Below are 59,094 nucleotides of genomic sequence, written 5' to 3'. Positions count from 1 at the left end.
GCACACTAACTTATTTTGCAGCTATAGGCTATACTTTGGTTTAAATTGCGTGAATAAACTAGCTAGAGAGCTAAAGTTAATTACATTCATCCAATGTCAGAAGGATGACCTTTTAACAAACGTCTTAAATTCGTAATGCTTTTCTTTCATTTCATCCATCCATCTTCTCCCGCTTATCCGTGGTCGGGTCGCGGGGGTAGCAGTTCCAGCAGAGAGCCCCAAACTTTCTTCTTCTTTCATTTCAATTTGAGTAAAACATTGAAGATATAACATTGTATTGTTTTCTTTGTACACTGACTCAGATATAATGAAAAGACTACGTCAGTCGAAGCTCAGCTTTGGCAAGGAAGAGACAGGACAGGCAGAGAGAAAGAGAGAGAGAGAAAGTGATGGAAGTCAGGGAGGAACTGCAGGTACAGTCACACAAAAATAATGTAGGCTTAATAACCCCATCTATCCATCTATCTATCTATCTATAACTTAGTCTTCATTTACAATATAGACAATAGGCATACTTTTTAAACAACATAAAAATAATTGATGCTGCAGCCCACTGACATGGTTTGAAATCGATATATTATCCCATTTTTGACCCCCCACAGGACTTAAAAAGCACCTAACTAGATCATGAAAATCCCAGAAATCCTCGGGGGGGGGGGGGGGGGGGGGGGGGGGGTATATCCCCGAACCCTGCATGTTTGGACCTCGGTATTTAGGAAATCCTGGATAAGGCCCTGATTGTTAGTACACCTATACCTGTATATTCTTCAAAATATAACATATTAGTATGCAAACAGGCTACAGTAGGCTAGGCCTCGTGCAATTTATTATAATGAAACATTTATTGCGCTTTTCACATGTCATAGGTATTCATGCTGGAAAGTAACATAGGCTGTAGTAACGTACTTGATTAAGATTTTGAGGTACTTCATTTAATCTGGCAGCTAGAAGTTAGTCCTATGTTATATGATGATGTTATAACGTTTTATTATCTCACAGAACGCAACTGCTTCTCATTTAGTTACGATCAGTATCACCAGCAGCAACCACAGGATTAAATTGCTGCTGAAATACTAATCAGTAAAAGTAATCATAAATAACTTCATATACAAAGTGGTCTGACAGGGGTTGTTCTTCTGTATTATGAGAAATCCTTCTAAATAATTAAGTACTCAAGCTTTTGAATGCATTAGGTGTTATGGGTCAAAGCATCCACCATTGAAATGGAGAGTTGAAGAACAGTATACATATTTTCGGAAACACAAATACAAAGAGAACGGAAACGCTCAACTGCACCTTTAAGTGCCAGGTTACATCTCATAAAGTCCCTTAGAAGCATCCAGGACACTGAAATTAAGTCTAATACCTCTACATCTGCAGTGCAACACTAATGGCGCGTTTCCACTGCAGCGGGTAGCCCCGTTTAAGCTTCCTTAACCGTCCTCAAGCGGCCAGGCCGGTTTTTGGTGGCGTTTCCATATAGCCTAGTACCGGCCAGCGGGTACTTTTTCCCTCTTTTTCCGGCCTCATAAAATCGTGGTTCCCTCAGACCAGGGCCAGGGCTGAACTAGTGACGTCAACACTCTCGACTGCTGATTGGTCAGAGAGAATCGTCACAAGATTGCGCGCGAGTTCATCCCTAGCGTCGCATATATATCTAGAAGCAAGCTTGCAGCATTTTTATAAACAGCATTTTGTAAACGGATGAGCTACAAAAATGGCTACGTCTAATAAGAAAAGCACACCGTGGTCGACCGAGGAGGTGACGACGTTCCTACATCTCATTGGGGATGATCAAATCCAGCGGGAGCTCGACGGAACAACTCGAAATGTGAACAAAAACAAAGCCGATCGCCCCGCCTACACTGCGTTGCTACCCCAGGTCCTAAACTGTAATGGAAATGCGCCACGGCCTGGGCCGGCCAGCGAGGCAGCCCGAGGCCAGAGCGAGGACGCTTAGGGACGCTTAAACGGGGCTACCCCGCTGCAGTGGAAACGCGCCATAAGTATTCATGTGAGATTAGATACTGAGATGAGGATGGATCCCCTATAAATACCTGCAAATGGGTCACAGATTATTAAACCCAGGAATTGGTTTTCCATTAATAGTGCAGTACATAAAGAGTTGTCAGGGTGTGACTTTAAATAAAAAGGGCTCCTCCTATGTTAAAGTCATAACAAGTTTATGATACTGCTCAGGTTTTGCGTGTGTGTAATGGTGTGACTCAGTGTACAGCATGTACACAAAAGATGCTGTTGAAAGTTAACCTATTGTAAGGTTAAACAAACAATACAATACTTTCTGGGTAATTTTGACCCTGTTTGCAATATTAAAAAAAAGGAAAGGAAGGAAAAGATATGTTATGATAAGATAGGTTTACATATATATTATACAAATTATACATGGTGGTACAAATGAAACAAAAAGCTTGCCACAGGATTATTTGAAGCTTTCTAAATTTCCAAAGTCAGGGCGCTCAGACAAACAGTATTTGATATCAATGTTTTGTCCTGTTACTAAAGACTAATGTTTATGGTATGAACTCTAAAACAGTTATAGACAGTTTAATAGACTGCACGCACCAAGATCCCCTTTTTTACTTGGGTTATCCAGGAAAAGCAGTAAGTGAAGACACAATCAGGGTTCGGTGAAAAAAACCTTACACGTACAATTATGTGATTCATTTTTTATGAAGACATATTGATTATAGGCCTTTAAGACTTTACAAACAGCCATTTGAGTTTCAGAGATCCATGCAACAGCTGTCTTTTTCTTAATTGTCCTCTGACATATTTTTCTATGTGGCCCTTTTCTACGGTGGCCCTGAAGTGCAAGACACCACAGCATTTCACAAAACACTCCAGCATTTCAGAAAACACAACAGCATTTCAGAAAACACTACAGCATTTCACATTGGACGGAAAGGGTATTCCTTTAGGGAGAACACTTCTTGTTTGTGATTGGACAGAGCCAGCCAGAGAAGCACTGCTGTGATTGGTTGTTTTTGCTGCCAGTCCAGAAATGACGCTTCGTGATTGGTCAGCACCCGACAGCGCAACATGTCCCAACCATAGGTGCCAACACATCAACCGTTAGCTGTTAGCACACACTCAGAGCTCACAGCTCCTCATATCATATCTGTTCAGAAACTGGACAAAAGTTAAACATGTACAAACCACAGACTGTCTATGTCATGGCGAATACAGTCGCTGCTTTATTTATGTCTGTATGCCGTTGTTGTGAGTGTGGACGGAGCAGCTACAGGTTAGTTTAGCCTGATCGATCCTATCTCCATTCAGAAAACACGCATTTTAAAAGGTTTTTCGCCTGCCGTCTTGTCTGCACACTTGTCAAAGCATTAGTTATTATTATAAATATTATCTCCATGTAAATACTATGGTAGACTACCCAATATTCGCATTGCTCTAATCGCTCGAGTTTCACCGCGGCTGTCAGCTGTGTTTACGGCCCGTCCAAGCGGTGGCGTGTGTTGAAGCTTCAACGCTTCTGCCCATTAACTTTGAATGGGGTGACGTCACGCTTTGCCGGACTGCATTGTGGTTCCGTCGCTTCGCTTTGCTCGCGTTGGTCGAGCTTCGACGGAAGCATCAGCCAATCCGGTCCGGCAGTGGCTCAGTCAGTAGGGGCTTGGTCTGTGAGCTGTAGGGTTGCCGGTTCAAGTCCCCGAACAGACCTAAATATGGAGTGTGGACTGCTACTTGGAGAGGTCCCAGTTCACCTCCTGGGCCCTGCCGTGGTGCCCTTGAGCAAGGCACTGGACATCCCCCTCCCCCCACTCCCATTGCTCCCCGGGCGCTGTACAATAGCTGCCCACTGCTCCTAGTACTAGACTCCTGGTACTAGGATGGGTTAAAAGCAGAGAACACATTTCACTGTGTGTGCTGTGTGCTCTGCATGTGTGAGCATTAAAGAGGGTTTCATCCCTCCGATTCTTTATCTATATCTATCAAATCATATGCCAGTACAAGCTCTAGCTAATCAAACCGCGTGCTTGTGTGTCCGGGGCGGGAGATTAATGTGATTGGTTGTTGGTCGAGTTTCAGACACGCCCAACGGCAAGCTTCAACGCACGCCGCCGTGTGGACGCTGCGTTACGGCTCATCCACACAGCGGCGTGCGTTGAAGCTTCAACGCTTCTGCCCATTCACTTTGAATGGGGTGACGTCACGCTTCGCCGAACTGCATTGTGGGAGCAAAGCGTAGCTTTTCTCGAGGTGCTCGCTGCAAAAGTTGAGCAATGTTCATCTTTTCAAGCTTCGACGGTAGCTCTACGCGATAGCGTCATAGACTTCATCTTCGGCAGTTTAGCGGTCGCGGTAAAGCAGGATATTGAATAGTTGTTTTTTGTCTTTCCAAAGGATTTGTTGACTGAAAGTAAATGATACTATAATCAAAGCCATATCCTGAGATTGTATTACTGGTGTTTTATCATCTATAAATAGCCTGTGTGTATCCTCAAATGTCGTTTAAAACGTTTTATATATCTTATCAGCTGGTGTAAGTGCAGAATATTGAATATATATTCAGATGTTTGCTAATGTATCCCTCTTATATCCATCAGGAATTAATATTAAATGATGAATTAACATTCCTCAGCACTGCATAAGTGTGGTCGTCAGTCATATTGACAAAGAAGCACTATTATATTGTATATTGTATATTATGCGGCGTTTAAAAGGACGGTATTTCGCTTGTCAGATTCCGCGGGTGTGCCGCGTGAGGCAGTGATGTAACCATAGGGATGTAACGCGGTTGATGCTGTGACGTAACGCCGGGTCGATGCTTGCGTAATGCGGAAGTGGGATCTAAACTGGGTTGGAAAAACGATAGACGCAGGGCCCTTCTCACTTCTCTTATTTTTCATTTCCTCGCTCCTCGGTCTCTGTCTCACCGGAAGTTGATTTGTCTGCGCCATCTTGAGTAGCGTCCTAATCATGGATGTATAATAAGAACTGGATACAGCATGGGAGGCGGGGCCTCATTCATTATGAGAGTTGCTCAATGGCGCATGATGACAAAATGGCCCAACTTTTGAGAGAGCGAAACGTCACAGATTACCCGGCATGCCTGAGAAGTACCCGTATGTGCACTCATAGAGCATGCGCAACTTTAACCACGCCGCCCAAAAGGCTCGTTCACATTAAGCACGTGAATTTGCGTACACGTAACAGCACCGCGCGTTCATGACAGCATGGTACTGGATTTATATTAACGAGGCGGCAGTTAGCAGCTAGCGGCTAGCTAGTAAATGATGCTAAGTTACACATCAATCGTTATGTACTTTTATATTACGCTGACATCAGGATCTAGTGATATCCAAGCAACAGAGCTTAATTTAGCATGATACTTGTGTGGGTTGTACATGAAACCACTTGGTAATATATAAAAATGTATATGTTGAAGCCTGTTATGATCAATTGTGAGTTAAAACTTTATCTAAAAAGTAAAGCTGTTGATGGATTACTGTGGTGGAGTTAAAATAACAATAGCCTATTTATTTTTGAAATGTGATGGAGTAAAAGGATAGTAACTGTGATTATTCATGTTAAGTAGCCCACAAGTAACTAAAACAATTGCAAGTGCAATAAGAAGCTACAGGAACGTTAATCTACGTCGGTAATATTAACTTTATTTAATACAACATTTACAGTACAAGATTTACATCATACAGCCCATGTAGTATAATATTTTACAAATGATGAATTACAGCAAACATGTGCAATATATCCATTATTACAGCTCTGTGGGCTGGCAGTAAGGCGATATGGTCCGTCGTTATTGTGCATCCATGGATAAAGAGAAACTCATGTAGTGCTGAACACGTAACATGAACGTGCAGGGCGGCGCGGTCCCGTGGGTTAGATGCGCGTTCATAATGCCGAGGGAAATACCTCTCAGAATAACGTTATTAGCACATTTTTACAACTTGAGGAACGAATGTTTTTAATAATGGCTATACAAATGTTCATACTGGGTAGTTTATTTAGTTTAAAAAAAATTATCCAACGAGTTACAGACCACTCTTTCCCAATGTAAGTCAATGGGAAAAAGTTTTTCCGGGCCCAGCAACCAAAAGGAAGTGTAGTACCGCCGTTTGACCAGCACGAATATTCTCATCAGACTCCGGCGCACTTCCTGGGGGCTTGGTCCCAATGGCCTTATTTTTGCCGGAGGAGCGATAATGGAGGAGCTAAAACCGAGGAACCACCAGACCATCCTTCGATTAAATCCTCAGACACTCGCCCCGCCCCCTTACTGTGTATCGCTCACTGATTGGACGATGCAGTGCATGCACTGATCTGATGTTTCTTGACATGAGAGCAGTTTCCCAGCGGAGTGAAGAAAATACATGAACCTCACGGGACTCACTCCTCAGTTTATACCGTGTTTTGTTTCAATTAATGTATCATTTAGTTACAAATATGTGATATATCTGAACAACAAAGTGGTCAAAAATCATTTTATTCATTTTTTGGAAACATTTTCATGATCGCTTTTTTCGTTTTACATTTTCATTTATTATCATTTCCATTCAGTCATTAAGTGCTATTTAAAATGTTAATTTGCTACATATCCAAACAAACAAACAAAGTATGCAGTCCAATTAATGTTAATCTAACTGGGTTTTGATAGATAACATATCTCTTTTTCTTCTCTGAATTATTTTATTTATTTTGTGCACTCTAATCAATATTAATCAAACTATTGTTCGTTTATACATTTTAAGAATGGCGTTTATCTTTTTTAAGAATGAGTTCTTATTTAATTTTATTTATTTGGGTCAAAAACAGATGATACAAATGTTTGTGTCAGTAAATGTGTACTAACCGGTACTAACAGAGGCGGGGGGGTGTGTGGAAATAACGGGGACAGAGCTGGCTGCTGTCAGACGATCAGCTGTGCAGGGTCATCACAAACGGACGTCGCTTCACGTGACGCTCCGGAGGAAAGGACGTCCCATTGCCAGTGTTGTGCTAGTTACTGAAAACCAGTAACTAGTTACCATTACTAGTTACTTCATTTCAAAGTAACTCAGTTACTTTACTGATTACTTACAAAAAAAGTAATGCGTTACTGTAAAAAGTAACTTTTTAGTTACTTTAAAAAAGTGCTCCCATTAATGCCCTTATAGCCTTCATTTCAGTACTGTTATTGCATTGGAGAATAATACAATCTGTTGATCAACTTGACATGCCTTATATGCAATCTGGATTGCATCGATATTAGCTGGCTTTCCATTTTTGTATATTCTTTCTCCAGGTAGTTGGAAAACGTTTTCCGTCCCATATGCCGTGTGCCGCCCGGACATGCTATCATGCTAACTAGCTCCCTGAAAGCGGGTGACTCCACTGTAGCAATAGCCTGCATGTGTTCTACAACATACCGTGCAATGGCTTTATCGACTTTTCCCTGGATAGCAGTCCCTTGGTTAAAATCCAGCCGCTGTTGCTTAGGTGGAGGTGGAGTGGCGTTGGATGAGTCTGGGTCTGTGCCGGTCTTATATACTAGCTTCGTCCCAGCATGTTGTTTTTGCAGATGTTTTAAGAGATTTGAATGACTGGTTTGGGCACACAGGCTTGTACCAGGTTAATTTCTTTATTTCCCAAGTGTGACCACAATTGCTGCTTATGGGCCCAAGTTTGAAATAAATGTGCCCTCAGTCACACTGATGGCATGTCTTGGGGACAAAAACGTATTTGGACAACAAAGGGGAGATTAAAACTGGCATTTGACATTGGATACGTGTAAAGTAATATAACAAGCACCCTTTTCAGGATGTATCGTCATGGTGTATTGTGGTGCTGTTCTTTGGGGACCCGAGTTACTCAGGAGTCTCTTTGGTGTTGTGATGCACAAAAGACTTTGGATTTCTCTCAGATAGGTGTGTCTTTTATTGGCTGACTGTACAAAACAGCACTGAAGTGTTCAATATACAGTTTACAGCCTGAGGCCATAACAAAAACTGATCCATTACAAAAAGTATACTGTAGAACAATAATGAGACTAGTATCACATCATAAGATCTCTGAATAGGTGCACCTTGTTATGATCACTGACCCTGCTCTTTCATAAACCTACGAAAAATAAAACACTGCTGTTATGTATATGTTATGGTTTCTTAAGGTTTATGCAAAGCTCTCCATGCCCATACCCAACACAGCAACAAAAGGTTTTTCTATCGTACAGCATCTTTATCTACATCAACCTAGAATTAACATCAAGTTGCATCTTATGCCAGACCAGATGAGATGATTGCCATTGCAATACTGGGTATATAAAGCTCATTCTGTTAATGTGGCATTAAGGGGGAAACAATTCAGAATCAATCTGGCGCCCTGCTGTTAAACACATTATTAAAAGCAAACTATTGATAAAACAATGTTGTCTTGTAACTTTCACCTCTCAAAGAAAATCACACAATCCTCAAATGTCTCTATTGGTCTATCTGAGCTCTCTGAGGATGGGACAAGCTTAATTACATTTTCGCTGTGAGAGTCATATCGTCACATTAATAATTCCAACCAAACTGCTGATTAATAAATCCTCATAACAAAACAGTATTCTAAAACACCAGTGAACTGTGACAGAGAGCTGGATGTGGGATTAAAAGTGGCTTAAAAGCTGCATGTTACAATCAATAGAAGGTGAATCTTCAACCCTCTTAATTTTAGATTTATTGTTAATCAAATTCAAAATGTATGTACAATATTAAAAAAAATGAAATTAAAGATGTTAAAAGCTCCACTCACATTACACTATTGTGTGAGATGTTCCCGCACACGCCCCTGTAGAGGCGACAGTATAAATGCAGAGCTCTGGTTGCTGATATCAAGACAGAAAATGAAGACTTACTGGTGAGTCCCTGAGATAACATTATAACGTATATTTCTGCTGGTGTCATACTGTAGGTTTTATGGCTTTATAATGCTTTGCATCAAATAGACCTCTTTCATTAATATATTATGTAATTTTTAATAATTTGTCTATCAACAACACAGAAAAATCTGCAATTATTTTTTCATGCATTCATTTAGGTTGTTAAATCAAACCTGACATATGCAATTTAATCTGAGAGGTCACCATGTGATCAATAATGGAAGTTTATTTCTAATTTGAATAAAATGCATGATAGTATGTTGTGTCGAGATATAGTGGTTTTAAATGTAACCGAATTGAAGGATATACTAGTTATTTTATGTCAAGCTACTTTTTTCTAAAACACTACATAAATCATGATAGCGCTGGTTGAATTATTCATGTTTCTTCTTTGGAGTGATTGTATGTTGCATAATGGCCTGAAGTAATTATATTACCTTTGTAGGGATTTCCCTAGTGTACACTAAGGTTGAAAGAAGATGGTGAATGCCTCAGTTCCCATTGTTTTGCTGTTTTCTTTCAGGTCCACATTCAGAACAATGAGGCTGATCATCCTTGTGTGCCAGCTTAGCCTCTTTATGAGGACTGAGGCCCAGCTACCAGAAGATTGCGCTCTAAGCGAAACAAACAGAGCTCCAAGTTTGTGGCGTTTATTACACATAGTCTTAAATGACTGATATTCAAATTTCTCCATCGCAGTTTGAATTACCTGAATAACCTTCTTTTTTTTAAAAATCCGTCAGAAAACTCGGACATCACTGTGGACTGCGGCACTCAGTTTATGGACCTGAGCATCTACATTTGTCCAGTGTACCAAGCACTTTACAATGAGTCTCTGATGGTCCTCAATAATCAGATAAACACACCTGAGTGTTATGGGACTGCCGACTGGACCATGACCCCACCAGTCTTAAAATTCAGATTCCCAATGAATGAAAGTTCTGTTTCATCCTGCAACAATGACTTTAAGGTATTCTTTACTATACCTTTAAAAAAATAATTGGTGCCATATGGTAAAAGTTTTCATTTTGTATATAAAACTCAAGGATTATTTAGTCACTCATACATCAAAGAATGAATCAGACACTGATTTCTGTGAAATAAATGCTGTTTTATTTCAACAGATATCCGATCAGGTTGGAACTGGAGACTTTGCTGACTTCTCCAAAGTCCAGTATGTCAACATCTCTGGCACTATAAACTCAGTAGACCCCTCTTCAGGTATGATCACTTATCTCCCGCAGATCTTATACAAGTTCTCCTGCTTCTACCCGATGCAGTATCTCGTGAACAACACCCAACTGAGCGTGTGAGTATGTCATGAATAGCACTGAACACGGCATGGGAAATAGGCACTGAGGGAAATTTGTATTAATTTAAGTTTATTTTCATTCGATACAGATCAGGTTCGAGTCTTGCCATAAGAGACAACAATGGTAGTTTCATCAGCACACTGAGTATTCTGCTCTTCAAAGTAAGTTCTACTCTCTCTTTAGGAATTTGACAGAGAATATGTTTCAAAATGTTATGATGTTATGCATTTTGTATTAATTTTTCTGTGGAACAGGATGAACTGTACCAAGAAAGGTTGATTATACCAGAAACAGGACTAAATCTGAAGACCAAGATTTATGTTGCAGTTAAAGCAAACAATCTAACAGACAGGTATTTATGATGCTGCAGCTAACAGCAAACGTTGTGTTACATCAAGAAAAGATACTTAAAAAACACCTGTCTGTCCTCACAGGTTCAACGTGATGCTAGACAGATGCTACGTAACAACAAATCCAGATCCCATTCAGTTAACCTATTATGACCTTTTTGTTGGGTGAGTCTCAATACAAGTTTACAAGTTACCACAGTATGAAACCTCCTCCTTTTACACTCCAATCCAATCCAGCTATGGTACTTCCCCACTTGCAGTCACATTGCCATATTTTTTCATTCAAGGTGTAACCGTGACCCACAAACTAAGGTGGATCTTAATGGAGAGAAGCAGGAGGCACACTTCTCCTTTGAGGCCTTCAGATTTGTGCAGCACAAAAACAAGACAGTTTCCACCTTCTTCCTGCACTGTGTCACCAGGCTCTGTGAGCCGTTGGCGTGTAGCAAATTGTTCCCTGTGAGTAGACACCAGATTTCCTTTAAAAGGACCTTCTTTAAAGATATCACAAATAGTTACTTACAATAGTTCATTTATACACCGTAGTTTTGATTATCTTTATTAATGTTGAACAGGACTGTACAACAAATCGGAGAAAGAGAGCGGTCCAGGATGCGTTGCCCAATGCTACCGTCACCTCGCCTGCCATTCTGGTGGGAAAACAAACCAGTGGTGAGTCTTTTTGGCACAATTGAACTGATATATCCCCTCATCTGATAACAATAACAATTTCCTTTGTGAAAAAAAGATATAAATGGTATAGTACCATCAAATGTGCAAATTGTACTGGGTACACTTTTTTAAACAAAAAGAATCCTCTGAATGTATCAAAATAAAAACATAGTTTGTTGGTGCCTAAAACCACAGAAGCACTTTCTGAACATCCACTATTAGCAGGTAAACACATTATCTTTATGCTTTCAAATAACGTGAAAAAAACAAAAACAGGTTTCATTAATTTCATTATGATCAAGATTTTGTAAAGTTAGGGCACAAAAACAACTTGTGCACGAAATATTATGATTTTATTTGCAAATAACTTGTTATGGTAACAGGCAACTGGCACTAGCTTCATATTTAGGATGCATACATCGTAGTGGTTTCAGTTCCACCAGGTCACAAGAAAACATATAATCACATTTCCATAAAAATCATATTATTAATTTCATCAACTTATTTTTTCAAGTGAACTCTGTCAATTATTAATTGAGTTTGGTTTCATCTTCAGGAGAAGCTCAAACTTTCTCAGCTTCTTACGGTAAGAATCGTGTTTATTGATGTTACTTTCTCAGTCAGTAATTAGCAACATGAACTAATATTACCATGAGGTGTAGTACTGTGTGATGCCATTATGCCTTATTCCTTCCCCGCTCACATAGGTACACCAGTTGAGAGCAACTACAGCAGCCCCGTGGTGGCTGTTATTGTCTGCATTGTCGTCCTGACTATTGTCATCCTTGCCATGGCTGTTTACTTTACATTGTACAGCAGACAGAGAAAACCAATCATCCAGTAACAAACCCTGACTGAGAGCTGAGTCCTTCCCCAATCTGAGTGCCAGCTTAGTACGTCATGATTTACAAAGCAATGATGTTATACACAGATATTAATTGAGAGACGTTAGTCAGAAATGTCATACTGTCATATTACCATTTCACACACATTATAACATTAGTAGTAATCTAGGCTTGCTTGATAATCATAATTAGTCACATTGTTTATTAATATGGGGATGGAGAATCTTTACTATAATGATATGTTAGTTTAATCATGTTGTCAGAGTCATATTGAAGTATTTAAAGAATGGTGGTTGATTAAGATTGTTGTTATCATTTAGAAATGTTGTACTTTTGAATTGTTCTCAATGAGATTGATGAAAACAATTCTGCTTAGTCAAACATTAAAATGTTCACTGTCTCTCACTGTATGGCTGAAAAGACTGAATAAAAAAAACGTGAAAAAATTGCAGATACAAGTCTGGTTGCTACAAATATAAATAATAGTTTTTACTGTCCTCACATGCAGGCTTTGAATAACATGAAATAATCACTCTGATATACTGCACTGTATGGACAGCAGTGTGTGCCAAAATGTGTCTCAATGGCTCACTTGATGAATAACATATTTGTTTGATAATATTCAACACTAAAATGCAAATTAAACTAAAATGATAAAAGCCCTGGTTTATACATTTTTACCTAGACTGTATATAACGATTTTAACCAAATCTTACACCTCATTTCATAGTGAAGCATGGCTTTATAATCTATATTAAAATGTGTAAGCCTTTATTATTTCAGTTACTATTAGTAAATATTAGTAACTTTACATGGTGCATGTCTTTTAATATGCAATAACTGATCTTTTTGGAGCATATGGTTGACGCCTTAGCAAACAGATACTTATTTACACGTACGACAGTGTGGAAGTGACAACATTATTCATAGCGAATTGGGTTTCTGGCCAGCATATGTGTTATCTGTGGCATTGCACAGTGTCACAAGTCTTCTAACAATGAGTCTCTGATTGGTTTTGAAATTTCAGATTTCCACTGCCATCTCAATAATACAATCAATCAATGTTTATTTATATAGCCCAATATCACAAATGTTACATTTGTCTCAGTGGACTTCACACTTTGTACAAAATATCAGTATGACAATACGACACCCTCTATCCTTAGACCCTCACATCGTACAAGGAAAAACTTCCGGAGAAAACCCACAGTTTAAAGGGGAACATGGGAGAAACCTCAGGGAGAGCAACAGAGGAGGGATCCCTCTCCCAGGACGGACAGACGTGCAATAGATGCCGTGTGTAAATTGAAAAGATAATACATTTACAACATAGGTAGTCCAAATGTTTGGAAATGCATGTGTCTATAATAGGAAGATGAATCCACAAGGATATCCATCCAGGACTCATGATCCAGGACCACAGCAACAGGCACAGCCACGACTCAAGATCCAGGGCTTGCGATCCAGGACTCAGGACCACAGCAACAGGATCAGCCACGACTCAGGATCCCGCTGTAGATAGACACCAAAAAGAAAATTTGGTGCAGACAGAGAGAAGGAAGAAGTAAGGTGTCCCCCGACAAACTAAGCCTATGGCAGCAAAACTAGGGCCTGAATCTAATCAGCCCTAACTATAAGCTTTATCAAAAAGGAAGGTCTTAAGCACACTCTTAAAAACGGATAGGCTGTCTGCTGCCCGAACACAAACTGGAAGCTGATTCCACAAATGTGGAGCTTGATAAGAAAAGGCTCTGGCTCCCATTGTACTTTTAGAGACTCTAGGAACAACCAACAACCCTGCATTCTTGGAACGCAATGCCCTAGTAGGACAGTAGGGTATAATGAGTTATTTACGGTAAGATGGCGCCTGCCCATTAAGGGCTTTGTAGGCGAGAAGAAGAATTTTAAATTCTATCCTGTATAGGGAGCCAGTGTAGGAGTAATGTGGTCCCTTTTCCTAACTCTGGTTAGTACACAAGCTGCAGCATTTTGAATCAGCTGAAGCGACTTGACTGACTTCTTGGTACACCCTGATAATAAGGAGTTACAATAATCCAGCCTTGAAGTAACAAATGCATGGACTAGTTTCTCTGCATCGTTTTGAGGCAAGATATGCCGGATTTTTGCAATGTTACGTAGATGGAAGTAGGCGGTCCTTGAAGTTGATTTTATATGGGCATTAAAAGATAAATCCTGATCAAATATAACACCAAGATTCCTTACAGTCTCACTGGAGGCCAAATTAATGCCATCCATAGTTAGTATATCTTTAGATAGTATGTTTCGTAGATTATTTGGGCCAAGTACAATAACTTCAGTTTTGGTCGTGTTTAACATCAAAAAGTTTAAGGTCATCCACGTTTTTAAGTCCTTGAGGCAGTCTTGAATTTTATTTAGATTAATTTCATCAGGCTTGATTGATAAATATAGTTGAGTATCATCTGCATAACAATGAACATTTACAGAATGATTCCTTATACAATGGTCACTTAGATTTAGCTGAAGTGGATGAGAATAAGGCAGTAAGTAGCAGTCATGGTGGCAACCTTTTGCAACAGCTTGTGTAACTTCGTGTGTATTTTGGGGTTTTTGTTGTATCAAATTGCCCTTTTATATAGCAACAGTTCATCACATCACAAATGCTGTTACATTAGATTCATAACAATAGTGACAAAATAAAAGTACGTTTGAGAGCAAGGTTTTGATAAGATACAGCGCTTACAATTACAAAAATATTTAAATGTACATTGTTTATCGTTACCACTGTGCCAGCCTATTTTCATTCATATTAGCCTTACAAAACGCCTGCTAAATATATGAGATATTAAAGGAGTAAACAGGTGAGTTGCACTTTGGAAGCAACTAACAAAAAAGTGGAGCTTAGAAATACTGTGTTATATTATATGAATCTGGATCTATGGGTAAAAGAAGTCTATCAATCGGTGTTATGCCAGACTTTTTAATGGTCTGTTTTTAAATGTATTTATTTGGGTTTATTATTTTGTCCGGTGACACCCTTTAAAAGGCAAAGCCAACACATTGTCCAGCAGGTGTCTTACATTTCTCCTTTTGTTCCCAAGCAGAAGCTCACAGTTTTGCCAGTGTCTGTTTTCATACACAACATACTCTCCTGAGAGTTTGTTACCACCGTTTCAATTTCTATTATTTCCTAGAGTACCTGTAGAGGTTAAAAAAAAACACAGTAGACAATTGTACCACACATTGTCTTCACTTTATTTTCAGCTTTTCTGGGCAGAATATAAATCTTTAAAACAGTTAACTTATTGCATTTATACTGCTCAAAAATATAATGTCTTTGCAATATGGCGTTATATATATGTAGACCTATTTGAAACCAGTTTTTGCAGAGTTCAGTACCCTTAATGGGAGAATATCCTCCACCCATTCATTTGGGGTGACCATCATGCGCTCCCACAGGGCGGCCTCAAAGGGAGTGGAGTCCATCCAGTCCACCAGGGCGCTATAACTTCTGCCTGCAGGGAGACAGAGACATATAAAGTCTTAAAAGGACAAGCATTACACTTCTCATATAGCTTCATGTAAGTAAGTGTTTGAGGCCCAAAGAGTTAACATTTTCAAATGTTTCACAAATAAAGGTGAATAAAGAAAAAATACATATTTCTTTGTATCATCATTTTGTATTTTACTTATTTTCTCCCTCACAAATCATCTCAACCCCCTCAGATTTATTTTTATAATGTTATATATAATTCTATATATCACTGATATTGTAGTGCCTAATGTTATTTCTACTTTAGATACTTTGACTACATTTTGTTGAGAATAATTCTGATCGCATGACTTGGACTATAACAGAATATGTTTACTCTGTTTTATTGATATATGAATTGAGTTTTGAGTATTTCCTGACATTTTGCTGGCCAACCAGTAATTCAAGAATGTAATGGCTGGACAAATCACAATGGAAAATGTGCAGGTTATAAACCTAAATTCATGTGACTGTGGGATTAATATTGTGCCGAGACATTTAGACATCTGCCAGGCAATAGTCCTGTTAGTTGAAATCAGAGTGAATATAAGTATTGATTAATAAATAATTGAACAAATTGGTGGATTGGTGATTACTTCTGATACCTCACAATGCGACCCCAGTTTTTACATATAAATGACAACAATTTGACATCTAACTGAAACATGCACTTTACCACACTGTGCTGCGAACTGTATTTGATCAATACGTTTTTTAAGGAAATGTCTTAGACTTTTAACCTTTCTATGCTCCAGCTGATGATGAATACCTTAGCATTAGTCAAAATTCTTATCAGTTTGTGTTTTTAGAAAAAACATGACCCTCTACCAGTACCTGTTCCAGCTCCAATCCTCAGCCCCCCCAGCAGGTTGCTGGCTAGTCTGTCCCTGTCCCACACAGTGAGCTCCACGCAGGCCTCTGATAGGTCAGCCTGTCTGATGCCGTCGTACACCATGGTGTGGTTAAACGCTGGGTCTACTGTCCTCCGCAGCACGCGCGTCTTCTGGCGACTCTTCCTGCTTGTGTCCGGCAGAACGAAGCTTGAGATGAGGGGGAAAAGGGACATTTGTTGAGTGATTGATTTGAACTGGAACACCACTCTCATGTTAATCCATTTAATATGAGGCTAAGGTTTTAGCTAGGAAAAGGTTAGTTTAGCTTAGCATGATACTACACACATGGGTCTATGGTTGGTTGAATAAAATCCACTTCCACGCACCTTTAATGCGCAGTAATTAACCATAATACGTCACAAAATGTATGTGATAATTAAAATTAGCTGTTTCACACAAAGTTAAATCTCCAGGAAATGACTGTGGTTGACAAGAAGTAGGCCAGAAGATTTTCCCCTGATAAACCATAGAGTGTTTTTACACTTCTGTTTTTATTATAATCACAATGTTAAATTATGCTGATTGTCTGCTGGCTATACATTTATTTTTTATATAAAAGAAGTTGACAACATTCTCATCTAATTCTCAAAAGAGAGTATTTCCCTAAATGCCGGGGTATTTCTCTAAAATGGATATTTCATTCTTACCATTTAACATATGGGTCGATGGTTGCCCTGATTAGAGGCAGGTTTTTGCATTCTTTCACCCAAATGTGAATCTCTCCAGTGCTTGGACCCTCCTTCACTAATCCTTCAAATAAGAAATTCAAATAAATAAACAATATGAACCTTGTCTTTAGAATGGGTGAGATTTTGGATAACAAAAGATAACGACTAATTTAAAAAGCAGATTAAGACTGTGTTGACCTTCACTGTGGGTGATCTCTGGCAGGAAGCGGAGGGCTAGCCTAATTTCTCCTCGACCATGTGATGGCGCTAGAGTGGGTAGAGTCTGAAAAGTTTGAGTATAAATTACAAAAACAATACTTCCTAAATCCATCTTGTAGTGCCACTGCCAACATTCCTTTGGGCACAGGTAATACAATACAATACAGCTGCATATAAAGTAAGCCTGTGGTTTTCTTCTTACCCTTGCTTTCAGTGCTAAGTAGTTCATCTGGGTGTGGTCAAAGTCCCATTTGGAGAGGTCGACGTCTACCTCGCCCAGGAAACTGTTCCTGCCAAATGTGTCGTGATGCCAAATAGAGAGAATGAGCGTCTGGGTTCTCAGGTACTCCATGCGAACACGATACTGTGGGGCCAAATAAAAGGGAGATTCTTTTGTTTGTTAATTATCATGCAGGTTTAAGCATTACAGAGTGGAATAGTGTATGTGCTTGCTTAGTTCTACTCGAAATATATTTGTGGATTTTTACTCTTAGGATTTCGTTGAAAGTAGGACTCAGTGTTTTCTTTTTAACAGATGTTTTCCTCTTTCCAAGATTAGCTTTGTCAGGGACCAGGTAGCTTTTGACATACCTTAAAAAGAACAAAAAAGATACACCTTCAGTATAATGTTTATTTGCTTTGTCAGTCGAGGTACTTTTCTGTTTTAAAAGTACTGAAAGGGCACATTTATAATAATAAAGGAGTATACTTTCTGACTTGCATGCACAAATGAATAACCTTAAATGAATTACACAGTATAGCAATGTGATTCTAGCATTTGTCAGGTACAGTACGCACGGATCTGAGCGGCCCCTCTTTGGGTCGACTGCAGCCAGGTCTTGGCACTGAGCCACAAAGATGTGAAACTCTCTGAGCTTCTGGATGTAGTTGATGGAGAACTGGATGTTTCCCTGAACCTCCACAAAGTCCCCGCTGTACATGGTCATCACGCTGCCGCTCAGCTAGGAGCACAGACAAACAAGTAGGCCACATTTTATATCATAAATCATATCAGTTAGGTAATTGTTTTATTGGATAACTTGTTGTTTTGGTTTTCTTTAAATCAAATCTAGAGGTCTGGACCAAGCTAATTAGTCACATTTAAGGGGAACTCCACCCATCATGCATTTCAAATATGTTTCCAGGCGTTTTCAGGTTTCATAAGGAGAACTACTGCATACAAAGGAAAAACATTGTATAAAGCCGGCTTCAAATTGTATATATTGCCTCAAATTATGTCACTTGTTGGTTGGGTCTAAATAATAAACATTTTAAAATTAAAAACAAACTGGGGATGTATAGTTAAAAATGGTATCTTCACAGACCTCTCCAGCCCTCATTGCTGTTTGAGACTAGCAGCTTTTGGCTACATTAGCAGTTACTACCAGCGTAACGCAACTGAATCTTTGACCAAGCTCCGCTTACAAAGTGCATGAATTTGGACATACTACCTCATGATAACAATGTGGCTTTAATATTGACCATATTACTTTTTTATGATGTAAGACTATCTCTGATTCTGCATTAATTGTTATCCTTTCTTTTCAAACTATCTTCTCAACATTGCGATGCTAAATCGATGGAGTTCTTATTGTTGGTGTATTTGAAGATTTGGTCCCTACCATCAGTCTGATGTTGATAGGTAGCCCATTGTTTAGATTTAAAAACTGCAGCCTTCATGCGTCTTGTTGATTGAGACAGTGATCCAACTCCTAGCAAAATAATTATTGTTTAATGTCTATCACAACTTAAGTGTAAAGGCAAATGAGCATCGCAGTTTAAGAAAGCAGTGTCCGAGAGTTAATTAAGCAACAAGTAAGCAATGCATGCTGCTGTGTTTGAACATACAGAGGACAGAGACGCCATGCCAGAGGAGCCAGTGAGGTTATTCAAGGAGCTGCCCTTCATTAGTCTCTCTGGGTGGTCACTGTCCTCGCAGGTGGAGTCAGTGTCTCTGCCAGTGTCCTGAAACACAAAGAGCAGGCAAAGAAAGCTCTGTGCACAGGGATGCAGAGCAGGCTTTGACCTACAGGTCTAAAAGATGCAGGGGTCGTTTTACCTCCTTCTGCAGGAACGAAGGAACCGATTTGCTCATGTTCTTCAGGTGCTCCGGATCCAAAAATAAGGACGAGGTGGGCGACGGGATGGATGAAACTAAACAGAGGTGGATTGGGAAGCAGAAGCTAAGATCTTGACTCATTTGCTTGCAAACATCCATAATAATGAAAAGCATCATGCTTTTTTACCATTACTAATGCGTCTCATGTCAGCAATTGGGTCGTGCCTTCTTTCTTGCCCTGTGAAAACAATCAAAAGATAACACGGTCTCTATAAATGATCTGTGCTTATGGACAGCCTGACTCAGGAGTTAAGGTTATGCTCACGTGGGGATAAGGATGCTGTGATGTCCTCCATACTTTTAGCCAGAGTTTTAGGCCGTGCCTCTGCTCGCCTCAACGCTTTTGTTACAAAGTTTTGGGTTTCAAGAACATTCTTACCTACGGAGGAAAAGCAACAGGTTAGAAAACAGGGCGTGTTTTCATGCTCCTATTGGTCTATGCAAATATTTAAGACAGCAGTTTACATTGAAATTGGACAGAGAACAAGAGTCCTAATCTTCATTAATCATTTGATTTATAAAACAATGACACAATTGTCAATCACAATATCCCAAGCACAATGTAGAGCCATTTCATAGCTTATTCTGCAAGGAGAAACTGAAAGATAATGCAGAGAGTGAATGATAGTGAATTATTTAATTCCTCTGGTTTTCATTCAGGATTTTGTCACTGACATTTGCTAAGATAAAGCGCTTTGAATAATAAGCGAACAATTCAGTGACCTTTGTAAATGTTAAGTATTTGTACAGCCCTTGCTTCAAATTTATTAAACCTACTGTTAAAGAAAGCTAACATGAAGCTGCTTTAAAAGGTTTGTATAACTGTGTGGTGTCAGTGAAGTAAGAGCAAAGTATCGCCAAGCCCAAAAACTAAACATAGGCAGCTGAAGGCAGGTACATACAGGGTTTAAAGAGATTTGCTTCTACAAATACAGATAACCCAATGCGGATATGATATCAAGGATACTGCTGGATACAACCCAGAGATAATAATCAACCATGAGTTTGCAAACAGACAGCAGGAGTTGGACTCCTTTAATACAGCTTTATTTATTTGTATTTTATTAAACTGAAAAAATGAAATCCTATTTATTGCAAGGAATTTATGATATATATATTTTTTTCAATATATTTTAAAGTGTTTTCTTGAATTCTTATGCATATTTCAAATTCACGACCCCCTCTGTCCTTAGACTCGTGCATCGGACAAGAAAAACGTATAGAAAAAGATATCCAGTTTGATTTGCCAACAATCCTTCAGGTGCTGCTAAAAAACAATAAAATGGACGTTAGCAAGGACCACGCAACTTCTGACTGAAAGTTTAGATCATGCATTTGGTGTGAGGGATATAAGTGTGTAGGTGTTTCGATCTTTTACTATTTTAATCTATTAACTGAAAAGTTGCATTTCTGCTTTGACTCACATTAAAAAACAGCTTCATATATTCATAATATTGTTATTTTTTAAAGAGTGAAGTAAGTGCTCACGGTTTGAACTGTTCCTGGAGCTGGACCAGGTTTCTGACGTGCTGCTCACAGACGACTCCGGACCTGCTTCTGAACTGCTGTAGTTCGCCCACAGGGGGTGCTGAGTCGTCTTGCTGCCCCTCCTGCTGTGACGCTCCTCTGAGCTCGCTGGAGTGCTGGCCCTTACCGGCCCTACTAGGTCGAACTCATACCCAGACTTCTCTTCAGAGCCCTCACCCTTGACAGCTGGAGAGGTGTGGACGCTGCTCTTGTCTGTCATGCCCAGGTAATGCCGAAAGTCTCTGGGAACACAGGCCCGTGCACGTGGAATCTGAGTCTCAGTATCCTCGGATGATCTCCTTGATGAGGCGCCTTTGTCGGCATTCTGCCTCTGTTTTCTGCTCTGGGAGTGGACGGAACTAACATCCATTTGAAGTTCTTTATCATCAGGAACACTCAGAGCGACCATGCTAATAGCACGACGCATGGAATTTCCACGACTGCTCGAATTGCTAAAACTGTCTTTTCTGCTCTTTGTAGGACGAGTCTCTTTTCCTGAACTGCTTGTGGATTTCGTGGAGTCTTTTGAATTCCTTCTGGAGTCAGCTGTCGTAGAATTAGCCAAGTTGTTTGTGCCATCATTTGCTGCTTTTGATCCTGCCTGTCTATCATGGGGTGACTTTGATCTATTCTGAAGAGATGATTTCATGGCGGGTGGTCTTGTTTTCTCAAAAGCAGCGTCACTACACTTTAACTCCTGAGATGAAAGCTGGGCACTTATTGGCTCTTTCCTTTTAGAGCTTTTGGCTTTCTCGATGGGAAATGATACCTTGGTGTCTGATGAGGACTCACACCAGAACTCACGCAGAGTGTGAAATTGTGATCGGCTCGCTCCTAGGCTAGGGGACAACTTGTCTATTCTCTGATTCGAAGACTCTTCCTCATTGCTGTCTGAATCCTTTCCAATTGAAGTCAGATCATACTCCGACTTGGTATATCTTTTATTCAGTTTTGCTTGACTTGCACCGCGAAGGACCTTACCATCCCCAAGAGCTTTAGGTTTGCCAGTATAAAATGGAGGCTTGTTTCTCTCCTGCTCCCAGAAAGATTTCAGCTGTTTTATCTTCTCTGCAGTACTTTCTTGATGTGGTAAACCTTTTCGGTTTGAGCGAGGACTTCTATCTTTATTAGCATCCTCCTTTCGTTTAGGAGGCCCGCTTTTATCCTCACTCTCTGTTCTTTCACTTGAACCTCTACGCATTTGTATTTTAAGGGTGGTTTGAATTTCATCTAGCTTGTAGTCCATACATGGGCTGTTTCTAGACATAAAGAGTTTCTCAGAGTCCGGATTTGTATCCAATTGAGAAACAGGAATAGTCTCCGACAGTTCCTCTTGCAGTAGGGTTTCTCTAGACTGTAAAATATTGTTTGGTTTTGCACTGGACTGGATGTTTGTCCTTGGCTGTTGAATGAGTTTGGTTACACATAAAATCTCTGGGTCTGAACCTCTTCTGTCAGCTTCTTGGAGGTTGGCTGTAAACTTTACATAATCAGAGTTGTCATTGTTGTGTCTTTGTGTTGAAGCATTCATCACTGGATTTTCTACATCCTGTTTTGTATTCGAGTTAACATTGTCTCCAGTCTCTTTCTGTCTTTCCTCCCCATGTTTCAAAGCAGAGTTATCATAAATCCCCTTCCCGTTATATATAACAGGCACAGACGGCATATCAGGTGCTCTGTAGGGTTCGTTCACTTTCTCCTCGTCTTTCTCTGCTGAGAGGTGAACAGGTTTTTGTCCTTTGTCGTGGGGCTTAATAGATTTGCTGATAATTATTTTGGGACCTGCGTTGCTTTTCTCCCAGAATGACTTCAGATGAGAGACTTGCAGCACTTGGCTTTCATCGTTATCTGTACCTTCCTGACCCTGCATTTTTTCTCTGGTATCCTTCTTCACCTCCTCTCGTATTTTGGTAACTTCCTTCTTACCTATTCTGTCTGTTGCTCTTAACTCTTCGGGCTCATTGGACTGTCTTTGTAATTGAGTTTCTACAGTTTCATTATTTGTATTACTTATAATATCCCCGGTATCTTTTCGTAATGAGTCTTTACCCCTAAACTTGCTGATTCCTACATGTTCGGCCTTTGGACTATCTTCTGTCTTTAACCAATCGAGACTATCTGTGCTGCGGCTGAACCAGTCCAGTACCTTCGCGATGGAGTCCCCCTCATCACCAGTGGGACTGCTGGTCTGAGTGGACAATTGAAACGCATTTTTCTGATTTGATTTATTTTGCGTTGTCTCAGCAGACTTATCAATGAAGTTGAGATCGTAAGACACAGGAGGGTCTGCATCTGAAAAAGACCATTTGAAAACAGAATAAGATACTAGTTGTATTATAATGAGAAAGCTAGTACTGTCAGAGCTTCTGTTATTGGCTTTGCGGCTATTTGCGCCTCCACCCTGCCTTAAATGACACAATCAGACTCCTTTGTTTACTTCTGTGACATGTTTACATTATAATCAACATTCAAACTTCTATTGGCTAGCGCTCCAACACATTGTACGTGATAGGCTGGGGGGGGGGTACATTTCCGAAGGGTTTACCAAAACCGGCCAGCAGACCAATCAGAGCAGACTGAGCTCTGGTACCAGACACATGGTGATAAGAGGTGCTGCAGCACAGGCAGTATGATAAAAATAACCTTTTTGAACATTAAAAATAACAAAAAATACAATAAACTTGAAAATCAGCATCAAAGGGCCCCTTTAAGTGATAACTCCATCCACTCCCTATATTATTTATAACTTTCATATTACTGGTGTTTCCCACCTGTGAAGATGACATTTGTATTTGTTTTTATGATTATATTTGTCTGTGTTGCTCCAGCTGCACCCTGTGGTGTTTTCATCAGCTTCTATGGTGATAGAGAGGGGGTGATGTGCAACAAAGCCCCCTGATGTTGCTTTTTTGTCATTTTTGGGGGTATGCACTGAAGTAACAGAGAGGAGCAGATATTGCTGCTTTATCTATAGTAGAGAAAACATAAGCAGGTACTATTAAGCTGTACATAAAAGTCTGAAATGTGTTTTTTTATCGTTTCTTTTCTGACTTATGTCCGTTTTTGCTTTTTCTTATGAAATACAGTATGGCAAAGAACGTTGTCCTTTTTAGACCTCCTGAATCCTGAAGAATAAAAACAACCAGAAACATTTGCTCTGAAATGTCACGTCAAACTGCTCACTACTCTTTTCCCAATTCCTGGCTGTTGCTTCATTTTATCGGTCTAAAGTTTAGGAATACAACTCTCAGTTAACATTGGATGACCAGTGCAAACGGACTTTTATCACAGTAAGCCGAGGTATTTCTTGTCACTGAACTCACCCACAGTGCTTTGAGGCAGAGTCAGCTCTCCCTGCCTCATTGATGTTCCCACACTGCTGTTGTTTCCTATGGCTGAATCCTGAATGCTGCCGCTGTGCAGCTTGAAAGTGTTTAACCCTGCATGTTCTCTTTGTTTCCGATCATCTCGTTCATCACTTTTCTGTGGGATCTCTCGGTCAGTGGATGCATCACTCCTGGTGAATGTGGCTGGTCTGAAATGATAAAGGCTGTGAGTTGTAGTCATAGGATAATTTATTAATATTTTGGGTTCAGAGTTGTGTAAAGAATCGCCCACTGACCTGTCTCTAGTTATAGAAGGTGTGTATCTTTCTCTCTCCAGACTGGAGTTAGAGGAAACCTGAGATGGCTGCTGCAAGTTGTTACGTTTGGATGGCTGAGATACTTCATTAGAAACAACACTTTTCTGCAGTGCTTCATCCTGTCCCTTCACATAGGACTGGTTAGAGTTCTCACTGGACCCCCGTTGGAGGCTCAGTCTTGGGGCAGGTACAATCCCCGCTGACCCACCCTGAGTGTCTAGTGCCTGGCTGGTGCTTTCCGACTGACTGGAGCTACGTCTTGAGAGAAATGTCCTCTTCTTTGGCACTGGCCTGAAACCTCCAGAGGAGCCATCCGATGTGAGGGAGCCCCCTGAAGTCTGACTGGTCCCTGCTGCGTGGCTCTTCAGAGGAGATATGGGCTCTAAGGGAATAGCAGAAGTTTAGTTTAAAATACTGGGCTGAAATCTATTTGCAGTTCATATTGTGTGATGATTCTCAATTTCAAAAATGTTAGTTTCAATTCTAACCTGTCTCAGATGACTCCTGGTCCCGCCTGGTTGACCTGTCATCATTAGTTTCAGGTGGCTCAACAACTATCAGGGAAGCACGGTTGAAAGGGTTGTGCCTCGGCTTGAAGGAAAAGGACTATAATTACTTTTGGCATTGCAATAGCTGCATCAAAATATGACCGCAAATTTCCCAGAGCAAAGGAAATATTCAGTTAAAGGTGAGGTACGTAATTTTGGAGAAACCAGCTCGAATGCGCTTGAATTTGAAAATGCACAGCCGTAAAACATCTGCCACTTCCTTACAGAGCCCCTCCTCCAACACACACGAACGCACACATGACCAATGAGGGCACGAGATACGTTTGTGCACAGACGCTACGGCTTCCACAGATGAATTTTTTTAATGTATTTATTGTCAAAACATTTAATATATGCATTGCTATCGGGATGTTAAGAGCATTCCATTGAATACAGTATAACAAAAAGTGTTTCTGAAATAAATGACATATCCCACCTTTAAGGCTGAATGAAGGAGTAAAGCTGAGCTGTTTTGTAACACATATGCCTACCATTCTTGGAGATCGGACTGTTGAATTTAGAAGTTCTTTTTCTGCATTGCTGTGGAAAAAAACTTTTAAATGTTAAATTAGCAAAGATGAATTTAAAGTAAAAACAAGCCCTACATGACATCAGGTGAAATAATAACATAATGTGCCTGCTGCAAAACATCTAGGCAGCGATGCTTTTCTTTCTCTAAAGTACACTGCAGTGTGCATGACTGGGGCTTACTGACTCGTAAAAGAACACACTGGTATCAAAGAGAAAGATGTCTACCCAACCAAAAGATCCAAAGAAAGTAGGAAAGCACACAATAATATCCAGCAGTCTGTGGCTGAATAAGAGGAATCATCTTTCAGAAAAGGACATCTCTAACTCATGTATTGATTGAATTTAAAATGCATGTGATGGAACTACACTGTCAAACCCTACAGTAGCATAACAGGCTGCAACACTAATTTAAGCAATTATATTCTACAGTCTACTGTGTGTTTAAGAAAGGTACAGAAGCTTGGCCAAATCAAATATTGACCCAACTTGTAAAATAAACATGTAGAATGTGACTAAGTGGTGGCAAAACTACATAAAAACACTGGTAGACAAAGTTAAAAAAGTATTTGTCATAATTCTCTGGTCTCTAAATAACAACCCCCCTCTATATATAATATATAAATAACAACATTATTATTTATAATTAGGTGTAAATTAATTCCAGAAAAAAAACACCACTCAAACGTTTACTCTCATTGAGAACCATTATTCTGAGAGCTCTACTGAGTTCAACACTTTGCTAAACTCTTGATCTGTCAATCCCTTAATATTAGTCAAACCACATCCTGCAGTGTTGTGAGCAGAAGCTGCTGCTGGGCAATAAAACAGATAGGTTCCCAGTGAGCACCACCTATGTTTACACAGACTGAGTCACAAGACGGCACACACACATAGAGGTACTGTTAATATTGATACAGTGAGAATCAGAGTAATAGCAGACAACTCAAACACTAGCACACCATTTCAATCCAACACTAGTTTGGTTGAATACAACACATTTTAAAAGAAAGGAGATGAAATATAAAATAATTGTGGATCTGAAAAAATAAAGTTGTGTGTACTTCCTCTCCTGCAACTGTAGTTCTTCCAAACATCTGGCAGGTTTTGGTGGAGCGACGATGTCTAAACCTCGACTGCTGGGTGTTTTGGATCTTTCAATCATGAGGGAGCCATCTGTTGCAGAGAATTAACGGGAGTTTATGAATTACAACACTGTGTGATTAAAATGTCAAGTTTTATGTTTTCATTGCTGCACTATTTTTATGTTTTTCCAGCCTCAGATGTAAAGTGTATATTTATATTTAATCTGTTTTCCTGCAGCTGGTTGTATCTCCCAAAGTATTTCTCTTATCTGACAGTTGGCAACAACGTCCTGAAGGACACGCTTTTGCTTCGATGAAAACCAATGATATAAAATCCAATATTTTCACATATTGTTTAATCTGATCTTCGTCTCTTCTGTAATATATAAAAAATCTACTGTGTAAGGTTATTTATTTTTTCCTTCCAGTAAGCCAGTAGACATCTGAAGGATCATGAAAGTACCTCTGAAGATGAAAACTGCTGCTCAATCAATGGTAAAAAGATATGCAAAGAATGCTGGGCCACAAATGGAGCTAAAGCATGTGCTTTATAACAAGCCCTTTGTCAACAGTGTAGCACGAACACACCTAAACCAGCTTTCCTCGGTTTCAAGGAGGCCAGGATGATCTCCGAGCCATGGATATTGTCCATGTGTCTGAGAGACTTGGCCTCGTAAAACCACTCTCCAGTCCGATACTTCAGCTGAGTGTTCGGCTGCGAGCCGTCCAGTAATTTCTCCATTTTACTGAAAGGGAAACACAAAAGAGACATGTACAAATGAATAAGTCAAGATGTCATCATTATCTGTCTCTTATTCCCATGTGACATATTTACAATGCTTACTTGAATGGTCCCGAGTCGTTTTAATTTAGTTTAAGTAGCACCAATCTCTAAATACGGTGTAGGCTTCGGGCAGAAAGAAAAGCGAGAAAGTGCTGGTTTGTCTCCACATCTTTACTCTTGCAAAATGTAATGTTTCAGTGGCTTTCTGAACTCGGCCTAATAAAACTAAATTCTAATTATTTAATAATGTTTTCATTACACCATGTATATTTGTTCTGCTCTACTACCTCCAATGTGTACTCCACCAGCTCTACATACCAGTTGCACATGATCGATCTAAAAGGATTACGGAAAACATTCTCATCAAGTTCAAATTGAATCAAAGAGAAATGAGCAACTCCTCTTTCCTCTTCACAGAGAAACAGTGGTCATGTGAGAAAAGGGTAGCACATTATTACAGGCTGTTGGCCTAATCCTTTTACTCAGACACAGCGAGCATTCAGTCAACCACTGATACAAAAAAGTCCACCTGCCAATTCCATTTAACTCAAAATGAAAAGCACATGGTGTCATTACATTCCCGACTCTTAATGAAATGAAACGCATCTTCTACAAGGTTTTTGTTTGTAGGTTATCCTCCATGACTGCATTTGTATTGGGAAAGAAGTTCCTCCTTTTGTTTTTGGACATTAGAGGAATATGAATGGGCCTTTTGTTTGCCTTAACAAGTCTTATATACACACTGAGAGTGATGTTTGTCTCTGTCTAAATGAAGAGTTTAACAGCGATTTTAGGTGATATTCAACATTTGTCTTTTAGGGACAGGAGACAGTATCATTATCTTCCCTGGTGAGGTGTACCTTATTGAGGCATTTAAGGGTTTCTATTCTTATCCGTCAGAGCAGCATGATCCTCTCATGTGTGGACATCATCTTGGCTGTAATCTAATTGGACATCTCACATTAAGGCTTCTCAGCGAGGGAGGCGACGTCTGTTCCGGCCAAGCTGTTATTATGTTATTCCATTATGGCCAGACAATTACTATTTTGAATGTCCCACCAAATACCTTTTCTCACAGGCAATGGACAGATTTAAGTGTACTTATTCAATCATTAAAATGTCATTAGCTGAATACCATGACATTAGCTGAAATGTCAGCCAAACATTTCTGCTCCTGTAAAGTATGCTGAATGCTGTTGACATTTGAAACTTCTACCCTTAAAAAAAAAGGGTCAAAGGACGTCAGATGCTGATTTATTTGAGCTAATGTATGCCTGATGCATGTTTCCACCTGATTCTCTGCTCCTCAGCCTTCTTCAGGTCTGTGTCCCTCCTCAGCACAGTCATTATCATCCCCTGCTCCTCCTCCGTCAGGTGGCTCAGGTCGATCATGGTTCCTCCTCCTCTATGTGTGTTTCTCAGCGGGCAAGTGTGAAGCAGCCAGCTGGGTCTGTTACTGTTGGACAGATTTACATTGTCACATCCTAGTAGTTTAAAATATATATATTTTACAACCTTGTCGATGATCGGTACGTACCTAAAATCGAATAGACAGTCTTTAACAGTTATCTAGTGAGTAGAAAAACCACAGCATGGCATTTTTAAAACAGCCATTAAACTACAGTGACTTATGTACAACAGACTGTTGACTCCCCTTAGCTCAACTTAAATCAAAGACTTTTGCAATACCTGAAGCTCTTCCCAGTTCCCCCAAATGAATTCAGTAACATCATGAAAGATAACTAAGTAGATTTTCTCAATAACAGTAACTTTGAGGTACTTTACTCGAGTATACCCATTTTATGACTTTATCCTACTTGTCTACATTCACAACAAATATTATTAATATTTTTGTCCCCTAAATTAATTATCAGCTATAGGTACTACTTTAAATACAAATATATGATGTGAGGGCTACAAGCCTCACACACGAACACACATCCTAAAGGTTATGCTTTTGTTTACAACAGACAGACACATTTATTTGAAACAGCTTTATTTTTGCTAGATTGAGTGCACGCAATCTTGTTTAAAGTTAATTGTGTTGTGTGTAATCCTATGTCAGTGTTTTACATCTCACCTTGCTCCTGGCAAAAGGCTGAGCTGATGGAAACCACCTGCCTTTATAAATGTGTCAGCTAATTGGACTATGCCATTCCTCTCAAACCCTGAGGGGTGTTTAAAGAGGCCACTCCATTTAAGCTACCCCTTTTTAGAGCCTCTTCCCCCTGCACGCAACAATGGACTGGCCAGTAGTGCTATACATTCCTGCAGTGTGGAGATGAGGGGGGGTTGTGAGTTGCTCTTGGGCAGAAGAGCACACAGGATGTCACCCGGTTTTGTGACGTTTTGTTTATGCGTTAAATGCGTTAAATGCGTTAAATGCTAGATTGTAGTGATGGTGAGATGAAGCTTTCCAGCCAATTGGTTCGCAAAAGGGTTCATCTCATGAGGCTTCATCATGGGCTTCATTTGAACACAAACCCCCTGTTGGTCAAAGTGTGTAAAACAGGCAGATTGGACATCTCAACAGTGTGCTCTATCTCATACCGAGTTCCCAATGAGTAAAGCCTTAGAATAACTCTAAACAACGAACATTAAATCATATCTTCATGTTAACAATATTGTTTTTATTCCAGTTGAATGATTGTGATTGAAAAGCCTAAGGAGGCTGGTAAACATTGCAAAGAGGGATTTGCATTCCTTCATAAACTTAACCATGTTGTAGCCTGAGAAAGGCTAAACAATATCAAATAATACATTTATTAACTACATTGTCTCATTTAGCTGTAGCTTTTATAAACAACAAAAAATACGTATTGTTCAGTCGTTGAACCAGGGACCCTGCGGTCGTGAGTCAACTGCTTTCCAGCTGAGCCACAGCACACACACTAAAGCTCCCTAAAAACACTGGAACATATGTATTCCTGTATTTATTTCTGTATTTATTCATGTTTTTATTCCTACATTTATTTATGCTTGTATCTATTTATACGTTATGACATGTTCCGACCTCTATATAGGTGAGGGTCTGAGCTCTCTTGATTCCATCATGTCACCGGGCCCGGGTACAGGAGGGGTAATATGGTTCTTATTATACATCCATTGGTATTATGAGCGTTGTGGTTCAACGGTTCAACCGATCTGAATCTCTTCGTGAAGCAGTCACGTGGTATCGACAGGCAGCGAGGCTTCGTTTGTCATCGGTGACGTCACTGGCACAAAACGATACAAGCCTCGGTACATGCTTCACAAAAGCTTCGGGGATTACTCGACACACGCTCCGAAGCCTCGGCGCAATACGTAACATCACTACTAGATTGTGTCTGTTTATATCTACACTTTTTTGTTTAAACCTAATTGATTTTATTACCCATCTTAAGACTGTACATATATTGGGCAAATACAATCCTTATTGTTGTACCTCAACCTGCATTCCTGATTGTTGCGTACCCTGGTCCTTCACATATGATCAACTTATAAGTTATAACATTCAAAGCATTTAGTTTATCTTGTGTCCCTTTAAAGGGGCCCAGTCCTCTTGTTTGGTACCACTGGACAAAACCATAACATAGTTAAATGAGCCCATCTCAATTTACCACAAAACTTTGTTTGTAGCCTTTATTTAACCAGGTGAAAGCCCCTTGAGATCAAAAGATCTCTTTTTCAAGGGTGACCTGCAAACTACAAATTATGCTTGACACAATAATGCATTAACGTTAAAAGTCGAATTATAATAATGATTATCTACATACTGGTACTTTTAATACTTAAAGTAGATTAATCCCAGTATAGGTTTGTACTTTACATAAGAAAATAATCTAAGTACTTCTTCCACCCCTGTTTCTACACCACAAAGTACTTAAAAAAACAGTTAAGCCAACATCTTGCAAGAAAACAGCGTCTGAGGGCTTCTTAACATTTAAAAACCTATCAATGTGTCATACCCACTTAACGCGAAGAAACTCAGCTACCCCCTTTTGACAATTGACAGAACCAGTTTTACCGAAACAAAACACAAGTCTCACAAGAAGCGTCTAAATGAGCACTTAGCGAAAGAATGCTAACACACTTAGCACAGAACTCTAGGTATAAATACCATTATTACATATCGAATCTGCACAAACAATATATTTGTTCTAGATTTTAGGGGTATAAGTATCATCACTGAGCGATCAGAACTCGCGACAGGGGAAGCAAACACAGACATCACGACACGGAGCAAAAACGCAGTAGGGCCTGGCTCATTTCGTGGCATCTGCATGCAGTGGCAAGTCCTTCCGGCATATGCCACAGAGGCTACTACTCTGTGGTAGCTGTGGCAAGTACTTCCGGCATATGCCACAGATGCCGCTACTCTGTGGTAGCTGTGGCACGTACTTCCGGCATATGCCACAGATGCCACAACTTGCCGAGGCATCTGCCGCTGCTCAACGGGAGTTGCCACAAGATGCCAGAGTAAGAGAACGTTTACGGTAGCTGCCACTCGCCTTCCGTGGCAAATGCTGCTATTTAAACCCGTATTTATCGTGTAAAATGTCGCTGTTTTGGCATGACTTTATCGAACTGATCTGTACACAGGACTGATGATCTGTGCACAGGGTTGGGTTGTAACTGAATACATGTAACGGCGTTACGTAATCAGAATACAAAAACCAAGTAGCCTAACTGTATTCAGCTCGCGTTACATTTGAAAAACAACTAATCCGAATACAGTTACTTTCGTAAACCTGAAGTGAATACATTTTGGAATACTTATTGGAATTATTGGTGGAAAAGTTTCCTCACAAATTGTATCCTAATATTCATTACCGGCAGAACTGTGTGCACAGCGCAGCAGCATGTCTGTGAGGCCCCGCCCCCGCACGCAGATGAGAGAGAGAGATCTCTTTTTAAATATATTGAAGGTTAGAAACGGAGATGATTCGATAAAACGTGCAAGATAACGTTTATGTAGCATTTCTTTATTGTCGAAATGATGACATTTCATAACTGGATCAAATCAAAGTGAATGGCCTGCTGCTGCTGAAGGCATGGGGCAAATATAAGTCCTTTGCCTAATTTATAAAGTAAACCTTAGCATCTCACTAGCAGTGGCAACTGCAATCAGTTACAGCTGCCCTAAGTCTGTAGCCAAGTCTAATAACACCAGTGTACACGTTGCTGTGTCAATACAGATATTTATTTGTTAATTATTTGTCTGGAAACTCCCCTCAAGAAGCGAAAATTGCCAAGGGCGTTGCAACCCTCACTCGCCAATATTTCATCATAAATATAGCACGTTTGTTTATTTTAGCAAACCATGCTCCAAGTAAAATTGAATAGAAATTATAATGTTTTAAAAAATAGAGATCGGACCATCAGTCCTGTGTACAGATCATCAGTCCTGTGTACAGATCAGTTCGATAAAGTCATGCCAAAACAGCGACATTTTACACGATAAATACGGGTTTAAATAGCAGCATTTGCCACGGAAGGCGAGTGGCAGCTACCGTAAACCTTCTCTTAACTCTGGCATATTGTGGCAACTCCCGTTGAGCAGCGGCAGATGCCTCAATCAATCAATAGGATACGGCTGTAATAGGCCTAAGGCCTTTTAGTCGCTCATAAATAAATGAGTAGATCACTGATTCTTTATTTACTATGGATGCTGGTAACAGTCACATAGTCCAAAGTGAAGGTGATGTTTGACCAGTAGTGGTCGAGGCGGGATTTGAGACAGTTAACTGTCTTGGATGTGACAACGCTTTCTGGCAGATCATTCCACAAGTCAACCACACGCAGGCTGAACAAGTTGCGGCGGATAGCCAGTCTTGAGTACTGTTTCTTCAACTTGAGGCAGTGTCCACGAGTCCTGGTGTCATAATCCCGTTGTAGTGGGCATGCTGTTTTGTAGATGTTGTGGAGATATTTGAAAACTTCGATCATATCTCCCCTCGCCCTTCTATAATACATACTCGGGATTTTAAGACGTTGCAGTCGTTCTTGATATGGTATGTCCTTTAGTTCTGGAACCAGCTTCGTTGCCCTTCTCTGTATTTTCTCTATGAGCTCAGCATCCTTTTTGTACATGGGGGACCAAGCGACATTCCCATACTCGAGGAGTGGCCGTACAAGAGAGATGTATAAACTACGTACTACGTCAGAGTCCAAATAAGTGTATGATCTGCGGATCATTGCTAGGAGGAAACCATTCGCTTTGTTACTTGCCCGACGGATATGGTCACTAAATGTCAGGGTATTGTCAACATTCACACCAAGGTCCTTTTCCTTCTGAGTCTCGGATAGGTTTATAGTGTTTGAATTATCACCCATATTATACTCATATTTTTGATTCAGAAAACCTAAGTGCATTACTTTGCACTTTGCTGCATTGAATTTGAGCTGCCAACACTCGGACCATCTTTGTATTTCTCTGAGATCTGACTGGAGTTTTTCTGCATCCTCTTTACACTTAATTTCCTTGAAGACTTTAGTATCATCTGCAAACATCTGGACCCTGGAGCTCACATTATCCGGTAGGTCGTTGATATAGAGGACAAACAGTGCAGGACCCAGGACACTACCTTGTGGAATTCCACTGAGAACTGGGCACCATCCAGATGGTTTCCCGTTAACAAAGACTCTCTGTCGCCTGTTTTTGCCTCGTCAAGTTGTGGCATCTGTGGCATATGCCGGAAGTACTTGCCACAGCTACCACAGAGTAGCGGCCTCTGTGGCATATGCCAGAAGGACTTGCCACTGCCTACAGATGCCACGAAATGCGCTTGCTGTCTCTCCAAAAACGGGACATTGTTTTACCTATGCTGTTGTTCTGATCAAAAGTTGTGTTCAATGGCATTAAAACGATAAAAACGCTGCTGAATATTAATCCATAGGTTAATCCAATGTGTATGTGTCACTGGAAAATGCACCCAAATGACCCCAGAATTGTTTGTTTTTCTCTAAATCTCTCTAAAAAGGTAAAACGTCGCTTATTTTGCATCAATCTTGATACAGGGTACTTATTATTTTGTTATAGTTTGGATTCCTAAAGCTTTTAGTCTACTAACCCATCATTCAAGGGTGGTTTTCACTATAAGTATTGTTTTGTTTTTGGACGGACACTATAATTTACATTTTTTGACTATGTTCAATCTGAATTTACTTTAAAATAAAACAAAAACATATTGATTCTGACTCTTCTACATCCAACTCACAGGTTTATCATTGCTTTGAGAAAAAAGATTATTAAGTTACCCCTTTTAGAAGTGAATATAGCCTATAGTAAATTGTTCTGGGAATGTCATTTTCGAGCCTGAGGCCTGAAAAACAGGCTCGGGGCTTGACTGGTTAAGTGTATTTTGTGAGCTCCTTTTGCATGTTTATTTAGGAAACTGGCTGTTTACACAACAGGTAAGAAGTCAAATGCCCAAAGTACCGACTTTGTGAGCATTTATATTTACACTAAAAACAACACATTTTTCATCACATAAGACCAAAAGAAAGTAAAATGATACATGTCTTTGTGCAGCTGCAGATTCTGAGATAAAAGTGAATAAGCTGTAGGACACTGCCGTTGTTTTTCTCTCGGTTAGGCAAACTTAATTTAATTTGATGCATTATGTTAACTTTGGCTTTGACTGTTTCAAATAAAAGTAGTTTGACTTGTTTTACACAGGTTCTAGCAATGGATATTTTCAGAAATAGTTCAATCATGCTACTGATTGCATCCTTTTGTTATCCACTTTTAGCAAACACCTATTTATGAATAAGTAATGATGCAAGTTGACTTTTATTGATGTCAGAGTGTGTCTCCTACCTTACAGGACGCATGCAGGCTGGTTACAAACGGCTACTGTAAATCCCATCCTGATGTGTCTGTCAGTTAACAAAAGCAAACAGGTGAAGAAGGTGTACCGGTGTTTGACTCCTCCACTGCTCTGATGCTGCTGGATGTGCTGCTGCTGTGAGCTGAGAGGGTGGAGTGAGTGTGTGTGTGTGTGTGTGTGTGTTTGATTATGTGGGAGGATCCGTCATGTGCAGCAAGGTACAAGCAGCCAGCAGAGCAGTTAAACTCTTTTTTTTCCTCTGAGGTGTCTTTTGTGCTGTAATGGCAGGTGAGGTCCAGTAGGTGTCCTCAGTTGATATCATCATTATGTTTGACAAAAGGGTGTGGACATCCTGAGGTATTTAAAAACGCAATCACATGTTCACAATACAAGTATGTTTGAAGGCCTGTGTTGGGAGTACACACGCTGCAGACATTATTCCAACCCTAACCTGATGTAACTCCATGACTTTTAGGAACACCTTTATGTTCAAACTACTGATTAGTGGCTGATCAGTCCAGAAAGAAGAGATAAACAAAAACATCTGGAAACCAGACCTTGACAGAAGCTGGGAAGTCTCTGAGGCTTTATAACTGCGGAAGATGAATAACATGAGTTATGGTTCTGGCTGATTGTGTCATTTGGTTAAAAACACGAGAACTTTATCAAAAATGTTTGGCTTATGACCTCAAAATGGTGTGATAAGTGCCTACCATGGCGTGTTTGATTTTTGTTATTGTTTTATATTGTTATTTCAAGTATCCTAAACTCTAGAGGCATTTTGTGAATAACATTTACTTAAATACTTACTAGTTGCTGGTTATTTTATATACAAGTTAAATATCCAAACACTCTTGATTGAGCTGCCTTGTCTTAAGAGAACAAGTTGACTTTATGGTTGTGCTTGTTGTTGGTCAGACAAAACAAATTGAGATTTAATGACAACATTCGGAACTACAGTAGATAAATATGATTCGGATTTGATCAACAATAACCATATTACTTCTTTGATTAATCAAGAAAATCCTCAGCTGCAGGTTAACAACCCAGTAAAAACTGGCTGCTGTATGCCAGTGATTCACATTTCTGTATGACAGATTTCACATTTACATAAAATAAAATAAACATATTCGGCACAACAGTTTGTGGAAGCTGCTCTTTATTTGTAAAAGAAAGAAAATACTTCAGTCATTGTCTGCTACACGTTCTAATTACATAAAGAAAATATCTGCGGAGACAAACGCAGAGAATATCCTGAATCAAACTTAGGTAGAGTCAAATTTGATTGAATTGCTTTCATATTTCATACATCTTTCACTTTTGAACTCAAAGAACAGTCAGTTTTTATATACACACAGAGCGCCGATCAACAGTGCTCCTCCGCTCCACCCTGGTCCTCTGGATCTTTTATACAATTAATTTACATCAAATCTGTGACCCTTTTTCCCCGTTAGCGTAGCGATGGCTAACCAACAAGCAGACACACTCCATCCTGTCACCCCGCCCCCACCCACTTCCACTGAGGAACGATAGTGTGGAAAGATGTGTGCAACATGAAGACAACTCGTTCACATTCAGAGTAAAGGCAGCCTTGAATACGGTCAGTGAGTCAATGGCATGCCAAGCTTAAAGCAAATGGAGCCCAGTGTGACGTTCAGATTCGTGGATTACGTGTTTTTCAACTAGACAGGAAACGATCCATTGCAAAAAACCCTAGGCACAGAATCGAATATATACTGCTGACTGACTCATACTCTAACCCCTGCACTTTGAGTACAATGGAGATTGTGAAATCTTTCATCTAGTAAAAAGGTTTCTTAACACAAAACTCATAGAATATTTAGTGCTCTATCATTCCGCTTAACAGGTGTAATTTATATAATAGTTTTTTTTTTTAACTCTACCTCTCAATGATAGTCTGAGATCCTTGTTTAATGCTGAAGCACTCCCACAGCTGTTCAATGATAGATTTTACATTATTTTTTCCCCCCATTCTTAAACCAATAATCATAAATAAATACAAACAACACACGAGGAATGTCTACTGTAAACACGGTAAAAAAGACAAAAACTAAACAGGTGTAAACGCCATTAGCATCACTACTTAGTGACAGTTAAATAACTGTAGGGAGTGGATGACTGATGATCGGACCCCCTCCGCGCTGAACATCAAGCCTTTACATCCAACCACAGTATTTCCAAATACATAACATCAAAGTTTCTCAGCACCCATATCTATCTTTACAGAATACACTGTAAAATGGATACGGAATCCTCTTTAAGGGGGTTTAGACAGCAGCATCACTCCATGTCTCGGACAAGTTACAGAATAATGGGTGTGAGCTACCGTCAAACGTCACTGGGACATGGTTACCATGGTTTCTGACAGTCGTTGCACCATTGTGTTCTTGACATGTCTGTATTTGGGGAGTGTGTGAATGTTTCGCTGTAGAGTTAGACTGCAACGAGGACAAAGCTTTGCTGCTAAGTGCTTCATCTTCCGAGAGACACTTTTTCTTCATTACATGAACTGCATCTGCAAGAAAGGTAACACACATTCTTAGTAAATTGCTTAAATGAGAATAGAAATCATCAATAAGGTAATTGACTGTTTGCTAAACCCTTCCCCAGAACAGCAATAGCTTATATGTATAATATAATAGCAGGTGTGGTAAGCTCTGGATTTGTGTTGAGGTGCCGTTTATCTGGCTGTTCCTTGGCAGGTCTGGTTCTCCTTGGCTTCTTAAAACCAAAAATATGAGAACATGTGTCGCTCTCTGAGAGAATTAAAGAGCAGCAAAATGTGTATTAAAAATGTAGAATCAATCATTTAATTGGCTCTTTTGATGGGCCTATATACCACCAACAAAGGACCTTATATTAAAATTATAACACTTTTTAAACCAGAAACCATCAAACTTCAGCCCATCTTGGGGCATATAGCTCTTCAAAATGTCAATGAAAATATAAACTAAATAAAGCGCCGCTTGTATTTAATGTTATTTAGCCCTTTTTTCTATAAAATCAACCTGTTAGTAACGAGTTAGGGTTATGTTACCCTACAGAAAGCAAAGTTATTCAAACCTGACAACCCTTATTAGAATGTTCATGAAATTGGGAGGATGCCGACTTCTTGTTTGGGATCTGTGAGCTTAAGCCCATGGCCTTTAACATGATATCATGCAGACATTATTGTGCTAATTTAAGAAAATGTTTTCCCTTGTTTTAAAAGGAGTCAGCTGAAAATATTAAAAGTCAGCCAGAGAGACCACAGTTTAAACCAACCCATGCTCTATGGGTTGGTTTAAACTGTGGTCTCTCTGGCTGACTTTTAATATTTTCAGCTGACTCCTTTTAAAACAAGGGAAAACATTTCCTAATGTCAACTTAATTACCACTATCGAAGCAATAGCGGCTCAACATTAATCTACAACAATTTTCTCCTGACAACATTTGTGTTTCATGGTTTTTAAAATATAATTGTTGTAGACAACACTGCCTAATGATAACTTGCAGGACAGAGCTAAGCAAACAGTCAACTGGTTAAACTCAGCAGTGGCTGCAAGCTTCAGTTGACACAGGTTGGAGCAATACGTGATGACAGTGCAGGGACAAAGGGTTAGAATGAGTCTAGCTATGTTAAAGATACATTACATCCATTAAAACAGCAAGAAATCCAAGCAACAAGGGTCAAAATAAAACAGAAAAAAAGAAAAGTAAACATGTAGCATCTAATCGGATGAGGGAGACATCAAGTATGTTGAAAGAAAGGGGAGTTAGCAGTGAGCGTGCAACACATGCAGGAGCAACCGCTAGCAAAGGGCATGCTGTACCTAAAGAGACGCTCTACAAGAAATCCTTGAGAGAGAGGTGTGCAAACGGGTCCTGTCCGGGGGCTCGGAGGGGGCTCTGGCTGGAAGGACTAGAGGCTGCGGAGGGCTATTTCAGGACCAAATACAGGAAGTAGGAGGACCAGAGGAGAAGTCAGAGTCAGTACAGAGACTGAAGCAGGGATGAGATTAGTTTGGAGAGGCTGTCACGTATGAAAGAAGGGTTAATAAAAAGGAGTACTTTTTGGGGGGGGGGGGTCAAGACTGAGATGATTCACAGTTTTGCTCATCATTAGAGTGATGGGTCCATTGTTAAAACTGTCATCATCTTCAGCGGTATTCACACCGACAACAAGGCTTACACGGTGACTAATTACGATACGCGTCACGGCACAATGGATACACCTATTTACTCAACCTGATAACTGCGCAAACAGATACTGACTTCATTGTGCATCAGCTCGGGGGCGTGGTCAGACTGCTGATCACCCACCTGAGCGCTGGACACAGAGCCGAAGGGGTTGGGAGGCCTCATCACCGGCTGGGAGTACATCATGGTGGGGGGGTTCATCATCCCCATAGAGCCCATCTGTTGAGGCTGCGCAGAGATGAGAGGTGTCATGTCAGTGGGGGTGCATTGGCTTAAAAAAGAAATGAAGACGCTGTGTAGAGTTTATAACTGTAAAGGTACAACACTTTTTGGTGTATTATTTGGTCTGTAGTCTGTCATACAATAGTGACAATTTATTCAAGACCAAGAATATATATTTAAAGGATGTGTTATATGAATCATGACTAAGATAACACAAGCACAATTGATGAGTAAACGTTGACTTCCTTGTTGTAAAATACAGATTAATTTAAGCTTTATCTTTGAATTCATAATGTTTCATACAACCTCTAGAGGGCGCTAAACCCAAACATTTCAAACATAATGGATTCTCATTCAACAAAACGTAAGCATCATAGGTGACTACGTTTACAGTGTTACTGTATAATATTTGAAACTGTTAATCATTATGAAGAATAATCATATCATGCAACAAAAAGTGCTGTCTGTGTGCATTCCATACATTACCCCTCAAAAGTAAAAAAAGACAACCCTGTGTCAGTTAAAGTGGAATAATAATAAACTGAATGTGCTTTAAATAAAATTAGATTTTCGTTACAATTTTCAAAAGAGAAAAGTCTCTTGATCCAGTTAAACTCAATCAATGTCAATTCATTCTCGAAACATAAGGAACAGGTAAATTCATCTGATTCAGCGGCATTTCGGATATTATATTATATAAGAGTTCCTAAAAGCTACTAGATCTACACTGTACATTTCCCAGAATACTGACCATGCCGTATCCCATCATGCCTGTGGGTGTGGTGGCAGGGAAGGCCATGACTGACGATGGCTGAGGTAAAAACAAACAGGGTAGTGAGAACACAAACTAGCAGCATAACAATACATCATCCGCCATTATTGGGCAATAAACTGACAGAGCAGCAGAAATGAGGAGCACTACAGTTATAAATCTGTGCGTCACCATGGAAACGGGGTTCCAGGTCGTGGACGGCGCCGCTTTGAGCTGCCAGCCGGTGCCGCCGGTCATCCTCTTCTCCCCCGGCTGAACCCAGTGCATGTCGCTGCAGATTAAGACGACAGTGGATGTTAGCAACAGTTTGTATCTGCCCTAAAAGCACAACGCTGCTGCTGTGTGTGATGCAGAGAGTGTGATGCAGAGAGTGTGTGATGTAGAGAGTGTGTGATGTAGAGAGTATGTGATGCAGAGAGTGTGTGTGTCTAATTATGTGTGTCTGTTAAAGCCACAGAGCGCTCATCCATTTCTTACTTTTTCATCGTGCCGTTTCCAATCCCGAGGTCTGAGAAAAGAAAAAAAGACAGTTCAATGGGAAGGTCTTAGACGTCAATGCCTTAATGAGCATGCGCTTTAATTAGAGGAGCTGGAAGCCACAGCATCACACTCACTGCCCACAAGGTTAGCCAGGGAGGAGTCAAGGTCATCTGACACCAGCTTGTCCGGCAGCAGACCGGACGCCTGGCCGGAGCCGGCATGGGTCGGTTTCAGGATGCCGCCAGAAATATCTGACAAGACACAGAGACAATAAACCCATGTATACTTGTTGGGTTACACATGTATATCTTTAAAGTATTTTGTGAGTAGTAGTTTAACAATTAAAAATGATAGAGATAAGTCCAGGACTATATCACTCTATTCTTGCATTATTTGTTACTTATCAAGATCAGTGATGAGTCTGAGTAAATTGTTCTCATTTTACTTTTTCAAAAATATATTAAAAAAGAAAAACGTGAAAAATGCAGAGAATGTTTTGGACCTTTTAGAGTTATTTTTCTTTTAAAAAATAATCTGTAAATGTTAAGGACAGAAAAATCAGACTGCTACATAAACTAAAGGAGCTTTAGTGTTTTGGAAAAGTAGTATAACTTTCACCTTACTGCCTAGCGATTTACATTTTAGATTAATGTTTACTTGACTTAAAACCATCATATTGCAGTTATTGAATGTAAATCCTCACCATCACAATCGAGGCTGTTGTTGCCTGCGGCTTTGGCTCCAAAGACGGACTCAAAGTCCACTTGGAGTCCCCCAGCCGACTGCTGAGCAGCGGCCTGCGGCGTCGAGTATCCTTCACAAGAGATGGAGACAGCTGCAGTTACAGAGATAAAAAAGTGAAAACTGAACATTTGGACTTTGTTTTCTGCACTGGCCCGTGTAGAACAGTGTCCATAGATGCAACGGTAGAAACTGGTTTACCCTCAGGAGTTTGTAATACTGTATGATTCATCTGATTCTCGCATGATTTTTTTTATTTCACTCAGGCCGTTACTTACTAGCACCTTAATATCTGTAAATGTGAAATCCTTGTCCTCAAAAAACATTAAAGCTTCCATTTAAAAAAATATATTGTTTTAACTCAAATGTTGTCTGAATGGAAGTTCCAAATGTAAGATGAAGTTTGAATGTAGTGTGGTTATTTTAAACCATTTCTAAACCATTTTTACAGAACAATTGAACAGAGAGCTGAGTGCTACCACTTTCTCCACAGAATAGCAAAATAAATCTGTGGCTGAGTGCGCCGCAGAGCCTTCAGTACCTCTGAATAGACCTGCTACAGAGGGCTCAGTGGGGAAGGGAGCCTGGTGTGGGAGGTGCTGAGCAATGGACACTGGACCACAGAAGGAGTCTGACACGCCACAGGAAGCAGGACGAGATAGACAAAGAAGAAAGAGAGGAGAAGAAAAAGAGCAAAAAAGAAAAAGCATTTCAAGACCAGGCCAAAGAGACCGGTGGGAAATGACAGCAGTACAGGCAGAAAGAAGACAGATAACATGATTGTAATTGTTCAGTTCTGAGTGTTTAAAGTACAGCTTAAGATTAATAGCTACCAAAAGGGTAAAGGAATTAAAGGAATAGTCTGACATTTTGGGAAACTTCCTGCTGCGAGATGGATAACAAGATCAGTGAAAAACAATCAAATAAAAACCTGTCCTTTTGGTTTTAGAGCAGAAATACAGGTGTGTAGTAGCAGACAAACACACATATACGAAGGTTATCAATCTTCTCCAGGCTAGAGGACAAATCATTGTATTTCCCAAAATGTCAAACTTTTTCTAGTCTATGACCACATTTCTACAGTTTATATCTAAATAGGAGCCCTGAGGGTAGTGTATGGGACCCTATGTTTGCCAGGGCTCAGGAAACATAGGCTGGGATGGAGAGCCATCATAGTACCTGAGATTGAGTGTTCTATCCGAACTGTGCGTTTGTAATTGGTTGAAACGGATGAGTTTGTGTCAATAAAGGGATTGTAACGATCTGGAGAATCAAAAATAGGGTTGGTAAAAGAAGAACAGGTTTTAACTTAAAAGCTCTAAGGCATGATTGTATAACAATGCAACACCAAACTTAATTTGAATAGAGGATGGAAGGTAAAGCGAAATGGGTGTAGGGCCTCTACACTGGCTACAATAAAACATAGCTGGAGCTTGGTATGAACTGCAATGAGGATTGCTTTGAAGACAGATAAAAGAAGATCAATTAAGAGACAGAAAATCAACAGTCAGCACAGTAAACATGCAGGCTAGTCATGCTTTTTAAGTGGCAACAGAGAAATGAACAAGAGCGACAAGAAGACTTTTGAGGAGAAACAAAATGAGTCATTACCACCAAACATTTCATGACCAGATGTCCTAGAGGGAAAGCTAACACCGTCTGAAGACACGACAGGCAAGTGAGTGGCTTCGACAACGATTTTTGAGAGGAAAGGGTTAAGGTTTGGCATGGATTCATCTCCAGCTTCTGCAGAGGTGAAAGGATCTAGGCAGGCAGAGGAAAGAGAGACAGAGAAAAAAGACAAAGACAGACAAAAAGAGTGGAGAGGAAGAGGGGGGGAATCAGAGTCAGACAACAAGAGAAGGACAGCATGCAGAAAAGACCCAGAATGTTGAGAAACACAGATGTTGGAGGTGCTGAAGGGCCGCTGTGTACCTGCCCACGCTGTAGCCACTGGAAGCCCTGAGGAGCCCGACTGCATGGAGGCCTGGAAGGCCTGCAGGTCAAAGAGGTCACTCTCCATCTTCACTGCACTGCAGAGGGGAAAGAAAACCAATGTTTAACAACGTTAAAAAGAGACCCCCTTTCTCATGTGAAAAAACAACTAAAAAGCCAAAATAAAAAATGTAAAGTCCTGATTCAAAGGTTGGAGTCAAAAATACCCTTTACGTCTTAAAATACACTTCTCTATATTTATAGATGAGAACATGGTGTATGTGGTGTTTTTTTCTGCCTATTTGTTTAAGATGTTACTCTTTATTTCATAACTGTTGTGTTCCACATGCACTGCAATGAAGATTGATTATTTTTTACATTTTGTTTGTACAAGATAGGGTTTTGTGATTGGACGGAAAATATTGGTAGTTTTTGGGAAAATAAGGGAAAATGGCATGAACTAAAAGTGTTAGTTCAGTGAAAGAGAGAACATTGCATTCTGAAGGTGTAGTTTGTATTTTTTGTTACATAAATGACATGGGTGTTGTTATTTGTTTATTTATTAGATTAAAAAAGGTTTTTGAAATGACCTTTCATGGAGAGTATGAACAGACAATACACATCAATATAGAGACCTTTTCTAAGTTATCTAAAGTGGATGAATGTTAAGGGACTAGATAATTGCAGCACTGATATAAAATAGTGGGAAAAAAACGAAATAAACCTATCCATAACTCAAATATATCCCGTCGATGTATGCATACCCGTTGGAGCAGCTGGGCGTGGAGAAGAGGTCGATGGCTGGTGCTGTGCTGATGGTGCCCCCGGTGGTGGAGACGGGCGATGTGTCGGTGGTGGCGAAGGAGGGCCTCTTGGAGAGCTCTTTGAGCCTCTGTTCCTGAGTGAAGAGAAACTTTCATTCAAACATACAGGCAACAACTGGGGATATTAAAGTGTAAAGGTGTTGTTTTTAAAACAGAAAGTCCACCTTCAGAGCTTTGAGTCGAGCCTGTTCCTCTTCCAGAGCCGCCTGCTTCTCCCGCTCGTCCACTTTAGTGAAAGACATGCCTGTGCTGGCCAGCGATGACACTGCGTTTGACAGAGTACTGGCCCTGGAGGAAAGAGACGCAAATGTACTCTGCATTAATTGGTTTATTCTTTTTTTCTATTACACATTTGTATCTGTGCACTTCTCTCAAAATGCTTTACTTTTGACATACCGTCATATTTTCAGCTCGTGCGAATGCTTGCTATACAAATCATAGTCAAAATAAAACTTGACTAAAAGACTGACTTGATTCAGCACAATCTAATTAAACGTTATATCTCTGAGCAATATAAATTGGAAGACAGATTTGAGGAAGAGGAGAGAGGAGTTCAGTAACATTGAGGGGAGCTTTAATGTACCTGCTGGCAGCCGTGGAGTCTTTGACCTTCTTGCCCTCTAAAGAGGCCAAGTGCTGCTCCAGAGCTTCCAGAAGGCTACTGGGAGCCTGCCGTGACAGAAAACACACAATCAGCAAGTTCCTAAGACGTAGAAGATGTAGTCTACGTGGACATCTAGACCATAAAGGACAGTGGTGGGCAACCACGATGGAGCAAAAACATCCCACACCATGAAATACACCAAACAGCCAATTTATGTCTTTGATTAGGAGGTTGAATTTGGGCCACAAAAACTAGCTTTGGGCTAACAGTTACCCACCACTGATAGATGACTGAATTCTAGCCAAAAAGCTACTTTGGATGAGAGTCACATCTACGTGGGATGACGTACTGCAGCACGACTCTTCAACAGCCGGGGCGTTGTTGAATCGGCCGTGTCTAAGTACAACGGGGCAGCCACTCTACAGGAGATGAGCTACACTGGTTTACACCTCAATAACGTGACCAAAGTGAACAGAAATTTACCACAGCGAGGGTTTTTTCCTTCAACTTTTTTTCACCACGATGTAGGAGACAGAGTCAGAGCAGAGGCATGCAGAAAGACAACACTGAAGCAAGTCACGGACATAGAAGAAGAGTGAAATGATAGTACTTACACAAACTGTGAACTAAAGTGGAAAGATAAGGGGGAGAATACAGAATATAAAGGTGGTGACAGTCAGAGGGGGGATGCATTTTGGCTGCAGTTCTCCGGGATAACATGTTTCTGTTAAATTGGTTCCCCATAGCACAACAGTATGTGCACTTCATCTAACTGTCACTGTGCAGATTTACTGAGTGGACTGCAATTACAGTGATTACTTTAAAACACTTAGTGGAACAACACCTTTATTTACTGTAGAAAGAAGGAGAAGAAGGATAGGGCAAGAAGAAAAGGAGAAGGAGAAGAAGAAGGACAAGAAACAGGAGAAGAAGAGCACCTCCTTTGGCAAACATGCGCTTGAGAAGGAAATCATGCAAAGTGTCTTATTTTAATAACTTTCTGTGTCTTGTGTACTAAACTCTAGTTCAATAAAAACAACGCCGGTGATAATAACAGAGCAGTTAGAGCTCAAAATAAGAGTAAGAGAGCAAGGAAAGACTTCCTATTAAGAACGAAAAAGCTATCTTCTCAGATTTTTCTCAAGGCTCGGTGCTTACCTGTGAAAGGTCTGGGATATCTCCTCGATCAATGCCCACCTGCTGTTAGACGAGAAAAACAAAAATAATTACAATCACGTCCCTGCAGCATTAAGGCATTTCACTGAACAAAAAACATCTTAAAGGGGACCTATCATGCAAAATGCACTTTTGTACGTCTTTTATACATGAATATGTGTCCCCGGTGTGTCAGGGAACTCACCAAGTGTCAGAAAACACAACCCTCTTTTCCTCCATACCCAAATCTCTAAAAACGGGGCTGCAACGGAGCTGATACAGATTTGAATTGTTCTGACGTCAAAAAAGTGGTGCTCCGCCTATATGGGCAACTCTCCACCTATCAGGGGAATGGGGGGTTGGGCCGGGGCCACGCTCGAAAGCGCTGGAGACGCTGTAGTGCATATGCCAGGCCTGTAAGTGACGCTGTAAGTGGCGCTGTAGTCAAAAGCAGCGAAGAAGACTTCCCGCGCATGGTTGCCCTTCTGTTTATTCTCCGCTGTGGCTCTTTTTCTCCCTCCCCGAGGCAAGCGTTTGCTCCTGTTGCTGTAATTCAATGCAATCCCTCCCTCGCTGTAATTCTCTCCAGTAGTCCACCAGCAGATGAAAAACGCCCACCTCTCCGCCTCTTCCAAGGGACGAGGGGACCGTGCGGCAGAGTTTCAGTTAGATTTTTTTTCGCCGGTCAACATGTCCGTTAAAGTTTAAATTAAATCAAAATTAGAAAAGTGCTGGTCAAAGGTCTTCTTTGTTATTTATTGAGCTTTAAAACAAATGAATAATGACTATATAATCATATAAGAATAAAACACGGAGGACGGAGCCTCTCTTTTCCTCCCCCTCTTCTGAGAGCCCAGCAGCTGATCAGAGCATGCTCCCTTCTCCTGCAGGGGGGCGTGGCAGCTGCAGCTCATTTGCATTAAAGCTACGTCACAGAATCAGCCCTTGCAAAAACAAGGCTGGAAAAGAGCAAATAGAGCGAAATGAGGCATGGCTAAAATGCATGATCTGTTTGGTATTTTGAAAAAAAAACTTCACAGACATGTTTTATATAGGTATGGCCCTACAATATATTTTTCAAACATAGCATGATAGGTCCACTTTAAATAAGAGCAGAAAGGCGTTTCTGTAAAAAAGAAAAAACATTAAGTTCTTGTTACCTCTGCTACTTTGAGGAACTCTGATATCCGGGTCATTCGGGTGAGAAACTTCTTGTAAATGTCCAAACCTTCTTTACATTGAGTCTTCTTCATGTCAAAGTATTTCTCTATTTAGTGAAAAGAATAATTTTGCATGAGCAACCACAAAGAATTGGGCAGAAAATGAAGACAAAAGGTGAACATGGTCTTACCGAGCAGGTTGATGATGCCTTCATTGTAAGCAGCGAAGAGCCTGATGGAGTCTTTGAAGAGCAGCATGAAGGCTGCATTGATGACTCCATTAGTCAGCTCGTTGGCATTGACCTGAGGGAAAGCAGTGGTTTATCTTAGAGCTCCCCCACAGCGATGTGTTGACGTGGATAAACAAACGACAGTAATGCATCTGCCTCAGTTTGCAGCAGCCTCTTCCAGCTGCTTTTTACTACACGAGCTGCAGCGCTGCGGGGGGCTTCACCTCAAACTCACATTGAAATCGAGGAGGGCATCCATCTGGTTCTGAATAATTGGGATGGTCTTCAGCAGCTTCTCCGTGTTCATGGTCCTCATTACGCCGTCCACTCTGTGCAGACAAAGCAAGGGTCGGAGCAAGAAAGGGAAGAAAGGGGGAAGGTGGGGGGGAGACAGAGAGAGAGAGATGAGCAAACCGCTCCTAAAAAACAGACTGAATGTATTTCATTTTTATGACCGATGTCATGCTTAAACCCAAAAGATATTCAGTGTACAATCATACTTAGAAGTAATAATAATACAAAAAACTGTTTTGAAGATATCTGGAATATTGTAATTGGTTTATTTCTGAAATGTTTTAGACTACATAAAATACTTGAGATGTTTAGCAATAAAGAATATGATGGTTTGTTGCAGACTAAATACCACTCTTCTTTCAGATATATTACAAAAGTAAATATTTCGACAGTTTGATATTGTAGAATAGAAAATAAATATTAAAAATAAAAAGGTCCTTACCCGCGTTTAACTTTTGTGAAGTCAAAGGCGACCTGTCTATATGAAACAGCTTTCTCGTTCAGATATCGACTATACCTCCTGATAAATGTGGACATGTCATAACCTGCAATGAAACACAACAGAAGGAACATGTACTTTAAGAAACAGAGCATCATTTCAGAATAACTTAGAACTACGATCAACAACAGCCAGAATCAAATTGTTACCTTGTAGCCCACTTTTGTCCAGAAAGTTACTGAGGTTGAATAATGTATTCCTTGAGGCCAAGTACTGGACAAACCGCTGTGAGGAAGGGGAGACAGGTTAACAAAACAACACCACACTCCTAATAGGTAACACATTAACGGTGAAATGGTCTGCCTGTGCATGCTGAGGAGCGTCACCTCGTTGCCATAGACCATGAGGTGCTGTGTGGTGATGAGAGACTTAAACACCACCACCCAGCTGGTGTTGGTGGTCCGCTCAAACAGAGAGTCCGCCAGCTGGGGGATGTTCACGTTCATCTCGTTGGTGCAGTGGATCAAATCTGAAACAAAACAACACAAGTTTCCGTTAAACATAATATGTGTAACTATCAAAAATAAACGTTTTATTTTCCAAGGCTGAAAAAAAAGAAAAGTCCATCAAAAGAAAATGTCAAACTGCTCTTCTCCAATATACTGTGCTTTATCCTTCCATTATTTTGAATATAACTGCAGCAATACATATTTTATTATGATAAGACAATTGTTGTCCATTATTGCGCAAATATTTGGATAATCGTTAAGTCTTGATAATAGTAAAATTACAATTTGTGTAAAAAACACTGCTTAAATATAATCCGTTATTGTGTGACAAAACTGAAAATATCATTGCACAATCGATAGTGTGTTGAGTTAGGGATATTTGATATTTAGTTCTATATATATATATATATATATATATATATATATATATTGTATTAATATCATTATATTGGGTGGAGGTGACAGAAGGAGAAGAGGTATCTGATTTTCCAAGGCTAAATATATAATGAGATATATATATACACACACACACACACACACACACACACACACACTCACTCATATAAACCAGCATATTCTGAGTGAATTGTCAAAAGGCCTCACGATGAGTTAGTGAACAGACAACCTGCTGCCTACGATGAAAAGTAAAAAGCGACCACAGATGCACCATTTCATTTTTGGATGTCTGAGACAAAAACAGTCTCCGATGTGACTCACACTTTACTCCTCCACAACAGGTCATTATGTGCAGTAGGGCTGAACGATATACCGTGTCATGGCGATAACCGCGATATGCGCATGCGCGATATTCACACCGCAGGGACGTGCGGTTTTATTCTTTTTTTTTTTTAAATGCCAACGCACTTTAGCACAGAATTCAAAATAAAGATACCCTTATTACTTATCGAAACTGCACATACAATATATCTGATTAAAGCTGAGACTCCACAGATTATTTAAGTATAGTATCTAAGCGATCCGATCTCGCGACAGGGGAAGCAAACACAGACATCACAACACGTACCTTTTACGGAGCTTTTACGGGAGATTGTCTCACCGTAGCTGTCAATCTGATCAAAATACGTGTTCAATGGCATTAAAACGACAAAAAACGCGGCTGAATCGGTTGATCCATATGTTAATAATGTATCTGTGGCTTTGAAGCAATTGTTTATTTACCTTACATTACATTTAGCTGACGCTTTTATCCAAAGCTACTTACAATAAGTGCGTTCGACCAACAAAATACAAACTTGAGGAAAACAGAATCATATAAGTACATCAGGTTTCATAGAGCAAAAACATTTCAAGTGCTACTCAACTGGCTTTAGATAAGCCAGCCCTTTATTAGTATATAAGTGCTTTGTTAATAGTTCTATCGCTCGAAGTGGAGTCGAAAGAGATGAGTTTTCAGTCTGCGCCGGAAGGTGTGTAAGCTATCTGCTGTCCTGATGTCAATGGGGAGCTCATTCCACCATTTTGGAGCCAGGATAGCAAACCCACGTGTTTTTGCTGATGGGAACTTGGGTCCCCTTCGCAGCGAGGGTGCAGGGAGCCGTTTGGTTGATGCAGAGCGGAGTGCACGTGCTGGGGTGTACGGTTTAACCATGTCCTGGATGTAGGAAGGGCCAGATCCAGCATGGTACGCAAGTACCATTGTCTTGAAGTGGATTCTAGCAGTTATCGGAAGCCAGTGAAGGGAGCGGAGGAGCGGCGTGGTGTGGGAGAGTTTAGGAAGGTTGAAGACCAGACGAGCCGCTGCATTCTGGATGAGCTGCAGAGGTCGGATGGCACATGCAGGTAGACCAGCCAGGAGGGAGTTGCAGTAGTCTAGGCGTGAGATGACGAGAGCCTGGACCAGAACCTGCGTCGCTTTCTGGGTCAGCATCCTCCTGATGTTGTAAAGCGTGTATCTGCAGCAGCGGGTTGTAGCAGCGATGTTTGCAGTGAAGGACAGGTTGTTGTGACAGGTTGTTATCTAGGGTCACACCCAGTTTATAATCCATAATTCAATTTTTATGTAAAAATCAGAGCACAAAAGTTAGCTGCTAATGGTAGCCACCAGAGTGTATGCAGCTTCCGGTTTTGGCTACGCGTCACTCTCACTCCTTATTTGGTCATGTGTGTATTAGACTGCCGCATAGCCAAGACCGGAAGCAGCAGCCACTCTGGTGGCTACCATTAGCAGCTAACTTTTGCTCTGTGATTTTTACATAAAAATGGAATTATGGATTATAAATGAAATAATGTTTTTATACAGAGACGTTAAAAACCTATGGATTAACCGATTCAGCCGCGTTTTTTCTCATTTTCATGCCATTGAACACGTCTTTTGATCAGATTGACAGCTACAGTGAGACGATCTCCCCTAGAAGCTCCGTAAAGGTACGTGTTGTGATGTCTGTGTTTGCTTCCCCTGTCGCGAGTTCGGATGACTCAGTGATGATACTATATACCTAAATAATCTGTGGAACCTCAGCTTTAATCGGATATCTTGTATGTGCAGCTACGATAAGTAATAAGGGTACTTTTATCTTGAGTTCTGTGCCAAAGTCCGGTAGCATTTTTCGCTCAGGGGTCATTTAGATGCTTCTTATGAGACTTGTGTTTTGTTTTGGTAAAAATGGTTTGTATCGTCAGTTAGCTGAGATTATTTCCGTTAATCTGGTATAACACATTAATAGGTTCTTAAATATTAAGATCCCCTGAGACACAGTGTCCTGAAAAAAAAGTAAAATAACCGCCGGGACCTTGGGGCTTAACAGGTTAAAAATAACGCAATATATATCGCAGGGGAACAAAAAACCGCAATGTCAGTTTTTTTCAATATCGTGCAGCCCTAATGTGCAGTTTTGGTCACCTGTTAGCAGCATTTGCAAAACACACTGCTGCTAATTCCTATATTTAAGTGGATACTTTTCAAAGAGAGGTTTGGTCAAGTTAAAACTGAAAATAGATTACAAATTGATCTCCAAATAAAATACAAACATAACATCTCGACACAATAACTTAGATATTCAATTGATTGTTTAAGTTATGTCTCAAGCATTCTCTGGGCTTTGCCGATGTTCTCCACCTAATACCATTCTAAATGAAGTATCAAATGTTCATATCTTATTTATTCAGTTGTATTCCCTCTATATACCCCCCAGAAAACCTCTGTAGAATGTATAATTGAAGTTGGTTATTCATTTACCTTTAAAAATTACCCAAAATAGCAAAAATATTCCTGCTGACTTTTTGCTGGCATGTAATATTCTAGAATAGATGCTTGATTGCCAAATCTATTTGTCAATTATTGACTGTTAATACATCTCATTGTTAGTCACAATAATTACCCTGTAGACTTGAGTTACAATTACAGAATAATTCTACTCAAAATACCCTAAAATAACAGTATGTTAAGCAAGAAGTTTTCTATATAAAATTAGCATAATAAACATAGAACCATCACCGATGCAATCAGGGACCCCTGAAGCAGAAGCAGACACTGATAACATTCATTTAAATTGTTAATGGCATGAAAACATCCTTTTAACAGAGCAAGGTAAAGTGCAGGACATTAAGATGTAAATCATACATTTTCTGCCCCACTTCCTCTGCAAACATGTTCACCCTACATCCATGTGCTGCTTGAATGATGTTAGTCAAAGTGAGAATAACCCTGCCATTCACAGCAGCGATCAGACTGGCGGGGTAATTGGGCCTCCCTTTCTGTCCTATATTTGACTTTTCAAAGGCGGGGGACTTTAAGTAGGACAGGATAACCTTCCAGAGAAGCAGCAGCAGTTAGCATGGGTGGCTGAGCTGCCCACAGAAGAAGATGATGAAGAGGAGATGAGTACGAGTAAGGAGGAGGAATATGGGGGAGGAGGATAAACTGACAGCACTGTCATGTAACAATCAGCCACTAAATATTCACTGTGGTTAACATTAATGATTCCAATTCATTCATGTAACAATCATGAAAGAGCATGACGCTGCTGAACAGTATTAATCACCATTAGGGTGGGATATATGTTGGGAGTTCATATATAATCACTAAAAACTAACTCAGGATCAGAGTTGGGTGTAATAATATTACTTTTGTCGGTAACGGAGTAGTGTTAACGCGCTACTTTTATAATTCAGTAATCACACTACAGTTACTAACATTGCCCCGACACGCGTTACTTTGTTACTTACTAAAATAAGTCATAATCAAACCTCAACAAACACCTGCAAAGAACACATGCTAAGGTGAAGCTAAGCTATTTGTTGTTTGTTTATATCACGTAGTCTGTTCTTCTTCTCTGTTTTCCGGTTGTTGCTTGTTTTGAATGACGAATACCCACTACCGCCGCCTGCTGGTAAGGAGAGTTATTGCCACTCACGCATGCGCAGTTCGTACGTGCTCGGCTGAAGTCTTGGCGGTGTGTTCCAGTGCAACACATGGCCAACACGCAGGAGAACACGCCGACGCAACAGCGTGAGCAGAGATAGACTGCGCAAAATACAGATAGCAGGAGACAGAGGACAGCCATGGTCAGATAGGAAAACATTCAGGATCTGGATCAGTCTTAAGCGACAATGGAAACTGAACTAAAGAGAACATTTGAAACTTTAGCAGTCTGCGTGATCTGCCTGTAGAGAGGGGCGGGCCGGCCCTGCGAGTAAAGTAACGAGTTACTTTATGTAGAGAGTAACGAAGTAGTGTAATATATGACTTTTTAAAAAAAAAAGTAATATGTAATATATTACTTTTTTTTTTAGTAACGACCCCATCTCTGCTCAGGATAACCTTAAAAATGTGTTCATTTGCCCATTACTTTTACAGATTTCTGATGTAGTAATGTTTCAGTATTGGCAGCAAGATAGTTTAGGCAGGTATCGTAATTGTATCAATCCTAAATGTTCTAAATAATGACTCTATAAACTTATTTGTTTGCCCAGAAGCACTAAATAACTATGTGTAGGACGAGGTATCCAACCCTAATACTGTCTGTTATAGTACAAGCCATGTTTGTAGCGTTGATTTTCAAAAGTTGCCAATAATTTAAAAAAACTAAAATCCTAAAATAGATCCAGTCTGTTTTACTTGTGCAAAGTCAAAACACGGTCAAAACAACAGAGGAGAACAAGCAATGTGTATAAACAATCACACATATCTCTGATGATTGTGATCTGCATGATTGCGAGTGAATTAATTGTTGTTACAGAGAGGAACAAAGTAAGAGATCAGGCCAGAACAGAATAAAAAAAACTGTCATCAAATATCAGATTAATAATCTGGTTTATTTAAAAGGTTCCCTGTATAGTTTTTGACAACTCCACAAATCAACAGGTGGGGATAACACTCCAATAGACTCAGGAAATAAAACTAATTTAAATGCTATTTTCTTATCGGACTGCTTATGACATATATTTGACTATTGATAACTTTGGCTTCTGGTTAGGTTAGAAAAAGAGTTGTAGGAAATTGTAAAAAGTATAATACCTTAAGTCCCAAAAACTCATGTATCCTACAGTAGATGAACTACAATCAAAAAGCCAAAGTCTTCCATCAAGCAAAAAGGACAAATATTACTTTGTTCCAACTTCTCAAATCTAAAGAGTTTTTGCTTTTCTTTGCATTATGTTATCGTAAACTCAACATCTTTAACTCAATATCTTTAGGTTTTAGACCTTTGGTCAGACAGAATCAATCATTTTAATGCATTAGCTTGACCATCGTCTCAAAAAGGTTCCTGCAAAACTGCTTAGGATAGGACAACATTTAAGTCTATGATTATACAACCATATTCATATCCAGCCATAATTGTGCATACTGCAAGTATGATCTCTAAACTTAGGCTTTTCCACATCTCTTTCTCCCCTCATTTCAAGTATTGATAACGCTCTAATAATGCAATTGCATTGGCATGCAATTGCCATATATAATACTTACATATTAGGGAAAACTCTACTATCATGTCAGAAGGGACATAACAAAGTAATCCATCTTAATGTATATACACTATAAATCAAATAATCCAGACACCTTCATGTTTCAACATTAAACAAGATGATACTGTGTTCATACTGTATCTAAACAGATTATACACTGTTCTGTATACTCAGACACGTCAGTCACATTGGATATTTGAGTCTCACTCTGCCAACTTTTGCTCATCTCACCTCAGGGGAGTGAGCCCAAGCAGCACAACAGGTGTGGCACCTGCAACTTTTAACATTGAGCCAGAATATTCAGCAACTAACCATTACTTATGACCAGTTAACTCATCATGTTATCTTCTATTCCTCTCCACAGATCATGACAATGAGCCTGGATTCAGCACACACTTTTTCCTGCACTGTTACTGAACTCTTATGATGACGCAGGACATTTTATCAAAAAACTCTTTCATTGCTGCCATCATGCATTTGCAAGTGCAGATCAATATGCAGAAAATCTACCCACTGCCTGCCTAAGTACAGAAGAACAGTGACTCCTCTTTCTGGGAGTGCATCACACTAATGGTCACACGAGGATTTAAGCTATTGTGCTTACGTCAGGGTACAAGCAGAAGTGTTTGACTTCCTGAGTAAAGGAGGAAGGAAACTCACAAACCTCAGCCACAAACTCAGATTCATAGTGTCTTACACATCATGATAATTCCATGAGAAACACCAGGTTTTTACTCAATCACTTCACCCTGTAGCCTGCAATAGACACTTGTCCAGCTGCAGGTGCACCAAGATGGGAGATGAAATTGGACTCCAGTAAATGTTCATATCAGGGCCTGTGAGAGTCAGGGGCCCACTAGCTTACACCGATTTACCTGTTTCCTTTAAGATGCATCTCAATAAATCTTCATCCAATGTATCTGCAACGCAGGCTAAACATTTAAGATACAAATCAATGAGTAGACATGGGAATGACACGAGAAAAGGGGTGAACAAAACCAGACAGCCAGATAAGCTAGTCTGACAGCTATTTGTGACAAAAAATGAAAAGAAACCCATTTGTAAGGCTTAATAAAAGGGACACTACGTCTTTCAACCCGTTTTAATTATGTAGAGCACTATGTCAACAAGGCCTGTGCACGATGTTATAACCATATAATCTCCCTGACATGAGCAATTTAGCATGTAGCATCGCTTAGGCTTTGAGGCCTGGTAGCTCCTCCACCGCCATAACTCAGACAGCTGAAGCGGCGTTTCCGCTCAGCCTGCGGTGATTTAACACTTGTGTGCTGTACAGTTGAGGAAAAAAAGGATACTCACAATCCAAATGTTTCTTTTTCGGGCCCATTACTTCGTGAGTGGTTGCCTTGCATACTGTTTTTGACACGGCGGATCCCGTTACACTGTGCTGGGCTGCAGTTATCCTGTCCGTAATGCTCTGCCCCGACATCTTCACTCACTCAATGCAACAAAAGACTTTAGAATGGTTGTTTCAGTTTTTATCTTCGGGTGTGAGCTTTTAAGGGGGAAAAAAATAAATAAAACCTCCACCTCCTCCGCAACCTTGCCGGACCCCCTTTCCCACCTAGGTGGAATACAAAATCAAAACTAGGCTATGGCAGACGCGGACCAGGGGAGGGCGGAATAAAGAGAAGCGGAATCCGACTACAACAACAATCAGAAATTGTTATATTGTTTCTTCTTTCTGGCGCTCCGTCAGTCAGATTTCAGGGATGCCGTGATTGCAGGGTCCACTCGCTGACTCATCCGACCCGGGTCTCTGTGTCGCTCTCATCCCGATGTGGCACGCCGGATCCCTGCGTCTCTCCTCCTGCCTGCCTGCCTCCGCCGCTCCGCCAGTCGTCGCCGCCGCCGCCGCTTCTCCTCCTCCTGCCGCTGCTCCGCCGTAAAGCGCTGAGAAATAAAAAAGACTACCGAGGAGGAGGCGAAATGGCGGGCCTGCTTTGCTCTGTCTGCCGAGCTCTGAGGGTGAAAACCTGGCTGAACACACGACACACGCCGCCCCTGCAGAGCCTGAATCAGATGTTACGCTGCTGAGCTCCCATAATGTCTGCTGTGGTGCAGGTGTACAGCAACTGACCGCAGGCCAGCTGGGGAGGAGGGAGGGGGCACAAATGCTCAGTCAGAGGCCTGGAGGAGAGGGTGAAGCCTGCATGAATCAGTGGGGAATGTAAAGTAAGGCTGCAACAGGCGTGTCACAGTGAACACATGACAGTTTTGGGATGTTTCAAACTATATTTATAGACATTATTTGTATCTTGTCATAGCTCACGTAAAATCACTAATATAATATCGTAATAAAGAGTTGTGATATTGTGGCATTAAATTGTAAACAGCCATTTAAAATGACCACACCTGATATAGTTCTCACCATAAATTAATTGACTTCTACATTTCTATTTACCAGACATGTGACATGTTTACAGCCTTTTGTTATAGAAGCTACTTTTACATCCTGCTGTGACAATAGTTCAGAAAGAAATAAACCCTGCACAAAAACACAATGTAGTGCTAGTGGAAACTGTGGAGTTGAACAATTACTGTACATCAAAACTCTTCTGACGATGTTCTTCTTCTATAGGCTAATGATCAAAAAGTGAGTTATCTGGCTTTGAATGAACTAGAACGTTCATTAATATTATATATTGACACTTCTTATGCTCATTTATAAGATATATACATAGACATAGGACTACCTTTGACATAATACAGTGATCTTCCAAAATGCAATTTAAGAGATATCAGGCATTTGTTGTGACTATAAAAATATGACAATGCTTTTTTTGTTATAGTCAATTAAGAATAACTACGGTGGCCCTGAAGTGCAAGTCAAAACAGCATTTCAGGAAGCACCACAGCATTTCAGGAAACACCACAGCATTTCACAAAACACTACAGCATTTTAGAAAACGCTACAGCATTTCAGAAAACGATACAGCATTTTAGAAAACGATACAGCATTTCACAAAACACTACAGCATTTGAGAAAACACCACAGCATTTCACAAAACACCACAGCATTTGAGAAAACAGCACAGCATTTCAGTAGGGCCTGGCTCATTTCGTGGCATCTGCAGGCAGTGGCAAGTACTTCCGGCATCTGCCACAGAGGCCACTACTCCGTGGCATCTTGTGGCAACTCCTGTTGAGCAGCGGCAGATGCCTCTGCAAGTTGTGGCATCTGTGGCATATGCCGGAAGTACTTGCCACAGATACCACAGAGTAGCGGCCTCTGTGGCATATGCCAGAAGTACTTGCCACTGCCTGCAGATGCCACAAAATGCGCTTGCTGTCTCTCCAGCATTTCACAAAATGCCACAGCATTTCACAAAACGCCAGGGCTGCAGTCGGATAATCCAAAAATCAGCTCCTAAATTCTAACCCTATCGTCTATTCCTTGACCTCTGAGTGAAACGTCACGGGGTTAAGGGATAGTGGATAGGAGAATTCAAAAGGATTTAGGAGAAGAGACTGGTACTTTAGAGAATCCGACTGCACTTTCAGAACTTTCGCGTTATAGTCACAACATTTAATCTATTGATTCGTGTTCACCAACACGATTTTCCCCTTTTTTTCGTGTCACACAGAACGATTTTAAAAGCAATGCATTTCTATTGATAGTAGGTTTCGTGCCTGCAGCATGTCTTTTTGTCTGTTCGGGTCTTGGAAGACCGGAAGCTGTGGGGTTCATAAAAACATTTTCTTATCTGGATCTGGATTAATACTGAGCAGAACCCAGAGGTATCACGCTCAGTGGGGGATGGATGATCCCCGCTAAATGTCTGTTAAAATTTGCCGGAAGCACTCCACGGTTTCTGTGATGACAGCTTCTTCTGGTAGCAAGTTCCACTCTCTGATTGTTCTCGGAAAGAAGGAATATTTAAGAGTGTCACTAGTTGCGAAAATTCGCTCGAAGTTCAAAGAGTTGGCTTTGCGGGTTGCACTTCTAACTGGCTCTAGGTACATTGATGCATCAATGGCTGAGATGTTATGGACAATCTTGAAGAAGAGAACCAAACGAGCCAATCGCCGTCTTTCACTTAATTCCACCCAGTTCAACCACTTGAGCATTTCTGTGACACTGCTGTCCCATTCATAATCTCCAAAAATGAATCTTGCACCTCTTCTTTGTACTGATTTCAGGGCATCACTGTCTTTATCAGTGTAG

The 59,094-nt window shown here is 40.3% G+C and overlaps 3 protein-coding genes across 23 annotated transcripts; 1 reads left to right on the top strand and 2 right to left on the bottom strand.

Moving 5' to 3' along the window:
* Positions 1 to 7,993: 7,993 nt before the first annotated feature.
* LOC117533901 (zona pellucida-like domain-containing protein 1) lies at positions 7,994 to 12,487 on the top strand. The gene is made up of 11 exons (XM_034197937.1): positions 7,994 to 8,877; positions 9,423 to 9,538; positions 9,643 to 9,869; positions 10,024 to 10,208; positions 10,301 to 10,373; positions 10,467 to 10,564; positions 10,647 to 10,727; positions 10,850 to 11,021; positions 11,138 to 11,234; positions 11,791 to 11,820; positions 11,942 to 12,487. The coding sequence occupies exons 1-11, from the start codon at positions 8,741 to 8,743 to the stop codon at positions 12,076 to 12,078; spliced, it is 1,353 nt and encodes a 450-aa protein (XP_034053828.1). The 5' UTR covers positions 7,994 to 8,740; the 3' UTR covers positions 12,079 to 12,487.
* A 2,802-nt stretch (positions 12,488 to 15,289) lies between these two features.
* Positions 15,290 to 35,558, bottom strand: sytl2b (synaptotagmin-like 2b). Of its 4 annotated transcripts, XM_034197941.1 has the most exons (21): positions 35,406 to 35,542; positions 29,142 to 29,173; positions 28,896 to 29,060; positions 27,409 to 27,566; positions 26,800 to 26,911; positions 25,699 to 25,747; positions 25,148 to 25,250; positions 24,639 to 25,041; positions 24,340 to 24,551; positions 20,978 to 23,308; positions 19,755 to 19,868; positions 19,617 to 19,667; positions 19,430 to 19,524; positions 19,219 to 19,335; positions 18,169 to 18,332; positions 17,859 to 17,961; positions 17,573 to 17,734; positions 17,350 to 17,434; positions 17,131 to 17,233; positions 16,425 to 16,630; positions 15,290 to 15,573 (listed from the first exon to the last, which is right to left on the bottom strand). In XM_034197941.1, exons 3-21 carry the CDS (start codon positions 28,994 to 28,996, stop codon positions 15,425 to 15,427), a joined length of 4,818 nt encoding a protein of 1,605 aa, XP_034053832.1. In that variant the 5' UTR covers positions 28,997 to 29,060; positions 29,142 to 29,173; positions 35,406 to 35,542; the 3' UTR covers positions 15,290 to 15,424. The 4 variants fall into 4 exon arrangements, with proteins under 4 accessions (XP_034053832.1, XP_034053830.1, XP_034053831.1 ...); XM_034197939.1 differs by lacking the exon at positions 29,142 to 29,173 and having other exon boundaries at positions 35,406 to 35,558; XM_034197940.1 differs by lacking the exon at positions 29,142 to 29,173 and having other exon boundaries at positions 17,131 to 17,227; positions 35,406 to 35,558.
* Positions 35,559 to 36,557: 999 nt separating this feature from the next.
* Positions 36,558 to 57,082, bottom strand: picalmb (phosphatidylinositol binding clathrin assembly protein b). Of its 18 annotated transcripts, none has more exons than XM_034197877.1 (24): positions 56,226 to 57,082; positions 48,858 to 49,000; positions 48,681 to 48,756; positions 48,475 to 48,577; positions 47,974 to 48,067; positions 47,700 to 47,811; positions 47,509 to 47,615; positions 46,352 to 46,393; positions 45,808 to 45,819; positions 45,173 to 45,258; positions 44,754 to 44,877; positions 44,530 to 44,663; positions 43,766 to 43,863; positions 43,442 to 43,594; positions 43,010 to 43,093; positions 42,372 to 42,461; positions 41,793 to 41,924; positions 41,224 to 41,340; positions 41,087 to 41,117; positions 40,781 to 40,880; positions 40,589 to 40,648; positions 39,739 to 39,843; positions 39,249 to 39,354; positions 36,558 to 37,951 (listed from the first exon to the last, which is right to left on the bottom strand). In XM_034197877.1, exons 1-23 carry the CDS (start codon positions 56,353 to 56,355, stop codon positions 39,262 to 39,264), a joined length of 2,226 nt encoding a protein of 741 aa, XP_034053768.1. In that variant the 5' UTR covers positions 56,356 to 57,082; the 3' UTR covers positions 36,558 to 37,951; positions 39,249 to 39,261. The 18 variants fall into 18 exon arrangements, with proteins under 18 accessions (XP_034053768.1, XP_034053772.1, XP_034053769.1 ...); XM_034197881.1 differs by having other exon boundaries at positions 41,793 to 41,903; XM_034197878.1 differs by having other exon boundaries at positions 44,530 to 44,657.
* Between the last annotated feature and the right edge of the window lie 2,012 nt (positions 57,083 to 59,094).

The sequence above is a fragment of the Gymnodraco acuticeps genome, unplaced genomic scaffold, assembly GCF_902827175.1.
Source record: "Gymnodraco acuticeps unplaced genomic scaffold, fGymAcu1.1, whole genome shotgun sequence".
In the NCBI taxonomy this organism is placed as follows: domain Eukaryota; kingdom Metazoa; phylum Chordata; class Actinopteri; order Perciformes; family Bathydraconidae; genus Gymnodraco; species Gymnodraco acuticeps.
Note: the sequence above shows the minus strand (reverse complement) of the source record. Positions and strands in the feature narration are given on the sequence as shown.

Coding starts and splice junctions, on each gene's coding strand:
- LOC117533901 (XM_034197937.1), top strand. CDS start 8,741: ATGAAATTAAAGATGTTAAAAGCTCCACTCACATTACACTATTGTGTG. Junction 9,539..9,642: donor CGAAACAAACAGAGCTCCAA/GTTTGTGGCGTT, acceptor AAAATCCGTCAG/AAAACTCGGACATCACTGTG. Junction 11,022..11,137: donor CGTGTAGCAAATTGTTCCCT/GTGAGTAGACAC, acceptor AATGTTGAACAG/GACTGTACAACAAATCGGAG.
- sytl2b (XM_034197939.1), bottom strand. Junction 17,435..17,572: donor ACTTAGCACTGAAAGCAAGG/GTAAGAAGAAAA, acceptor CAAACTTTTCAG/ACTCTACCCACTCTAGCGCC. Junction 16,631..17,130: donor ATCGACCCATATGTTAAATG/GTAAGAATGAAA, acceptor CCTCATCTCAAG/CTTCGTTCTGCCGGACACAA.
- picalmb (XM_034197877.1), bottom strand. CDS start 56,355: ATGTCGGGGCAGAGCATTACGGACAGGATAACTGCAGCCCAGCACAGT. Junction 48,757..48,857: donor TCATGGTCTATGGCAACGAG/GTGACGCTCCTC, acceptor CCTTCCTCACAG/CGGTTTGTCCAGTACTTGGC. Junction 41,925..42,371: donor TGTAGCAGGTCTATTCAGAG/GTACTGAAGGCT, acceptor CTGTAACTGCAG/CTGTCTCCATCTCTTGTGAA.